The sequence below is a fragment of the Apostichopus japonicus genome, chromosome 10, assembly GCF_037975245.1.
Source record: "Apostichopus japonicus isolate 1M-3 chromosome 10, ASM3797524v1, whole genome shotgun sequence".
Classification (NCBI taxonomy): domain Eukaryota; kingdom Metazoa; phylum Echinodermata; class Holothuroidea; order Aspidochirotida; family Stichopodidae; genus Apostichopus; species Apostichopus japonicus.
Genome location: NC_092570.1, coordinates 15,843,519 through 15,915,607, shown reverse-complemented (window position 1 = coordinate 15,915,607; position 72,089 = coordinate 15,843,519). Strand labels below are relative to the sequence as shown.

The 72,089-nt window shown below is 36.8% G+C and overlaps 3 protein-coding genes and 1 long non-coding RNA gene across 6 annotated transcripts in view; 3 read left to right on the top strand and 1 right to left on the bottom strand.

Moving 5' to 3' along the window:
* Window positions 1–5,896: 5,896 nt before the first annotated feature.
* Window positions 5,897–12,920, bottom strand: LOC139974683 (uncharacterized). Its single transcript, XR_011795522.1, has 2 exons — window positions 10,285–12,920; window positions 5,897–10,083 (listed from the first exon to the last, which is right to left on the bottom strand). It is a non-coding gene; the product is annotated as an uncharacterized lncRNA (long non-coding RNA).
* An 8,316-nt stretch (window positions 12,921–21,236) lies between these two features.
* Window positions 21,237–51,160, top strand: LOC139974671 (transmembrane protein 164-like). Its single transcript, XM_071981936.1, has 6 exons — window positions 21,237–21,430; window positions 22,959–23,613; window positions 25,500–25,616; window positions 27,039–27,120; window positions 42,103–42,203; window positions 43,190–51,160. Exons 2-6 carry the CDS (start codon window positions 23,152–23,154, stop codon window positions 43,388–43,390), a joined length of 963 nt encoding a protein of 320 aa, XP_071838037.1. The 5' UTR covers window positions 21,237–21,430; window positions 22,959–23,151; the 3' UTR covers window positions 43,391–51,160.
* Window positions 51,161–51,573: 413 nt separating this feature from the next.
* LOC139974658 (integral membrane protein GPR180-like) lies at window positions 51,574–62,338 on the top strand. 3 transcript variants are annotated; one of them, XM_071981901.1, is made up of 10 exons: window positions 51,574–51,877; window positions 52,564–52,655; window positions 52,961–53,163; window positions 53,667–53,804; window positions 54,100–54,300; window positions 55,706–55,936; window positions 57,254–57,405; window positions 59,180–59,371; window positions 60,400–60,477; window positions 61,761–62,338. In XM_071981901.1, exons 3-10 carry the CDS (start codon window positions 52,971–52,973, stop codon window positions 61,920–61,922), a joined length of 1,347 nt encoding a protein of 448 aa, XP_071838002.1. In that variant the 5' UTR covers window positions 51,574–51,877; window positions 52,564–52,655; window positions 52,961–52,970; the 3' UTR covers window positions 61,923–62,338. The 3 variants fall into 3 exon arrangements, with proteins under 3 accessions (XP_071838002.1, XP_071838001.1, XP_071838000.1); XM_071981900.1 differs by lacking the exon at window positions 52,564–52,655 and having other exon boundaries at window positions 51,575–52,013; XM_071981899.1 differs by lacking the exon at window positions 52,564–52,655 and having other exon boundaries at window positions 51,579–51,877.
* A 5,475-nt stretch (window positions 62,339–67,813) lies between these two features.
* The window catches only part of LOC139974650 (tripartite motif-containing protein 2-like), a 7,211-nt gene continuing 2,935 nt past the window's right edge, over window positions 67,814–72,089 (top strand). The window contains exons 1-2 of the mRNA XM_071981879.1: window positions 67,814–68,277; window positions 70,872–72,089. The exon at window positions 70,872–72,089 is cut by the window's right edge and continues 224 nt beyond it. Of these exons, the coding sequence (XP_071837980.1) occupies window positions 70,886–72,089 (1,204 nt within the window). The 5' untranslated portion in view covers window positions 67,814–68,277; window positions 70,872–70,885. The remainder of the gene's footprint in view (window positions 68,278–70,871) is intronic.

Below are 72,089 nucleotides of genomic sequence, written 5' to 3'. Positions count from 1 at the left end.
AAATCTTTTGCAGCTTTGTCATTACTCTCACAAAGTCATTGTATATTATACATTTTACACAGTTGTTTTGGTCATTCACAAGCGCCTGGCTTTAAGTATGTTTTAAGCGTGTTGACGTTTCTGTCACAGACGTCTGCAAAAACAATAAACGCGTCATACTAAATATGGGTTAGTGTTTTAGTTAAGCTTACCTTTAACGATGGTTAAAGCGTGTATATATTAACAAACCACTTACGACATAGATAGGCTGAATTTTTCCAAATTTTACGAAAGCTTTTTGAACAATTTTAGGAATATTTGGTATTGACATTTTTGGTGTTTACAAATTTTCATGGTTCAAAAGATTTTTTAACAAGTGCATGGCAGTGTTCACAGAAAGGTGATATCTTAAATCGATGCTGTATATTTTGGCTTAATGCAACATTCCCTTTACTCGTCTCGCACAGGTACAATGTTTTTGCGAGAGAGTATTGCCTTTGATTTTACCGTGCCAAAATGGAGTCCGTGCCAGTTCTGACTTTTGACACCGCAGCTATTGTTTATAATGTAGACATTTTAATAAAGTAAAGTTCTTGAGAACGTATAGGTAACGTACGTGTTAGAATTGATTTGAATATTAATGACAACTACGATACTTGAATTTCTAGAATATATACTTAGAGAAGCTAATCAAAACTCATAAAAAAATCCAAACTTGTCAATACCAAATAAGTAATCAGTAATGTCAAATGTATTAAACAGAAACAAGTTTGAACCAATCTGTCGTATTTTTGAAAAACTAAATTTCCAAAACCATTATACAGTCCAATCATTCTATTCTCTTTTTATCATCTTGTTATTTTCCTTCGTTATTTGTTTGTTACTAAGTTTAGTTTGTTATTATAATAGTGTTTGAGGTTACTTAATTGGAATGGAAAGTACGACATATTGCTTTAGAAGTTACATCATTTTAATGAGGCCGAAGACTGAGTCCTACAAAAAATGCACATGGATTGTTACAAATATAAGCCAATAGCTCATTACTATGACTCCTGTTGTATTCATTTATTGACGTTGTAAGTACTCGTTTTTACCAAAGGTCATCGATCAGTTTATGTCGAAGGCAATTTTTTAAAGGCAAGTATGTATAGCATATTAGTAAACTAGGAACAGCAACTGTGAAACGCAATCGGCAAGTTCCTTCTAATATTCATTCAACCATAACACGAGATAACACTAAGAGCAATGCCGGTATATATACATTGTAGACGGCAACCACGACCTTGCGGTAAAATTAGTTGCACTTTTCATATACACTTGTTATGAAGTACTCGCTTGCCGTCCATTATGCCTACCATGATCCACTTCTCTGTAGAGTCACTCAACTGAAAGGTTTTGTCGAACCTCTACAAACGTTTCGTTTCGTCCTAAAAGTCTATATAAGTCAGACGGCTAGCCTTAATAGTTAATTAAGATTGTGAGCTTCAATGACGTGAAATAGTTACAGCGCTTGTATAATACATGCACATATGCTTTGAAAAGTGTAGATATCAAAGTCGCTTAGTAAGAATTCAACACACAGAAATATTTTAAGCAAAAATATGCATTTAACACGAACGAGCAACAAAAGAACACTGTTATTTACGGTGCGAAAAGCGTTCAACTGTTCACGTGATTGTGTATGTTACATTACGTGTCATAATAGTTTGACTCAGGAACTTAATCTGAGATATGTAGACGTGTGAGATTAATTAAAGGGTGAACCGTATTGTAGCGTTTTTTTGTTTGTTTTTTGTTTTATTTTTTTTTATTCATTCTTGTTCTATCACACGTACAGTAGGTAAGTTCCATGGGGTTAAAACCAGGAAGGTGTTACAGACACCTCACGTAAAGCCACCATGAATCAGCTTCGAGTTATGATCGATCTGGAATCGATGTAGATCGATTACCTCGAATACGTATAGAGAAGTTTTTTATCATTCAGTGTTTGTCCTTCCTACAGTAAAACTACGCAGGTTTTGTAACCATTCGTCGTTCATTTTCATATCTTATCGTCTACCCCTACATACATTATGAATACATTGCTTTCATGTGTGTATAGACTTCTCGAAAAAGTTTCTTTGGCAAGAATGTTCATCGACTAGTGACAGTGGTTATGAGAAGACTCATTAAGACCGTTAATAACGAAGAAACTGTCGGCCCCTTGACCAAAGACATTCACATCATGACACGACACAGTGTATGTGCCATCCCACAATTTAAGGAGCTAGAGCACCAAACATTTAAGGGTGACATAACCCTCATGTCACGTAAGGTGTGACGTTTGTGCACATATTGGTGATGGCACAGAAGTTTAACAGGGGTCACGGCCACATGTCTGGTTATATCCTCCTCATCTAGCTAAAAGGACATTACGTTGAGTTACTCACTTGCACCTCTGGGTCTTTTGCATCACATGTGTGTGTATTCTTCGATGTCATTTTTTTTTCGGAAGTCACGTAAACCAAAGGGATTCGATATATTTTGCTTGTAAATGCAAAATCTATAGTTAGGGCTATATAAGTTCCGTCAATTTATTTATGAATAGCGCCAGCAGTACTCAAGCTTTTAACGTCAGCAAGATATAAGGGAAACCAGCAAACAACAAGACAAGTTTTTTTTAAACAAACACAGATTTCCTGTAGTACGGGTCACAATAGTGTGTAAGAGTTAATACTGACGGGTAAAATAGTTGTGAACTATTATTAGGAATTTTATGTAAAGAATTGTGAAAACGTTGTAGGTAATACGATGTACATCATGTACATGGATCGACATGTGAATGATGCAACATTAAGATTGATCATATCTCAAAGTTTCAAAAGATTAAGCAACTAATATAACTTGTTAGATATGATCACGAGGTCTGGAAAACGAAATGTGGCGAATAAACCCTTTTTTTAAAAAAAACAACCAGCAAATGAATGTCAGAGGTTCTTATACAAGACCATGCTGTGGAACAACACATAAGATGAAGATACACAAGAGTGATGTAAATTGAACAAAGAATCACTATTGGTAAGGCATGTCTTAATCTGCCAACTACACCAACTCTTTTGGCAATTTGTTAAGATATCTGACTGATGTGCTCGTGCCAAGTAAGCTTATAGAGTCAATTATAACAGCAAGAAATGTAGGCCTAACACTTTCAACTGGTTTAAACTTATACATATTTATGGAGGTATTAAAAACGTGATCATAAGGATTATTGAATACGATAAAAGTTTGTTTTACTGATGTTAAGAGATCACTTGTTCGCTATGAACCAATCGGAAAAGATGCTTAGCTCATTAACAACAGTACTTTGAAGTTGGTAAGGTCATTTGCGTAACTGAGAAAATATTCGTGTAATCAGCAAAGAGTACTAGTTGTGCTTTCTTAGAGATCAAGGAAATATCATTCATACAGATTAATAGTAACGTCCCAAGAATTGAGCCTTGCGGTACACAATATCTTACTGTTTTTAACTTAGACATTGCATTGTTAAAAGATAACCCTTTCAGAGAGATATTTTCAAACCATTCTAGGTAAATACCTGTAATACCAAAGCGTACACGTTTCTGTAAAAAGAATACCATGGTTAATCGTGTCAATTACCTTTAACAAGTCAAGAGACACCCCAATAGATATATTATTGTTGTCAATAGCCTTGTGTAATTTGTCAACGACAAGTTAAAACAAATCTATGTCAATAGTACGGAAATTTTCGGAATAATCTAATGAATCAGCAAAGGCCGGAAACCATCTTAGCCAGCAGATTTATTTGGGTGTAGAAACTCCAAAGACACATTGGCGAGCTCGTCTTTACGAACGGCTGAAAGAAAGAACGAACTGGACTTTTACTTTGGCATTAGTTCCTTCAGGCGTGTAGTTTGTGGAAGTTTGGATGCAAGTGATGGACCAAAGTTAACGAAGAAATCATTTAAAGCGTAAGGAATTGTGCATGTTTGGATCCGAAATCATGGAATCACCATTAATAAACGGGTCAATATAACTGTATTGTGATCTCCCTTGATTAACATTAATGTTTTGCCATGTTCGATTGCTGTCATGGTTAGATATGTTAAACAATTCAGTATAGTACATTTCCTTTGCTATGCTATGCTTGAAATATGATTAAATAAGATTAACAGTTTGTTACGGTAATTGTTGTAGGTTTGTTTGTTTGTGTAAGTATTTTTCAAATAATCATTGTAGAGCTTATTTTTAGTTTTGATTGAGCTGATAATGTCTCTTGTAATCCAATTATTTTTCTCCTTCCTATGTTTTGTTTTATGATTGGGAAACTTTCATTGTACGTTGGAAGAAAGGTTTGAATGAAAGTTTCAAACGCTAGATTGGTGTCTTTCCTTTATAATCTTCATGCCAATCAGCACCCTCAATGCGTGGTACAGAACGGTGTGTGTTGCAATTAGAATAACTGCGGTTATAGATTGGTTCATTCTCAAAATTTTTTGTCTGTAGTGATGAATTTATGAAAATGGGAAAACGGTCACGACAATGTCCGTTATTAGAGTACCAGATACGTCAATATGAGTTTGGAATCAATTTCGTTGACATTTGGTGATTATTTAGCTGTACTGCTTGTCACTCTTGTTGACGGTTGGACTAAACCCACAAGCAACGATACTATGAACATTCTCAGATGAGTTTGACTTACAGAGGTCTATATTAAAGTCACCATTTACATAAAAATAATGACCTTCTAATGAAATCTTACTAAGAACAGCATACAGGTAATCATGGAATCTAGCAGTGTTGCCGTCAGTATGACGATACACCACTCCCACTACGACTTCGTGCTTCAATGTAGGAAGACACAATTCTATAACAAATGCATTCAATATCGATGTTTAAATAAGGAAGGTCTCTAAGAAAGGTATACTGAAACTCGTTACTCAAACAACAATCCTACACGTTTTCTTCTTCTTGTCTTTGGATAAATTTCAATGAATGTTTATAATTACTCAAGGACATTTCCTGCGGATATCAATTGTCATTGAGCCATGTTTCAGAAAAGTCAAGGACAGACAGGTTATAATGTTTCCTGCACCTATTTCCCCCTTTCTTGTAATGAACAGCTTCAAAGTTGTTCGGCGTTATTTTTTGGCACACACCAGAAATTGGTAGACCAATCGGCTGAAATAATGACTAACTGGTGTTTTCTTTATTTTGCACGGCGTGTCGTCTTTATCAAACAAATATGATTGTGTACATGACTGCACAATCTAAAAGAACTTGTATGACTGTTAACCAAATAATAGGATCCGTATATCTGCCGATGCGTTCAACAAACTACCCACGACAATGGCACTTGATACAATGAACCAGTTGTGAAATACCGGTTTTGGAAGTTAATGCGTTGTTATAACTGTCTAGAGAGGCCGAATTCGTATTTTGAAAGACAAGAAAAAAAGGTTTACTTCAGTAAAGATATTTCTCGTACTGGAGTTTCAATCAAGTTAAGCAGAGGTCGCGTCCATGACTCATTGTACGTAAGGAAGATCTTGACTACGTCAAAGTCATTTTACATCTACTGAGAATGGGAGGAACTAAAGCAACTGAGAAAACTTTTCATATCCATTGCTGCTTATATTTCTTCCTTCTGTCGTCCTGCACAGGTCAAATAACATTTGAGTTATTGGATACCGATGTGAATGAAGTCATATTTCTTGGTGAAGAGGATGTTGCAGTCATTTGTTCGTACGCTGGTGATTTACCGATTGATGGCATGCGAATTGAGGATACCAGGGGACTGTTGCTCTTTGAAAGTAACAACCAAACAAGTATTCAATACACATTTCAGAGGGTAAAAATAAGTGACCGCGAGCTGATATGTATAGTTACGTTGACTTGTAGGAATGGGAGACAGGTAAAGGAGGTAACCTCTCTACATTTGAACATTCAAAACGATAACGGTCCTCGCTGTTTTCGCAACGGTACAGTAGGGCAGCCGTACAAGGATGGTGACTGGTTTCTAGTGTCATGTTACTGCGCAAGCCAAGGAAACGGGTGCCAGTGGGTATTGACCGATGAGGGTTCCTCGGTGGGCAATGTTTTGAGCAATATCGAAACTATTCAACGCCCAGGAAAGGAGATACAACAAGTTTTAGTGAGGTACAACGTGTCTACTGATGTAAATGTTAGATATGATTGTTTTGTAACACTTCCACATAGAAGAGGTACTAAGCGGTGTTCAATAGGGCCAGTTGGTATATCTCAAAATGATTCAATCATCGCCACTTCAAGTAGTCACCTCATCTCGTGTAGTAGTTCAACAGTGACTGACATTCCAAATCAAGAAGCAAGTCGACAATTTCCCAGTTCTGATGTTCAAAAAGTAACAAACGGGATATCAACTACGCCTGTCTTTATCAACTTAGATCAAACCACTCCTTCTTCTTCAAATATAGTGAAAGTCGTTTTGGCCATTATTTGCATATTCATAATGCTTACTTTGGTTGCCCTAGTTGTATGTAGATGGAAATACAAATCTGACAATTTGAGGAGAGGTGAAGAATTCTCAGCAGGATCAGTGCAACGAAATTCTGCCTTTCTTGTTGGCAATGCCAACAATACACTATTACTCAGCAACGGAAGCGAACGAAGAACGGAACATCACAACGGAATCCTCCCTAGCACATCCAAAACCCGTACGGACAACGATAGATCAGTCAGCGGACACGCATATGAAAAGAAAATTTCAAATCAAGATGAAGTTACGACTACGCTTGGAAGAAGTCATCCAGTGTATGAGGATCATGGTGATGATTTGGTTCCTCCTGGTTGTCCAGTGAAAGATTCGGACTTGGACACTGCTTCCCTACCTGGAGTTTGTTCTTCAATAAGTTCATGGGATGATGTCTACGCATTGATTGAGGGAGATGTCAAGAGACCAACAGAAGACACAACCATTTCTGGTGGTCAGGAAAATCCCAGGTTCCAGGAGGGATGCTCTGACGATGAGCAACATCTAAAGGAAGAAGGATGCTCTTCGCCTTCAACAGAAGAGGATTTCAGCTCGTTGTATGCCTCAATTAATAAGGGCGGTAGAAGCGAAGATGAATTCTCTCAAGACAGCCAACACCTACAAAACAAAAACACTTCATCTTCAACAGAAGAGGACCCCAGCTCGTTGTATGCCAAAGTTAACAAGCAGGGACGGTAAGAAATGTTGGCACCTGCCCGGGGTTTGATAGAAGTGATTCTGGGCCTGTACATTGACTTGTATAGGGCAGTCAAAGAAGGAACAACTTTACCAATTAACTCTAGTGTAGTAATTAATTTCTATCAGTTGAATGTACCCTGAATTGAAATCATATATGCCCTATTTGGAGCCCAAATGTGGGGTGGGTTTCTTCATCAGAAACGATTTTATGACAGTCTGTACATTTAGCTAGTTCTGCATATATGTAACGTTTTATGGAACCGTGACAAGTATTTCATGGAATCATAAACCAAAGAAGTCATGAGGCATATTTCTTCTTTCGTTCCTCGTATTTCGTGACTATCTAACCATACCTAAACATATTTTTAGAGAATATTTTTCAAAGGTAATCTCGCAATTACTCCCTCTGTCATATATATAGTTGTTTTCACTGTGTATCTTTATGCATATTCTATATTACTTACATAACATAAAACGTGCAAACGATTAATTAGGTAGCATAAAATATGAGTCATTTATTGTGATACATATTATAAAAGTAAAGAAATTTAAAATACGCTATAAATTTTACTTGGTGAGTGTATTGCCTATACGCTTGGAAACTAAGACTTCGGTTATCTCTGTCGGGCATCAACTACAGTTATGAAAACGGGTTGCACTATATTTTGTGTGGCAATAAGGAGAGCGCTTGGGTTTACTTTTTTATCACTGCGTTTTATCTTTCTTGTTCTTAGAGTGATCTACTTGGCAAGCCTTTCAACGATTTTAGTGGATGAACTGTTTTGACTTCCTGTAGATATGTATATATATATATATATATATATATATATATATATATATATATATATATATATATATATATATATATATATATATATATATATATATATATATATATATATATATATATATATATATATATAAATATATATAGCCTAGTGGTTAGGGTGTCCGCGTACAGAGCGGAAGGCCCGTGGTTCGAATCCCGGTGGAGGCTGAAAGTTTTTCACTGTTCTTGATTTTCCAACTCAATACGATTTTCATTTGTATATATTCATTTGCCTTTGTCGTTTACCTCCATTGCATTAACATAAAGTCTGTTCAAAGTATCTCTTTCGAGATCCGGCTTTAGGAATCACAAATGATTTCGAGTTGGTTAGCATCATGTTTGATCTCTAGTGTAAGGCAAAATATGTCACCAAAAACAGAACTAGTATTTTTCGATACAGGTGACAAACGCCTACAGTGGAATTACGAACTTCCTTACCGGTTTCGAACCTCTGGACATACAATCAGCGTCCATAGCCTAGTGGTTAGGGTGTCCGCGTACAGAGCGGAAGCCCGTGGTTCGAATCCCGGTGGAGGCTGAAAGTTTTTTCACTGTTCTTGATTTTCCAACTCATTACGATTTTCATTTATATATATATATACATATATAATAATAATAATAATGATAAGCATATTTGGATATGTTCAGTAGCACTTCCCTTTTATCAGGTGCGTATCCAGGGGGGCGTTGGGGGCGCGCGCGCCCCGGGTAAGGAAAAGAGGAGAGAAAAAAAGAGAAGAAAAAAGGGAAAAGGAGGGCGAAAAAGAAAAGGAGGAGAGAAAGGAAAGGAAAAGAAAAAGAAAAAAGAGAGAAAAAGAAGAAAAGGAGGGAGTAGAAGATAGCCAAGACCTCGGGAAGAGAAAGAGGAACAGTCAAAGTTAAAGCGCTGATCCCTATTATATACACAGGGTAGCCAGTGACAGATCAAGGATTACGGAGGGGGTGTGCGCCTCACCCTACCCCTTACACCGACAACTCCATTTTTGACGTTTCCATTTTTCCTCTCTCACTAATGTATCTATATAAATACTATATATGGTCTATCATAACGCGTGTGTGTATGGAAGCTTTAAACAATTGTACAAATTGTAGTACAATTGTGCTATATGGAACCAACTGTGGCTGGTCTTGAACTCGACAGAGTCGTCGGGGAACATGACGCATTTCGGGAAGGGGACGACCGCCCCCCCCCCCCCCCGAGCAAATTTTCTTTATGACATCGCTAGTAATTTCAAAATAGACAATGCTTAGATGCAGCTTACAAGGCCTGGGAAGTGTCATTTCCAGCGATCTGGGAGGCATTTTCAGCCAAAATTTTTCTTGTACGCTTCGCGCCAACCATGGTGGAGCTTCGCTTAGATAGTTTGCCTACAGGCTTCGCCCCTCCCTTGGCAATTACTCGCTACACGCCTGTTCGAATTTGTAAAGCAAAGAGCAGATATAACATCACATCAGTGAGCATTGAAATGCATGTTCCACGATGAACAGCCTCAAAAAACTGTCTATGTGTGTAGTCAAAGGCGTAAGAGCCTAATTGGATTTGGGGCTGTAACGACTTACCCGAAAAAAAGCCGAAATTTTTTGCGCGCTTTGCGCGCGTTCAGCATATCGATGTCAATATGCTTTCTAGTCACTTCGCCCAACAACCATTTCGCCCAACTGCCATTTCGCCCAACCAGCCTGGTCATTTCGCCCAACCAGCCTGGTCATTTCGCCCAACCAGCATGGTCATTTCGCCCAACCATCATGGTCATTTCGCCCAACCAGCATGGTCATTTCGCCCAACCAGCATGGTCATTTCGCCCAACCTTATTTTTACTAATATTCAGTCAGAATAATATTACTTTTTCTTTTCCACTAGTTCAATTTGATTTATTTTGGGTTAGGTTACTTCGTAATAGGTAAATAAAAAAGTGAGGTCCGCTCGATATCGATCGGAGTCTGAGCAGTTATTTCGGGTATAATGGGAGGATTACACTACTTTAGGCGTTTACTCATACAATGGAAGTTATATTATTATACAAACACAGGGGAATCGGTCTTCATAAAAACCTATCAAACCTAACCCCTAAAACATTGATCCATCCTACTGACTAACAATTCCCGAACGTTTCCTTATTAAATTGAAAAAAATATATATATATAAAACCCGTCCGTAATATTGAAGTACTATATTTAATCAATGTAACCACTTTATCAATGTAACCACATATGTAATCACATAAGTAGGCCTAATCAATTTAACCACGACATCAAGTTTCCTTAACACCTAACACACTGATCGATCCTCAAGTTTCCTTAATATTCGGTTTGTATCCTGTAACGTTAACAATTCCTGAACGTTTCCTTTTGAAGTATCATATTTAATCAAGGTTGGGCGAAATGACCAGGCTGGTTGGGCGAAATGACCAGGCTGGTTGGGCGAAATGGTAAGGTTGGGCGAAATGGCAGTTGGGCGAAATGGTTGTTGGGCGAAGTGTCCTGCTTCCGTCAATATCATATAAGCAAGCATCGCTCATTACATTGCATGGCATCGTGTACCTTACGGTCCGTGAAAGTTGCACAGTATACCGCCGGATGCTAATGTAAGCAACGAAATGTCTTATGTAGATGGAGAAAAAGCATACAGATCCATTTATGTCAAAACTCTCTTTTACAGTAGTAATGTCGGCCAAGCTTAGAACTTTATTTTAATTACCAAGGAGATCATTTTTAAGCTATTCATAGCTATTTATTTTTCTTTCAGTAGGTGCCCGAAAAAATGGGAAAAAATGGTTGCGGGGGGGGGGGGGGGCTGCAGCCTCCGCCTCCTACGGGACCTACGCCTATGTGTGTAGTGTTCGGTTTCGATATACCTGATATCGGAAATATCTGGTATTTATCATTTCCTTCAACCAAGTTTTATAATAGCCATTATAAGAGGTTTTAATATTTGTACACCAATAATTAACTGTGTCTGAATTTTCGAAAATTTCCTCACCAACCTTCTTCATCATACTTTCTTCTACTCGTGCAATTTTGACCTGTCTATTAGGGGTTGAAGGAGGTTTTTATATATTGGTTGTCCACACTGGCGGATCCAGGGGGGGCAAAGGGGCCATGGCCCCCCAAAGGTGAGCCAAAAAGTGTTTCCGAACATCCGCTAAATCATATGATTGGAAATTAACAAAATCGAGAGGAATAGCAGTGGTAGACTAGTCTAAACCTTTTCGTTTTCTGGTTTAAAATTAAATGCAGAGCTCCCAACTGACCCGCAATTCGCGGGAATTAGACCCGCATTCTAACACCCAAACCGGCTGACCCGCACAAGCGTCCGAAAAAACCGCATTGTAATTGTCAAGTATACATAAAAAAATTGCATCAAATTTTGACTTAGCAACCGTCATTTCTTTAGCATTTAGCATAATAGAGTATAAAACCTCCTTTACAGCATCATTTGAACCTCAAATTAACCTATATTTCTTTTCATTGGGGCGAGCAGCGAACATTTTCATGGCACGGGAAAGAATGAATTATCACCTATTATTCAATTTATTGATGTTACACACAAAAAATGCATATTTCTCAGAAAATTTTGGGTGACAAAAGCCTTTCTAAGTGCCACCATTTTACATGTAGGCATCACCAGGATTCCAAAAAAAAAATCAAAAGGGGAGGGGGACACCCCCTCCCCTTATACCCCTCCCCAGGACGGCGATTCGTGGCATGGACCAGCATTTGCCTTCTCAAGAGATGGGAGCTATGTAAATGTATGAGCATGAGGATTTACAGTTTAACACCATTTGCAGTTACAGGTTGGTACTTGGTTGTAAGAAATTTATAACCTATGAGAAATAAAATTTCTTGAGAAAGATGATCCCAACTTTGTTTCATAAATATTTTACAAAATTACACCTGGGAAACATTTTTTTAGAAGTAAATTAACATCACCATTGTACACTTTTGTCGCACCAAATTGCATCTGAGGGCATTCAGCAATAGAAAATTTTTCAAAGGGGGGGACCCCCTCCCCTTAGACCCCTCCCCCATATCACTCTAATGCCACTTTGGCCCCTCCCAAAGAAATGCCCTGGATCCGCCAGTGGTTGTCCATAGATTGAATTTTGTGCAACATTATGGGTATGTTTTGAAGTGATTTTTATTCACGAGAAATGTGAATTTTCAAATTCTCAACAAATAATGGGCTTAAAACCTTCAAAAGTGGGGCTTTCGAATATTGTGGGCCGTGACGTAGAATCACCTAAAAAAGCAATGATCCATAGGACATGCAATGAGGTCGAACATGATGTGTGACTGGTTACAACCTTCAAAAAGGTTATGGATGGAAAAAAACTTTTGGTAAATACTTGGTTCTCAGGCAAAAGTGTACATCTGGTTGGTCATTTTCAAGCCCGAGAAGTGCCATTTCCGGTGATCTGGGGGTATCAAAACCAGAAATTTTCTTGTACGCTCCGCGCCAACCGATGGTGGCGCTCCGCTTAGATGGTAATTCGCGCCCCCCGGGTTAGAAAATCCTGGATACGCGCCTGTTTACTTTGTGCAGACTGCAACTTAACTGTGTTATGTTTTTTGCAAATACGGAACAACTGATGAAAGGGAAGTGCTCAGTTTCTTTGGAACAGGTTGTGACCTGTGAGAGCGTGAAACTTATTCTGTATGTTGGTTTCATTTTCACTTTTGTGCCAGGAGGTGTGAGGAAGGGAAGTCTCAGTGTATAAACTCATCAATACTTATAATTCTTTTTCAAAAGTGTCAATCTTATTAAATTGTACTATACTTGTTGGCTCATGCAAACCCTTTCTCCCATCCCTTCCCCAGTCTTCACCTCCTCCCTTCTCCTCCTCCGTTCCCCCTCCTCCAACGGTTGACATCAGTTTTATCTGTATATATATATATATATATATATATATATATATATATATCTGTATATATATATATATATATATATATATATATATATATATATATATATCTGTATATATATATATATATATATTGTTATGATGTAGCATGTTGCTTTGAAGTTTTACTAGTACGCTAATTGCTGTCATGTAATGCTTAAATGGTGTATTATTATTATGCTAATTTGTAAATGTAGAGCACAATCAGTGCAGTTCTAAGCTACGGTCGAGTAACCTCACCGAATGTCATATAAATTAGTTTTCAAGGAGTGGCTCGGTCTCTTCTCCCAGTGGCACCAACCTGTACGTCTATGGCGGGCCATCAGTCTCAAATCATGGGAGATCGACTTATACCGATTTAAATCGACATATACCAGTTTCCTTCGACTTATACCAGTTTCCAGCAGCTGAAATCGACTTCTACCGATTTAAATCGACATATACCAGTTTCATTCTACATATCATCGATTTAAATCGACATATACCAGTTTCATTCTACATATCATCGATTTATTTTACTTATCATCGATTTAAATCGATGATAAGTAAAATAAATCGATGATATGTCGAAGTAAACTGGTATATGTCGATTTAAATCGATGATATGTCGAAGTAAACTGGTATATGTCGATTTAAATCGGTATAAGTCGATCTCCCATGATTTGAGACTGATGGCCCGCCATATACGTCACGCCACGTAAAACAACTATGTCTGCCTAGCACCTACAAAACCCACCTTTTCCGTTCCGGCCTTTCTTCACCATGCCAACCACGCTGTGTGTGACTTACTCTTAACTCTCTTTTGGATACCATTCTTCTGGACTTATCATTTACCTTACCTGGTCATGTTCTCTATACCGGAACTGTTATTTACGGAAAGCCCCTTCCGGAAGCTTCCAGACACACCAGCACTACGGTTACTTAATCAACACCGACTACCCCTGGATTTGACACCCCGACGGAGAGCCCAGCGGTAGCCGAGGTACCTTGCGTGCGCGCTAAGTTAACTTTAAGTATTGCATTTATCCTAAGTTATATATTTTTGTTACCAAGAGACACGTATTTGATTCATTTTAAAAACAAAACCTCTCTAACCTACTTTATTGTGTTTGATTCCCAAACCATGATAGCTGGACTTCGTAACAATATATATATATATATATATATATATATATATATATATATATATATAAATATATATATATATATATATATATGTGTGTGTGTGTGTGTGTGTATATATATATGTATGGGTGTGTGTGTGTATATAAATATATATATATATATATATATATATATATATATAATTATATATTTATATGTTATTTGTTAATTGTAACTAGTGGCGTTAACCTCCTCTGCAACTTTCTATTTCACATGCTCCATTCAATACAATTTCGGATATTTTTCTTTGACTTTCATTTCATTTTGATAAAACGTGATCACTGTCATATCAATATATATTTGTGATCGGAAGAGAATTCTTCACTTGTTTGTGAAATGAGGAAACATGTGAGTTAGAGTAACAAGAGTTTCAAGAAGAACAACCGACATTAACAATCAAGCCCGGAGTGTAGAGCCGATGTATAATCAGCTCTCTTACCCTTGAAGTAACATTCCATTCAATTAAGTGAATGTTATGTTGTATGCATGGGCGTCAGCAGGTTTCAGAAAGTGAGGGGGACACTATACTATCTAAGCGGAGCGCCACCATTGGTTGGCGCGTAGCGTACCAGAAAATTTTGGGTACATAAGACCCCCTAGATCGCAGGAGACGGCCTTCCTGAGTCGTTTCTAGTTACATCAGAACCAGATCTGTGAGGAGAAATTTTGTCTCACAAAACTAAATCCCGACAGAAAGTACTGGTAGAAAGATGCCGTTCTGACACCAAGGGAGACGAATTACACAGCGTCCATCTCAAACGAAATATTGAAAAAGTGGCGCCGTCACCTCCGGGATGAGTGGAGTGGTATATATAATACATGCATATAGGTGCGAGACGTCAGTTGTTATGTGCCCAGGTACTTTAATAATAATAATCAGAAAAAGGCACCGCGCGCAGAGCGTGTGTAGCGCCTAGCCGGCACTCAACAATAAAGATCTACCATATCCGGCGAATACATGTAGCCTTAATTACTTAACCCCTACACCCCTATTCGTCCATCCAGTCCAAGGGACTGGAGGTAGTGATATGAACATAGTAACTCATCACCATCTACCTGTATGGCTTACCTAATCCCTTGGAACCCATACAAACAACATGTGTGCAAGATTCAATACCCTTTCGAATGGTCTCCCCCCCCCCCCCCCCCGAACGAATTAAATGGGCAGATTTAGGATATTGGGAGAATGGGAGATAAATGACGGTGCAAGTGATAGATAGCAGGGGCCCAGGGAGTCCAGATTTCTTGACCTTAAATAGAAAATCGCTCATATGCATGTGATTTTTTTTAATAACTACTCTGAAAAGTGGGTGGGACAAATGATATGATATCCCCTCCACTTTTGAAAGTGGGGGGGGACATGTCCCCCCCCCGTCCCCCACCTGTTGACGCCCATGGTTGTATGTGGGATATATAAATAAAATCTTTATGTCTGTAATCGCTGTTATCCTGTGTATGTCTGTTATAACTTATTTAACGTTATATCCTTGAGTTAAGTCCTTGCATGAGAGAGTCAGGGTTCCGCACAGTTATGTGCACACAGAGGTTTCTCCCGCGGATAAATTGTAAACTAATATTTATTTTAAAAGGTTGGATGTGCATCCTTCCCCACCCCCTTCCGGGATCCGCGTCTCTAAGGGATTACTTGCATTTTTGAACTTTCTTCAGTAATTTACTTTCGGCGGACTATTAAATTAACTCCAGTTTTCACCGTTACGTATGTAGTCCACCTCCAGATGACAATGTTGCTATTTTAAACGTCATAACGAGAACAAATAACCATCGAAAGGTATTTTCAGTTTTGCAAGGCGTAAAATCGTTATCTCGCTAGTCCTGTCTATTTTGCGCTTACGTAAGTGCGGTTAGAAGGAAACATATTAGTTTGGATAATAACCAAGGTTTAAACGCCAACTGATACTTGGAACGCAAAAGAGACAGTTTAACTGGCGATGAGTTTTCAATGTAGGTTAAGACATGAACATAAGTTTACCACGGTCAAATATTCGTCCAGCAACTTAGATATAGACAACTTTTAACAGCATTTTCAACGACTAAGCTAAATAAGACAGCAGCGTTAAAGTAAAGATGGTGACTGCGGATAATAGCATTGTGCAAGACAACAAGCGGAATTCAACGTACGTAGGCACAAGCATGTGTTGAAACAAAGCGATGTTAGATGATCATAACCTTTTTTATACATCAACAACAGTACTTTAGACAGCAACATATATGTCAACCATTTCCGCGTTCCACAGCATATTGCACTAAATTGGACCCTTACGTAACCGGAAACCTATAGTATTTGAGAGTAATCTGTTCTACAATTGCGTTTCACTACGTAGCTACCTTGAAATGATTCACATATTTGCACTAATCTAGCTGTGTATATACTGTGCAGATGAACGATAAGACTATTGTTACCGGTTGTAACACAATCGTTCACAATCGTTGGACTAGAACACAACTGAGAAAAAAAGTAGCAGCAAATCCAACATGGCAGGACAGCTTTCTTTACTTGTTACTTTAGTTTGTTGTTATCACGTTCTCTTGTGCAAGACAGAAACACTTACATTTGAAGTGATGGATACCGAGTTCAACGAAGTTATATTTATTGGTGAAAGAGACGTTGTACTTAAATGTACCTACAGTGGTTTAAACAGTGCCGTGATTCAAATTGTGAGTCCATCAGGAACCATACTGAAAGAAAATCGTGAATTGAACAGTATACAATACGTGATTAGCGAGGTAGTCTCGCAAATGGACGGTGGTAGTTATGTGTGTAACTTAACTCAAACTTGTGAAAATGACGGTGGTATGGTGACAGAGGTAGCTAGTCTGCACCTCTATGTTCAGCAAACCACCAGTCCAAGGTGTGTTCGTAATGGCACTACTGGAGAGGCTTATCAACCAGGTGATTGGTTATTAATGTCCTGTTATTGTAAAGAAGGAGATATGGCTAGCGGTAAGTGTACATGGATATTGACAGTAGAGGGATCTGGAGAAGCAGATTCTTTGTCGAACATGGAAACGCGTACTACCTACAAAAATAAGACTGTTATAAGAATTTTGGTTGAGTATTCGGATACGACTGATTCAAACAACAGATATGATTGTTTCCGCGGAAGTAGTGTAGATGATCGATGTTCGATAGGACCACAAGTTATTTCATCGGGAGATGTAATCGTAAACCAGACGGAGACTGTATCGTTATCGATGATGTGTGCATCTCGGCCAACTCTATCGAATGGAGGAATCGGATCAACTATGAAATCTAACGGTACTGGAGGAACTGCTTCAATTAACGATGTTACAGTACTTATTGTCATTATTGTATGCGTTGCATTGATTATTATCATAATAGTAGTAGTCGTTTGTTCTGGCGTACTCATATACAGAAGGAGAAATAAAACTACGAATCATGGGAATGGGAATCATGACGTTAGCAGACCTAGTTCTCGGCTAAACGAAGGCACTGCCGATGATTATTACACCTGTGTGAACTACAACACTGCTACTCAGTCTACAGTAGCTAATTTCGGCTCTTCAGATCAGCGGAAAACCAATTCCGGGAAATTAGACAGCAATGGCATGTCTAAGGTTTTGCCGACCGTCGTCGTTGCCGGCTCTGTCTCACAAAACATTTCAACTGAAGACTATGCCGAAATTGATGAATCTGATGACGACATCACTGAAATACAGACAAGACCGTCGGAGGGAACTAGCGGGAGTGCGATTCTGACCAATCAGCAACAGGGATTGGACGACGATGATAGTTACGCCGTTGTGGATCGCGACGACTCCAATCGGAGCCTACCCAACGAGGTTGTTGTAGGCTCTCTAGCTCTGGGAATAGGTCAAACGAATACCCAAATTAATCGGGTCACTGATTCGAAATCCTCACTCACGCTGGGTGATAACTTTGAGGAAGTAAATGACAATACAATTTCGAAACACGACGAGCCAAAATCCATCACAAGGACGGATGACGTCACTTTACAAGATCAAAACACGGACGGCATTGGGTCACAAGAGGATAGGATGAGTAATACGGGAGAGGAAGAAGATGTGACCGTACTCTACGCTAAAGTAGACAAAAACAGACGAAGAGAATCGCACGATATGCCTACCTCCTACCAAGAAAAAGAAGCAGAGGATTATAGTGATTTATATGCTAAAATTGATAAATCCCAAAAGCGGAGAGACCTGTAGGATATATACAAACGATTAAGAATATTGTTCTTTGAAACAAATCTTCTATGAAATGATTTTTTATTTTGTGCGTGTTTCGAGATGAGTTGTTTGTTGAAGAGTTGGTTACGGTTTTCATAAACCGTTGGCTTATGAATCGAGAATTCCTCTCTCATCCCCTCCGTACACAACTTCATTCACCCCGCCCCTACCTCCTACCCCATTAGAACAGGCGTATACACCGTATAGCAGGGAGTTGTTGTAGCAGATATACACGGCCGGTAAACGGACATTAGTGTTGGGAAAAGGAAGTGTTGGGAAAAGGACGTATAAGTCTTACCGCCTAAACCCTGACCTTGTCGGCAAAACTGCAGCTTTTGAAAACATAGACTGCTCAACAGATTAGTGTAACACGGATTACTAGTGTATATCAAAGTTTAAAGTCATTATCAGACTAATTTAGTGAACTTTGGCAGCCAGCAAAAGTGGCTAAAAGTTGATTTATGCTACCTTACGTTAGGCTACCCAAGGTTATAACTCTAAACGTATTTGACGGCGCTATCTATGTTCTTGTCCAAGACACGAGGTAAATTCGAAGTCGTCGAATGTAACAGCGTATCTTTTCTTCTCGTTTATAAACATTCTTTGTATAAAATAAAAAAATTGGGACTTACTCAAGCGCTTTTGACAACGATGGAATATACATATTAATAAGAGGCGAGATCAATCAACACTTGGCATCAACATTCACGAGAAAGATAGACCTTTGTATAGTTGAAAATGTTGAAAGTATATATATGATGACGTCTCATTTGTAAATTGACAGAAAAAAAATTTACTTGTAAAAAATTGATAGAACATCGAGATCAACACTTTGTTGGCATAGGTATAGCTATATAATTATCAAATTAAGAATTATATATAATAATATTGTAATATTGAAAAAAGGGTGTTTGGCAAAACGTTTTGCTCGAACCGAAGAGTATCATGACTGATATTTCATTTAATATACATTTTAGAAAATGAAAACATATTGTGTTGAAGTTTCTACAGTTTGGGGGTATAAGTCTTCTGATAGTTAAACGTAAGGATATGATTCCGGAATCGTATTGTACTAGATACTTTACAACCAAAATGGCAAGCCGGAATAGTGTTTATTGGTCAATTTTCTTTGCAATCAATTATTGAGTATTATATTATTGAGTATATACAGTTGTATGTATATTGTTTGACCCGCAGATGGAAAAGGTTAAGCCCCCTTGTCGCATGCGTCCCTCGGTCAAATTGTCTGCGTCCAAGCGAGACGATTTTTCTAAAACCGCATTATTAGGTCCCATGCAAGCCTATGCCAACGAATATCATGAAATTGGGCTTGATATATACTTTGGGAGGTTAATGTACAGTCATTTGGGCCTGTTCAGTCTGATACGTTTCAATATAACGGAATAGCATCCTTCAGTGTTGTGGCCCATGGATTACTGGGCACACAATTGGCTTCTCAACATTATCTAAAATATTTAACTCGAATACTGGAGTTTAAATTTCTCTTGAAATTATCTTTTCCGATCAACGTATTTATCGGGGTATTGTATATATGATGTATACGCCGACGGATAAATCAGCGATCCGTGGTAGTATGAATTTCAAGCGACTTAAGTGGAACAACGTGACTCAGTCGAATAATGGTTGAAATATGAATACAAATAAGGCAACACTGCATTCATGGAGGGCAGAAGGTTGGTGATTAGGAGGTGGGGTGTATGTGCACTTTTACCGCCACATTTGAATTTATAGCTGATGAGCTTGGGTTCCAAAGAATGTTTTATTTGAAGAAATTTATAGTCGTTTGTTTGCTATTATATAGACAATTCTTTGAAATAATTGACTCAAAACGGTAGTGAAAGGATGATGAAATAACCTGTTTACGAAAAACTTTGTCTTAAGTCAGCAGGAATGACTAATACAATTAAATATATTTATTTTACACCCTGTAAGTTTTCATGCATTTACTGTGACGAATACCAAGGGGGACAACCACCTCACCAACGGCAAGTTTGTCGATGTTCTGAATGACTGATTTGTCAATTTACGTTCTTACGTAGCGCCCTCATTTTTACCATACATTTCACCACTGTAGGGTTTAAATGTGAAAAAGCCGTGAACTTTTGTGTTTTCCTGATATTGTTTGTATTGCACTGTGCTTAAGTTATGAGACAATGATTCAGGTTTCTTTATTTAGGGAACTTTCAAAATGTCATGTAATACTGATCTAATAGATTTATTTAAATTTTGTAAGTGTCTGGTCTTGGTTTCGAATTGAATGTGTAATGGTTTTGACATCATTCTTTGAGGTATTTTAGGATCGGTTGGGGAAGGGATGTGTGGGGGATTGAAATATGAAGAAACTCAGTTCAACCAGCTACTAACTTTATGCGCCTGAAGTTATTGGCATAAGTCACCCTATGACCATTGTCAACGTCAGATCATCAGTGACCGGACTGACAGTTCGTCCTCGGGTAAAATAATGCAGCGAGTCAGAACTTACCTTAATTAGCTGTCTTTAGTCATTTTCGATGAGGCTGCTCTCGTCTCGAACGGGAAAATGCATAGTCTCACAACTTAATTAGCATGACTCAAACAAATATTAATATATTGTGCTTGTATTTTTTAATATTTACAAAAAAGGGCTCTTTTATTTTTTCTGGTTCTATTTATATATAAACATGGCAAAGGTTCTTGGCATGCTCACAAACAGACTCTTTCTGGTTAATGTACTCGTTCTGGCAAAACCTTTAATACGCCCCTCCAACTTTCCTCCCCTGGTAGATAATTTGGGGTAAGTGTTATCTTGAGGGAGTTCACATGTACAAATAGCTGTTCTGTGTTCCTTGCCCGTTCACCTCGACCTGGCACACTATTGTATGTCAGCTGATCAGCTGATTATCCCAAAAACAAAGCTCTGCACGTATATTCTGCCCTGTGTGTACAGTATATCCTACTTTGTTTAGTAGTATATAGGCAAGCACAAAGCACTACGGACGTGTTGAGTTACAAAGTCGTGACTGGCGATACATCGAGCTTTGACAATTGAAGCTTAATGCATAACCAATAAAGATAATTTTGGCCCCTGGAAGAAAGTTTTGATCAGCTGAATGTACGAAGGTATGTATTTATTGGTATATCTTCGTCATGTAGTGTAGGATAAGTTTATACTAGAGAGTAGACATACTGAGCCTTACTTGTACTGCAGTATAGCATGCGTCTAATTAGCAGAACCTGACCAGACAGTTATCATTCTGTGCAATTTGACCTAAAGCATAATAATAATAGGATACTTATAGGATATATTTCTCCAAAATTTTCCACGAAATATGCTTTAGGAATTCAACAGATTTCCCCATTTCAGTTCCACCAATCCAACTGTATTGACACAGTATCACATTGCATAATATGACGGTATTTGCTACTATCAGGTTGTGTAATATGGTATGACAAGGTTGTTATTCACTACAGTAAGGCCTACAGTAAGGGCATAAATGTTCCTTTAAAGAATAGCGGTGATAACGAACTTGCTGACTTCCTCAGTTGTATAATTAGTTGTATCTGCCAGATATATGTGATTTCATCGATGGTTTCACAAGATTCCGTCAGAGATACAAAGAATTATACTTGTAATAAACTTGTATAGGCTGGCAGTCAAACTGCTCAAATCAAATTCAAGGATAAATTGCCCTAACTTCACTCATGCATTGTACTTTATTGTATAATTCTGCTAAATTGGTGAAACAATTCAAGAAAGAGCCTCAATTACAGACCTTATGTGTCCTTGTTTCATATATGATATATTATTTCATATATGGTGGCCATTTCTGTTCAGACAAAAATTGCAATTGAAAATGTGGTCACAATTTGACTTATGAACATTGCAACTAAAGTATCCCTCCATCAGTGCAGCTTCATATATGTAAAACACCATAGGCCTACACAAATTATTGGGACACTGGACTGTACACCATCATACAGTGGCATAAGAGTACAGTAGGATAGATTTTGCCTTAACTCTCCCTGAATATTCTTTAGTACAATAATTCCTCAAGTTCCCCCATTTCTATTCCACCATTCCAACCGTTCTGATAGTTTCTTTGTACAGTACAGTAATACATTGCATATTATTTGCTAAGGTTGTACAACAGAAATATTTCCTCAAACTCATGGAATACCGTAGCTATATATATGGACATGTGCATTCTGACTACATTAATGTGATGTAGTTCAACTCTGAAAGTGTTAGTTTAGTGTTGGTAGTGGGAGAAAGCAGGATCATGAAAGACATATACAGTAAGTCCCCATCAAGGACCCAATGAAAAAATATTTAAACAGAAAAACCTCAAGTCCTGTTCACAATATTTCTATCCTTCGAATAATCATTCATTTGCATGCTTACACCATTGACACTTTTTGAAAGGACAACCAACTCAAATCATTCCATTCATTCACAACTCTCGGAGAAAAGAATTTCTGATGAAATCTTCAGTCTAGATATTGTTACTGAAGACAATGACATCTAGTATTCCTACTCTTTGAAAAATCGTTATATTGTTCTTACTAGAGATTATATGTATCTCCAACTCTAAACTCAAAGAGCTTTACTGGAAAGTAAAATTTGATTATATTACCTTTTGACTTCCAGATTCCTAGCCGGCTACAAATATGGGTTACTATCATGGAAGATCAGTCTGTATTTGGTAGCCTTGGACTCTTTGATTGCCACGGAAACCGGCGAAACAACAGCAAAAACTTGATCGGTCCAGCGAAAACAGTACTTAACGATAAAACCATGGTCACAGGTTTCTTCTTGGCTGTGACCATTTCTATTTCTTCTGATGCATCTCGTTTGTTCTACGTCAAACCTCACTGACTTTGCAGTGTCGACTGAATCAGATATATTGGGACTCTCCCTCACCTGCGTCAACCACCTTCACCGAGACCCGTACATCATGCTGCTGGAGGAAATTCAACAGTCGTTGGACTGGGTCTGCGGAGGGGTGGACCCAAACTTGGAAGGAAATGGTGGACCGGCATGCGTCCAGTTTCTCCCTCCAGTACAGAGGTTACTGGAAACGCTATTGATTGCATTTATCGCCTTGCTTGAGATGGCTATTACTTGGCCTCATCTAAAAGTGCCTTCCCATACCGAACATGACAGTGGGGGCGCAGAGAGACCGATGAAGAAGGTGCTTCTGGTCCTTCTCTGTCTGACACTGGGGGTCGAAATTGGACTCAAGTTTGCATCTAGAACGATTATCTACATTCTAAACCCTTGCCACATGCTCTCAATTGTTCAGGTGAGTGAAGAGTTTCTAGTCAGTAGATCTACAGTGTAGGTACAGTGTGCTGTGTGTGCAGTGAAAACGGTTTATTTAAACGAGTAATCTAAAATGTTGCCGAGCGAATCGAATGTCCTTAGTAATTAAATTGCTTTCTTCCAACTTAATGTACAATGGTTTCTCGGTTATTGATCGTTTGAGTTATGAGATTATTATAAATATGTTTGATGTGTTATATGTACCGTACATCTACTAATATTACGTGAACACTAGTTATGCAATGACTGTTTTTATTTTAAATAGAGGATGGTTGTGTCAGCAAATATGGTGAAGTCAAAATATGTGGAACTCAAATTGGTCAGCAGTATTGACCACATATATATATGCTGCATATGCTAGAAAGTCCAAAAATGGTAACTCAGGCTAGCAAACTCCACAAAGCATTGACTTGTTGCTTCGTAAACACTGTATTTTAAATAAAACTCAACAAACTCATTCCAATGTAATAAGTACATGCATTTTGTAGCATTGATACACATGAGCTGCAGTTTTATTTAGCTCCAAAAGTCTGTCTTCAGTAAAATCTTAAAAGTGATTATTTTCATGGATCATAAATTTTCACTTTTTCGATGTTGCAGGACTTGGTTTTTATTCACTAAGAACACAAAACAACACACTACATACAGTACTAGCCTACTGTGTTCATTAGGTCTGTCTGGTAGAGTTGGCCTATAAGCTTTATCTATATACTGCATGCTCATCCTAGAAGCCTTCAGTAGTACTTTGTGTGCATAGTAACTGCATGCTTATCCTAGAAGCCTAGGACTTTGTGTGCATAATACAGTGCTGTGCTGTTGCTTATAGTCCTGTACAACACAAAAAAAAAAAAAAAAAACTTTCACCATACATGACTGTGACAGAATGAAAATATACAGTATATTTATATAGTTAAATACTTCAAAATAAATTCCTAAACATCCAAAGGTTACTGTACATTACCTGGCAGTCTGTACAGCAGTTCAGGAATACATATGTCACACAGCTGTAAATTAGCAGCTGTTCTACAGTACTTATTGCAAGAGGTCATTTACATTAGTGTGTTCCGTAGAGATCAACTTTATGCAAACCTTTACCAACATATGGTATGGTACGTGCAATAGGAACCAGATATGTTCCCTTACAGTACTAAAGGTATTTGGATGAATATGTGCACATTTTACTGTCACTATTTACCCAAGTTCCCTCCTCCCTTCTCCCCCCACCAGATCCCCATCCTCTCCCTTCCCTCATCAGAGCCCAGACAATAATTTGTACATACAGCATATACTGTACAATACCTAATGATGTGTAGTTAAATTCAGTAACTGAATACATGTATAACAAACAAAATAGTAATCTATTTCCTCATCTTGACACGAGATGTACAAAATATGTACAGTACAAGTGAGTGAACTTTGACCTCAGTTTCAGCTGCTTTAATGGCTGCATCCAGTATTACTATTACAGTATAGTTATTGTATAATAGGAATCTTCAAGAGCACTCTACTGTATATGTACTATAGCTTGCAACATATATGAAATCTTTGGTGTACGTGCAGTAATTCTCATTTCCTTGAATTTAATTACTGTGTGAATATTTATCCAAGCTGTTCAGGCTAATGACCTGTACTGTAAGAAATGAATAGAAGATTAGATGTGTGGATGAAGTGCATATTCATGTTGAACATAGTACTGTATTAATGCATGTATGCGTGTGTACATGTATAGTCAGATTAGAATTCCTGCCTTTTTTCAGAAACCAATTTTTGAATCATGAGAAGGATTTATCAGCCATTTGATGTAAATAATTAGTTTTATTATGTTGTTTTGAAAGCTCTACAGGTCTATATGTTCTCTTGTTTCAGATTTATCTACTAGCCGCACCTCCTAGTAAAACAGTCGCAGTTGTTTTCAGGATGCAAATGGTGGCTTTACATGGACCTTTTCTTGCTCTAGTCCTTCCAGTGTTAAATACCAGACTGGTAAGCAAACCTAGTAAAATATTATATCATGAAAATATAATAAAAATTGAACAAGTAAACAGAGTAAGTTCCTGTGTCCTTTCTGGATTTTGAACTTGAAGGAGCTTGTGTATTAGTTGTACAGTACTGTACATTGCTACCGTATGGTCAAATCTAATTACAGTAATTAGAAGTCACATTAATGTTTTCATTACCCCAATCTTCAGGGATCTTCAGGGAATAAAAGGGCATCACCTATGATATATTTAAAGCTGTTGGTGCCAAGAAGGTTTGTCCCGCTCTGATATTGGGTAGAGATGCCCTTCATTAAATCCTGGTATTGTTTAACAGACTACTGTACTATGTACACTTGTGTACAAGACTCAAGTTTTCAATAGTACTGTGGACAGATTCATGGATGAAACGCCTAACTTGCAATAGGTTAAAGGTCAGCAATGCCTCGAACCTATAAAACCTGCTGTAGAATAATAGATGTTAAGTTTCATTGCATTGAAGTTCTGTCAGTGCTTCTTAAACCTACATCATTCAACCAGTAAGTACTGCGAAATAAAACAATAGGAGAAATGAGCTTTGAAAGGAAAAGTAACAGCCATGAATCATCTGTTTGGTAAACATTATGTGAGCTATACTGTATGATACGCAGTACCGTACCTCTCTCTCTCTCTATATATACATATATATATATATATATATAGGCCTATATATATATATATATATATATATATATGTATATATATATATATATATACATATATATATATATATAGGCCTATATATATATATATATATATGTATATATATATATATATATATATACATATATATATATATATATATATATATATACATATATATGTATATATATATATGTATGTATATAATTGAAATCGTAGTGGGTTGAAAAAACTTCCAGCCTCCAGCATGATTGGAACCCGGACCTTCCACTGTATATATAATACATCACACAGTATTCTAACCAAATTTAAGATTTAAGGAAAATTAATTGCTTCATAGCTATTGAGAATTACTGGACTGCCATTACTGTATGTATAGTCACTTTCACGTAGAAATTCCTAAGTAATTGCTCCGTAAACAGAACAGCACATTTTCCAAAAGAGGGAAAATATTGCATATACTGTATCTGGGTATTTATTTTTCTTCAAATTATTCATTACTTGACGTAGAAGTACAGGGACTTTCCAGAATCTAATTGATGCACCTGTCGTTTTGAGTTAACATTTTAATTAAGAGTGCTAAAGTTTCAAGGACCATCCATCACACTGCGCTGTAGTAAAGTAGACGTAACACTTAAAACTATAATTGAATTCCTGTGTCTTGTGACGTTTTAGGCGTAATTTATTTGTAGAGTATTAGGTAGAATAAAAAAACATCAAATTCTATTTATTTCCATATTTTTTACAGCTTCCTTGTGAAACGATGGTGTACTGGTTGCAGCACATTTTGATATACTTTGTTATCCCTCCATATCTCATGAAAATTGGTGGTAAGTACATCATTCACTGATGTTCATCTAGATTAACATCAAGTCTGAACACTAGTGGAATTGTTTACAGGTCATCAGTATTATCTAAAAATTATAAAATAGTGTAAAAAAGTCAATTAATGGGTCACCAGTGATGTACAACCTTAAACGATATTGTACCGCCAACCTCAAAATTGCATATCTTGGTCCCACGTAGTCTTAATAAGAGTTACGAAAATTCCTACCTCCTTTGCAGCCCATCGTCTTTTATCGCACATTTCTTCACGTCCTTGAGTCGCTAAATTCAGCCATTTTGTTGTCACTGGTCGCTAAACCATCCAGTGAAAATCGCGACAAAAGTTGAACAGTGCTCAACTTTGCACGACAACTCAAAATCTTGTTGCGCGGGACAGATGTTGAGCAAGATTCCATTTACACGATGCGATCAAGTCTTGTGCGATTTTACAAGAAATCGTGGACGACTTTGTTGTGAACGATAATTCCTCATGACAAGAGGAAAAGCCATTCACACGTACCGACAAAATCGTACACGACAAGTCAGCTACAAAAAAAACGCAGACGATTTTGTTGAGTCGTGTAAATGCCCCTTTACAGTAGTGTAATCAAATAAAAACTGCAAACCTGTATTGTTGTTTGTCTGCCTTTAGTTCACTATGTAAAGTCAACAAAATTCTGCGCAATAAGCAATATCAAAGTTATTACATGGTGACTGTCCTAGAATTTGTGTGCTCTATATACTGTTCATTGAAAATGTTTCCAGATTTCTGGAATCATTTAAATTCTTTGTGTGAAAACATCCTTAATGCTAATGCAAAGCGTCCCAACCAGCAACAAAAAAGATTTTGGTAAAACCCTTTTTTTCTTTGATTGAGAATTGACAATTGATCTTTAATACGACCTAATATATTCGATTTTCAATGTCACGTTAAAGAAAATGCTGGTACTTTTTAGATGCCCTATAAAATAAGCTTGTTTAAATTATGCAGTATACATGCATCTATTGATACTAAAACTCTGGAGCACTTAGAAACCATTATCATTTTTATGATTGTGGGCACAAAGGGCAAGGATGCCTGTATAGACAGAGTTGAGTTTTGCAATATGATCGCACTTATTGTGCCAATCGATGAAACAATAGGACGATATACTGTAATAATGTAGTAACTGAGCTATAGACATTGAGTCACTGCTCACGCTATGTACTTACATGTTCAGTAAATTGTAGCGACGGGGAATATTTTAGCCAGTATCGCATCGCAAAATGCTGTGAAAAGTTAGCAAAACTGATGTACAGTATGAGAGTGCAAAGATGCATAGCAGTTGAAGTCGACACCCTAACCATAAGAGATCAACTTCCGAACCTACAACAGCTGCTAGCTACAGAAAATTTAGAGACTAATATATCCCCAGAGTAATTAGCATCTTTATGTGCAAGATGAGTACAATAGAACAATTACAATTAGAATTATCCACGTTGGAGTAGGATTAAAATGGAGTACAAGGCTCTATTCAAGTGCCAGTGCGTGTACTTAATCTTACACAATGGTACCTACGATAAATTTTGAAAATGACTGAGTAAACTTGTACAATTAGAATTCTCCACTTCGTTAGTAGGAGTCCAATGGAGTACAAGGCTCTATTCAAGTGCCAGTACGGGTACATAATCTTATACTGGTATCTACGATCAATTTTAAAAAATTGCCTGTTCACAAGTAAGGGTACAACTAGAATTTCCCCCACTGTGCAGAGGAGTGCAAGCAGAGTACAATGCTTTATGCATGTGGGATAATAAGGTCTTACAGTACTCTTACACTGGTATATGTACCATAATTTTCGAAAATGCCTGAGTACAAAGTAAGTGTACAACTAGAATTTCCTTTGGTGTGCATAGGAGTACAAATAGAATACATGAGTACTTCATCTTGGCACTGGCATCTTCGTAGCACTGGTATCAGATATCTGATCTGAAACTGGTCATTCTGAGCCTTTATACACACACTGTGTGTGTAATACTGCTTATATACTGAAGTGCACTGCCGTAGTGCACTATAAATGTAAAGAATTTGACGGTACTACAAAGTCGTACACAATACTGTACAGTATATTCAGCATTTTTATATTTCCTATTTCACCCTTTTGTGTTCTACCATATCAGCTTGTTAGTGTTTGTAATGCAAAATAGCACAAAATGTTAATAAATATCAACTTGAAGCTATTGTCCTTTTTCATACCAATCATCTCTTCAGTGAAGAACATATTTTGCATGTAACAAACCTGTATCATGAACGTTTTAATTATTAACTTCAGAAGGCTGATTTAAGGCTAGACATGATTGAGTTTGTAGTTCTACCAATCTTTACATGTTAGCCCTTACCATTATTGTATCATTTTGGGCTACTGTATTTCATGATCGAATTGACCAGAGTCTATTAATGTCATCAAATACTTGCTGTCAATTTTGTGAATTTTTTGTAGGTTGGCAAAAATTTGAAGGAATGTATCTGTTTCTATGGCAATGGAAGAATGAGTGACATTTGCAGTAAGCTGGCAATGTCAGTAATGTGATAAAAGAGTGGAAATAACTTTATTTTTTAAAGGCATGTTCCACTTAACAAATTTGATGGTCTTACAAAATATCCTGCAAATTTTATGCACTTATAAGCTACAGTAAAATAGATGAAAAAAACATATCTTGATATATGGTAACATGTTTTATAATATTTTACATCAATTGGTAAACTTTTGCAGCTTTTTAATAATTTTATGATTCCTGGTGTAAGTTTTCGGACTGATGTAAAAGATCTTGGTACAGTACCTTTTTATCGTCTACTATGATCCTGGATGCCACCAGGATCCTGCGTGCCACCAGGATCCTGTATGCCACCAGGATTCTGTATGCCACCAGGATTCTGGATGCCACCAGGATTCTGTATGCCAACAGGATCCTGGATGCCACCAGGATCCTGCATGTCACCAGGATCCTGTACGCCACCAGGATCCTGTATGCTACCAGGATTCAGTAGCCACCAGGATCCTGGAGGCAACCGGGATCCTGGATGCCACCTGGATCCTATATTCCGCCAGGATCCTGTGAACCACCACATGCCACCAGATATAGTGGCGAATTCAGTACGGTAGCTTGTAGAACCCATTGATGGAGTCGACATAGATGACATGTAATCTATGTGAGGGAGAAAACAGAGCAACCAATGCTACATTTTGGTGTTTTGAATGTATTCATCTGAGCTGTAGAAATGTCATAGAAATGCTCTGTTTTTGCACATGTTGTTTGTAATTCTTTAATTGGGAAACATTAATGTATAAATGAGTACCAGAATGACATAACGTCACTCAATAACCAATCGGAAGACCATTCTAGCTGTTGGCTGATTTTCTTTCATATTACTGTGGTATTTAGGGTGGTGCATCCTGTACTACAAGGGTGCAATCGGGTATACTTTTAGGGGGTACTGCAGCCCCCTAGGATAAATCAAAGGTGCTCAGTGCCCCCTTCCCCCTATACTAATAAGCAGAATATTCCAAACAATTCTAACATACAGTACATAATAGGTATACTTCGGCATGGTATGTACAGTACAGCCAGTAACCAATGAAAAATTCTTCTAAATTTGCTACCACACTTGTAGAATTTTTGTCCCACTGAAATATTAATTATCAAATATACAGTAGCTCTCCTCAGTGTCTGGATTGAAACTTGAAGCAAATTACTTCAATTGAATTTTTGCAAACTCCTACTGACATAAAATTTGGAGCCAAAACTGATAGTCTTTATAGTTGGCGGTTGCACATTTTGGACTAATGCATTTAGCCTAGTAACAGTGACCATGGCAATAATTATATTTTTGAAAATTTGGATTCAATATAAACCAGTGACCTTTAAGCACATACAAGGTGGTGTATGCATGAGGAGAAGACTGGAAATATCACAGCTGTTGTACATGATTTTGTAAGTGTATAGCACACTCTCTGAATATTACAAGTGGTCGGGTCAGATTATGTATGGATTTTAATACAGTAAATTGGTATTGACACACTTATATTCCTCTGCAGGATATAAACAGCAAGTTGCCTTAATCATATTCCATCCATTCCAATAAATAGTTGGAATAAGAATAGATTATCATAAAAGTGTCAACTTTGTAATATTGACACAATGTACAATATTATTTGAATATTGCTGAACAAGCAAACCCTAGCTGTAAAACTGATTTTGAGGTTTTCTTTGAACAGAGTTGTGTAAACAGGCTGTTATTTTGGCCCACAGTTCAGGATATAACCCCTGGTTCAAAAATGTCAAATATTTAACCATCTGTTTTGATACAGTGAATGTGGCTCACAGAGGCTTAAGGGAAGGCATTAGTTACAATTTATCCATTACAATATACTGTACATCTAAGTTGCTATAAAAGATGACTTTATTGAGATTCAGTGTAGCACAGTGCTATACAGTATATATACTGTACATACAGTGTATTACCCCGTAGGACCTGTTGCGAGGTCGAACAGGGGTAAACTCCTTTTATTTGATTACCAGGGAGTTGTTCCATAACAACTCCATGGTATTATTATACACTGTATCTGCATTTACTGTACGCTCCATGTACAGGGTATTGTCATTTAACAATTATCATTTAAAGCTCAATGAATATAATAAAAAGCATGGATTTAAGAGGTCCTGCTTTATTATGCACTGGTGATTTCCTCGGTGATGGATGCGATTAAACTTTTTTATAAGGGTGAACTGTGAAGATTGAACGTGGGTTACGTGGGTATTCAAAACCATTGACAATCTTCCACTTGAATGGTTCTTGTACTTTTAGCCATCTGGCTGTTTTAATCAGCTCACTCCATATGTAGATTGTATATAACTATCTAAGCAGGCTTTTGCAAATGGAAAAAAAAGGGAGAAGGGTTGGGAGAAGGGACTTTAGGGGAAGGGAGTAGATAGGGAGGAGATGGGAGAAGGGAGGGGGAAGGGAAGAGAGGGGAGAAGGGAGGGAGATGTAGGCCATGGCCTCTAGTAACCTACAGTACCTAACAATAATTTCATGTGTACTTTACTGTACAGCATGGTAACGGCAATCTCACTACCACAGAACATTGGTCTGACATATGTACAGTACTGTAGTTAATTGACCCCTCAATCTCTCACCTGTGTCAGCAGGGGCATATCCAGGATTTTCTAACCCGACGGGCGCGAATTACTATCTAAGCGGAGCGCCACCATCGGTTGGCGTGCAGCGCACAAGAAAATTTCTGGTGTTGATACCCCCCAGATGAAATGACACTTCTCGGGCTTGAAAATGACCAACCAGATATACACTTTTGCCTGAGAACTAAGTATTTCCCAATAGTTTTTTTTCCCATCCATAACCTTTTTGAAGATTGTCACCAGTCACACATATTCGACCTCATCGCATCTCCTGTGGATCATTGCTTTTTGTAAGTGATTCTACGTCGCGGCCCACAATACCCGACAGCCCCACTTTTGAAGGTTTTAAGCCCATTTTTCGTTCAGAATTTCAAAACTCACATTTCTCGTGATTAAATTCACTTCAAAACATACCCATAATGTTGCAAAAAATTTCATCTATGGACAACCAATATAGAAAAACCTCCTTGAACCCCTAACAGACTGGTCAAAATTGCACGAGTAGAGGGAAGTATGATGAAGATTGTTGGTCAGGAAATTTCGAATTTCGAAAATTCAGACACAGTTAATTTATTGGTGTACAAATATTGAAACCTCCTATAACGGCTATTATAAAACTTCGTTGAAGGAAATGAAAAATATACCAGATATTTCCGAAACCGAACACTACACACATAGGTCAAGGAGGCAGGGGGGGGGGCCTAACGAAATATTTCTTTCTGAAAATTCGGGCAATATGCTGAGAATTTTTCGGGCACCTATACTGAAAGAAAAATACATTGCAATAATGTAGCTAAAGGAAATGAATAGTTTAAAAATCATCTCCTTGGTAATTGAAATAAAGTTCTAAGCTTGGCCGACTAATTCGCCATTACTATGGTAAAAGAGAGTTTTGACATAATTGGACCTCCATGCTTTTTCTCCATCTTCATAGGACAATTCGTTGTTTATATGAGCATCCCGCGGTATACTGCGCAACTTTCAGTGACCGTACGGTACATGATGGCATGCGATGTAATAACCGATGCTTGCTTATATGATATTGACATTAACATGTTGAACGCGCGCGGAGCACGCGAAAATGTTGGTTATATTTTTCGGGCAAGTCGTAACAGCTCCCCAAATCAAATTGGGCTCCTTCACCTTTGACTACACACATAGACAGTTTTTGAGGCTGTTCATCCTTAACGCCATTTTCATGCTCACTGATATGATGTGATATCTGCTGTTTGCTTTACAAATTCGAACAGGCGCGTAGCGAATAATTTGCCAAGGGAGGGGCGAAACCTGTAGGCAAACTATCTAAGCGTAGCGCCACCACGGGTTGGCGCGAAGCGTACAAGAAAATTTTGGCCGAAAATGCCTCCCAGATCGCTGGAAATGACACTTCCCATGCCTTGTAAGTTGCAGTGAAGCATTTTCTATTTCAAATTTTAGCGATATCATAAAAAAAAATATCGGTCGAGTTCGAGACCAGCCACAGTTGGTTTCATAGCACAATAATGTTTAAGGCGTCCATACACACACACGCGTTATGATAGACCATATATAGTATATATATATCTAGATACATTAGTAAGAGAGGAAAAATGGAAACGTCAAAAATGGAGTTGTCGGTGTAAGGGGTAGGGTGAGGCGCACATCCCTTCCGAAATCTTTGATCCGTCACTGGCTACCCGGCCATGTGTATATAATAGGGTTCAGCGCTGTAATGATGTCACTGTTCCTCTTTCTCTTCCCGGTGTCTTGGCGTTTATCTTCTACTCCCTCCTTTTCTCCTTTTTCTCTCCTTCTTTTTCTTTTCCCTTCCTTTCTCTCCTCCTCCGCTTTTTCCCCTCTTTTTTCCTTTTTTCCCTCTTTTTTCCTTCTCCTTTTTTTCTCTCCTCTTTTTCTTACCTGGGGGGCGCGCGCCCCCAATGCCCCCCCTTGGATACGCGCCTGGTCAGACCCACCTTTGAGTCCCAGCGTTGCAAAACAGTGGGTCCAAAAATACAGCATATTAAACCTGCATTCAAATCACCAGAAGACTTCAGGCAAATCATATCCAGTACTGTAGGCCTACATACAGTATGGCTTGCTGGCAACAGACACACATAAAACTAGTACTGTACCTGGTACAGGCCAGTCCAGAGGATTTTCTATTGGCTGATGCGGAAGATTATTTACAGCATCCATGGGGAGGGGTTTTCTCTATTTCAGATGGAAATTGTGCTATATTTTGCACACATGATGGTTCGTGCACATCTGTCGAACTCCCCTCCCCCCCCTCCACTACCCTTGCATAGGGGAGAATGTGCATATATATTTATTGTACATTACATTATGTTCATTACTGTACATACAGTATTGAGGGTACAAATCAGGCACAGTAGAAAGAATGTGAAAGTGCGAATTGGTAGGGTGAACCCTGGATAATATTTAACATTGTTCAGCCAGAAATTTTTCAGTACATCTGATACAACCCCCATGCACAGATGATAAGCACTTGTATACAGCAGAGATTACTTTATCTTTCAACCCAGATATTTGGTACTGTAGCTGTTTATTACTTTACTGTTTTTAATTTAAGATACATACCATAAATGATGGCATACAGTTTGTATAAGCAAGAGCAAGGCAGCAATCAATCATTCAATTGATATGAATACTGTCTGATTAATCATTCAATTTATACAGTATGCATACTGTATGATCTATGGATAACAGGGACATGTGACGTTTTATAGGTCGGTTGGAATGTCAGTGCCTATGGGTTTACAAAAAAACTGAAGCAGTATTAATGACCCCCCCCCACGCCCCTCTCCCCATTTTTTATGCAGCTAATAAAAGATGTTGTAGAATTACTGAACAGATTTTCATATTTAGTCAGTTACTACTTAGGCACCATGGATCCATGTACGTACTGTATGCTACTGTATTACAGTACAGATGCTGGAACCTTGGAAGTGGTCTCCATGTGAAGGGAGGGTATTGACAGGAGGGGCCGATCATAGAGGGCGCACAGTGTTAAAAGGTGACCAGTTCATTCTAGGCACGGTAGAACAAGAGTGCAAAGGTTGTGGGGAGACAGGTAAGCTTGTCACTCGTAAATATCCAAACCAGTAAGTTTTGGGATATATATGCTAAGTACTGTAGAATGTTCATTACAGTACTGTACCTCATAAGAACTGCAAAATTAGGCTGTGAATGACAGTGAAGAATCATGTTGATTAAAATCAAGCTAATTAAGAGTTATGCTAATTAAGAAGCATGTACATACTCATTAGTAGGGGCAGGCTAGAATTAAATCAACATTCTTGCTTATTTTACTGTACCTATCTCATCTCCAGAAACCTTATTAGACTCTTGCTTGTGATGAGACAGGTGCTGTACAGTAAGATGAAAAAATATCCAAAAATATCCAAAAATATCTTAATATATTATCAGCCATATACATGAATTTTGTTCACCGTACATGTAGATGGATATACAGTAATACTGGTTATATCCACAAATACAGCATTCTCTTGAACACTCCTATATGCATTCAGCAATTTATCCACCTACTGTAATTTGCAGATCATGATTTCGCTACATCAGGGATACCATGCAGCTACAGCATAGATCAGTTTGCTTTATTCCCTGAACCAGGTGACATAAAATAATATATCAAACAATTCAACATTAGAAATTGGCAAACTACTGTAATATCCCTCCCCCCCCCCAAAAAAAATAATAATAATAAAATGAATGGAATAAAATATCGTTCTTATGAGAAATTATAGTATATATCTAAAACTCTATAACCCGTTTCCTGAGGTAGGTGCCAAAAAATACAAACTTAGAAGCCTTTGGGTTTACTTTTTGAATTTGTCAACAAAACAGATTTCTGCAGTGAATTGCGTTTACCTGTATGTATATTAAAGCCTGTAGGCACTGTAGAATGATCCTTGTTATATTTTACACATGTATGTAAGAACTTTGGAATAATGCAGGAAAATTAACTACTTATACTTGTTGCAATCTCAATGGGACTTTGGACTCCAATGATGAATCCTGCTTCAAACAATTTATTAACATTAATTAGATAATTAGTGATACAATACAAGGTACAACTGCAATGTATAAAGCCCATTTACTGTACATTTATGTACTGTACAGTGCTAAGCACACATGGAGTGCAGTTAGATATATGTCTATGTACAGTATACTTTACCTTCTATGCAATGCATGGTAATTTTTCTTATTCTTTGGAGAAAATGTGATGAAAATTGTTGGAGTCTGTGATGGGAAGTTTGAAAGGATCAACAAGTTTAATCCTTTGAAAATGTATTTCCTTCACTCATCAGACTAACTTACTATTTTACAATACTCATACATTACCTTAGGTCTCCCAGGCTCAGATAATATTCCATTTTACAGTCTAGTACAAAATACAGGGAGCTGCCCCTCTACTGTGTTAAATATTACTCTACCAAACCTATATATCTCGGTGACAATAAGCTCTGTTAAAAAGGGTGGCGATAAAAATCATTTTATGAGTTTTGAGTATAAATAACTCTTTTAATTTAACATCCTACTGTATATAGTGTAAGAACAATCTCACTAGCATAAAGAATCAGAATCTCAATTTGTCAACATAATCCTAAAAAAAGATGATCTGAATGACATAAAATTGCTAAGCCTACATATTACATTTCCGAGCCCAAATCCCCTCCCCTCGTCCCCCCCTCCCTCCCTCTATAGATGCAGAGTTAAACATACATGTGCAAATTTAATGCAAACACAAGCCTGCATTGAAACTATAAATCTATGATGCCTTAGTGACATGTACATACCATTAAATAATGTGAAAACCTATTTATATGTCAAATTTTGCACTTAAGGTTTTCAAAGTACAGAACCCTGACTCCCAAGGGAGGCAGTGATAATGATGGAAGTATTTTGCTCTGTTTGATGTGCTATTCACGAGAATGGATCGAGGAACGAGCCGAACAGTAGTAGTGTATTGATTTGTTCCGTCTAAATCTAACTCATGCTTCATTTAACACTGTGTATTGAGCGTGTCAATATTAAGAGAGTGACATTTGCAGGGATGTATTATGTCTGTGGTAGAAAAAAAAAGAGTAATTAAAAACTGATGTAAAACATGATGAAGTGCCTACAGAAGGAGTTGGGAATAAAGGAATGGTACAGTAGAACAGTGTAGGATGTTGAAATTAATAGCTTGGCACTGTCACTGTGGAAGCATTCAGCGTTACATAGTTATCAGAAAGTAGCGTTTTGAGTTGATTTTGAACAATTTTTCAATCATTTTTTGTTTTATTGTTGTTTTTTTGCTCATAACAACATTCTATAAAACATTTATAATGCACAACAGTTTATTTGAGTTAAATTTTGGCTCAAATTATATTGCAAATTTGTCAAGTAAGGGGGGAAAAAATGGTTTTTATCATGTCATATAGGTACAAATTTTACAAGAACAGAAAATCCAAGCTTACAGAATGATGAGAACCAAGTGGAAGTGTAATAGAAAGTTTGCTCTTTAACACTATCATTCTGTGAAGAACTCTTGGCTTAAATTGATCAAATGCAGTCTTATTTTGAGCGATATTTGGTGATTTTGGTTAACTTGATATCAACCAAACACAAAAAAGCCATATATAGCTTGTGTATGTATGTATACTGAATGAAATGTGTACACTTACAGTAACTAGAAAGCATTGCCATTGTCCCATACATGTGTTAAAGTTTTCTTGCAAAGTCACTGTAACTCAGCTTAACACACAAGTAAACCACCAGATTAATACGTAATGTGTACAAATAAATTTGAGTAACCATACACAGCTAGTTGTACTTATTGTGACAAAATAACCACAGTGTGCTCCTGTAGTGTACTATCGGCTCTTCGAAATTTTGTAGTCGTTAAATCTTTTAATTTAGTTGTGATAATTTGCTTGCCTGGTTTTGATGGTTAAACTTAAGGTATATTATGTGTACGTACCGTTTGCAAAGGAAGGTTATTGAAATACAAGTTTGGTTAAGAAATTTAGATATATGAACTGTCAATTACAGATTGATGCCCGCCTCATACAGCATTCTAGTATGCATCATGCATCCGATATACACTGCAGTAGTCACACAATATGTATGCCATACAATTTTTTTTTTTTTTTTTTTTCCTCCATATGTATTCACGATCACTTAACATGGTACACAAAAAAATTATACATTGCATAAACAACAATGGTATGGTCTGTTACATATTCAAGCAACTGCAGTAAGTATCAGTTAATGTAAGTAGACAGCAAAAGAAACCATTTGCACTACACACAGCTACATGTAAATAAGAGACTTCTAAGTAAACAGGTTTGGACAATATGAAAAAGCATTTCTAAGCTCCCGGAAATTCACTTTATTTTTCCGTGGCTGCTTTCGCTTAAAATAATTTAAACTTTCGACGCTCAAAGCAAATTTAAATTTATAAAAGAAATCATTGATATTTGGCTCGGTGTTGCTTGTCTTGCATACGAAAATATAATACTTCAGGTGGATAATTAATAAGTTGTAAGGGTGACAGTAAACGTTGCCAAAACCAAAAAAGATATCTTGTTTGGAGAAAAAGAATTGTTTATTTAAGAAACGCATTTCGGCATTAAGGATAAAATTTGCCGTCACGTAGCAATCCCAGAAGATTGCCATACAATTTATAATGCAGTGAATAATTTCTCTGGTATCTCATCGCCTAATGATATTTATATATTATATATATATTCAGTGTATATACAGTATATATATCAGCTTTTGATACAGTTAATCATTCCATATAGTTAGAAAGACTGCATTCAAAGTACAGATAAAATGTGGTACTGTTCTTTCCTGGTTCAATTCTTATATTACTGAGCATTATCAACAGGTGAAAATTGATGATGTACTTTTGTCTCCTCGTCCATTGTTTTTCGATCACGTTTCTCTGAAGTTACACCTAATTTTCCACCACTTACCATTGGTAAAGACCCTATTAATAACTAATATCTCCTGGACTGTTAGAAACCTTGGTGCATATTTTGACCAGACCATGTCACTTGAAAATCATGTTACTAATCTCTGTCGTTTTGCTAATTGGCAACTGAGGAAAATAAGTCTGATGAGGAATTACCTTGATAATAAGACTTGCGAGATACTGGTCCATGCGTTTGTGACATCAAAGCTTGACTTTCTAAATTCATAAAATCATTAACTTGTGTAAAATATTTTATTCTTAAGGTTTGTCACATGCAGTTACAATAGAAATATGTCATATCTAGGTTACCAGGTCTCTGTTGGATAAATGTCAAATTTAATATTTTAAAATTTGGGTCACCCAAAAACGGTAACTGAAGTGGATAATTTTTTTTTTAGCTGCCAAATGCAAATTTAATACCTGATTTTATTTTTTTGTGTAACTTGTAAACAAGGCTTTTACATTACTGTACGGCTACAAGTTCCATTGTTTCGAAAACACAATATCAGTTGCATCTTGGGTACTAACGATTTTAATGTCTGATCTAGTATATATTGTATACTGTAGTCCAGGAGATGCCATCTATACTGTACTATTCTGTTACAGATAAACAGAAAATGATAGTCCTCTCAACCTGTAAGTGGATACCATAAAGCACTTGCACATACTGCTTTACAGTACATATGCTACTTCAGAGTACCATCACAAATATTTATGGCCTGGTTCCAAAGAGGAATTTGTGTCAATCGTTGTACGGTTTATAGTGAAAAGTGAAAAAAAAAACTATTGATGTAATTAATTAAAGTAGGCCGAGACAATTTTATTGATCACTAAAGGGGTACATTGTAAAATTTGTTTAGAAAATTGATATGAAAGAGCTTGTTTTGATAGTATTGAAACAAAAGCAAAGATGTCATTTATTGCTAGAACTGGTTTCAAATCAGTGAGTTCTGGGTGATTATTACTGGGAGGTCTTCTCCATGGTTTATACAGTAATTTGCCAGTCAGCTTTTCTTTGGTCATGCACTGTACATTAAAAATTGTAATAAATATCCTAAAAATGGTGTTAAATAAAGGTACAGTACAGTTAGTACTTATTTTCCTGGAAGTTGGAATGGTTGACACAGTCCATTGAACTACCATGCATATAGTACAACTGATTAAAAGCACAATATTTAATTACATTGAAGCAACTTTAGAGTATCTTTAAAACCATCAGGAGACTGAGCTGTGATTGATGATAGTGGATAAGTAGCTCTTCTCCTACCTGTCTCCAACTGTACTGCTATGTACTGTACTGTATAGAGTACTACTTTCCTATCTACCTTAACCACATGACTGGAATGATTTAGCACAGCGCCCCCACTTCCTTCCAACACTACCATTCAGAAAGTCACGACATGTACCGTACTTGGTGAGGCAGTGATCAAACATTCCAGTCATTTGCTGTCGTTAAGGTAGAAAGGAAGCTAATCATCCCAAAAGCAATTAGATTTTGGGACTCTGTAACTTCTTTATGATTCCTTCAAAAAATTAACAATGAAAAAATATCTGAGATTTGATAAGTTACAGTACTTATGAAAGACTTGCTGCAAAAAGGGAAAAATAGTAATAATCATATCTATACTGATACACTGTACAGTGTTTTACCTTGAACCATTAGCATGAAATGGCAATTACAGTAAAAGCTAATTAGCGAGGTCATTTAACAGTGGTAACAATTATTCTTATGGGTATTAGCTGCCAGGCATCAAATTTGTGTTGTAAACAGCTTTTAACAGTGTACTGAACTTTTGCTACAAGGGTGGCATAGATGGTGGGGTAGATTGTAATATAGAGGGCAGTATTGCAATTTGTATTATGTGTGCATGTTGGTTTATGGCAGGGAGCTTTTATCATCTAACACCTGACTTAAAGTAGTAACAGCGCGCTGATTATTTCAAGCCTTATCATGTCGTTGAAATGTTGTAAATATTATATTTTCTTTCTTATTCTTTGAGTAAAATTGGTCATAAGTTTGGCCATTAAGTCAGATTTCCTAAAATAACCCAACAAAGGACCGGTTAAAATATATTCAAAATTTTCCTAATTTTCCTTGTACATGAGATTATTGAGATATAAACAAAGTTGTCTCGGTAACGACAATGTTGTAAATTGATTTTAATTTACTTAACATCAATATATGCAACATAATATTCATTTGTTTAAAAACAAATCTTGGAAAAGATTGAAGAAAAATTCTAAGAACAGGAATCAAACCAGTGACCTCCAGTGACCTTTTGGGTTTACATAATTAGCCCAGCGCTCTACCATCTGAGCTATCCAGCGGTACATATCGACTGAACTATCCAAGGGCTCATTCAAATACTCTTCTAACCATCAATTTCTTCACTCTTTTCCATAGTCTAATGTTTCCCAGAGTCAGTTTTTCTTTATTCTTTTTACTTAAAATCCAAAACAATATCTTGGCGGGACAACATGTGTTAATAATGGGTTTTATCAATCACAATCATCATGTGAGTACAATTATACTAGCTCTGTCGGTAAAATTTCTGAACAGGTCACAAAACCTGTCTTTTAAAAGACCTGACCTAACCAAAGAACCAAACCAAAACAACCAAACCAAAACAACCAAAAGAACAATTAAGTCTCCAAAAGCATGTGCATAAAATGTAGATTACCTCGCAGAAATTCCTTACAAAGTTCTTTCTATTTTGATTTTATCTTTGTGTTACCTTGAACGAATATTTGAAAGTTTATTAAAGTTCCTCTGTGAGTTCGTCTAATACAGTATCTTGATATCTTCTTTTTCTTTCGATTCTTTCAGGTGTCTACACAACTGAGCCACTGAGCAAGTTTTCATGGTGTATGTTTACGACTGGGTTTATGTTCCTTTATCACCTTGTATTTCTTCAAGCACTGGGAATGGTAAATATTTTTAATTCACTCCTCGGCTTCAGAACTATGCCTCTCTCTCTCTTTCTGACAATTTTCATTGTCAATATCTTTTGCCAAAAAATGACTCCAAAGAGAACAATTTTTGTGGGAAAAAACTGTGAATTCAGAAAGGATGTTGAAATCAAATACATGGAGCATTTATGAAAAGCATTGACTTATAATCACCTACTCTTCATCAAAGTTAACTTTAAATTAAGTAGTATGAAAGGATTTTTTTTATTTCCTTCAAATTTTGAAAGTACTTGAGGGCAATTCTTGGGTTCTAGAAAAGGAATGCAAACCATATTGTGACCTGTAAATTTGAGGCCAGTGGTTTCATATTGAACCCTAATTATGAATGTTTCGCTTTTGGAAAAAAAATCTTTATAGATTCTCAGCTTGACTTCCATTACCAACTAAATTGCACTGTTATAAGACAAGCTGTATCGACTTTGTACAGAGTATTCAGATCATTGCATCAGCAATGAAAATTTGAATAGGAATTAGGACCTTGCAGTCCGCTGCATCAATGAATGAAGGATGAAATCACCTCTTGATGCAAATTAGCTGTCTCCGAATCCCACACAAAGTTTGGATCAATTTCTCAGCTCTTTGAAAGTCCTCCTTATACATCAACTGTTCACAAACTTCATGACCCACAACCCAGGATCTTCCATATTGGACTGAACTATAATCACACCCCACGCCACTCCCCTCCCCCACCCATACTCCCCTTTATAGAATCCATGAAAGTTATCTCAGACTTTGAAATAGTTGCTGAAAGCAGTATTGCAATAATTAAGCTTCATCAGCAGTCTGCAAAAACTAAAGACAAATTTTTGAACACTTTTTTGAACAATTTGTTGTCCTGCCCAAAAAAATTGTTGCAACCCTCTTTGGTTGACGCTGTATCCATACCACTATGTGTAATGTGCCAAATGAGACTGTTACGAGCCATTTTCTCTTTTAAATTCTAGTTGTTGGAGGTCAATTTGAATAACGTCATCTGTCCAGCTACTTCAGATCCGTTCTACGGTCGGTGGTATAGAATGTGTGCCTTGATTCATCAGCATTTATTGGTCCCGGTCCACGAGAAGATATACACCTTCCTGGCCACGCTACTGCTACCGAGACGCAACCAGAACTGCAACGGAGAGATCATGCAGAAAGAAGAATAGATGATATAAAATAATTTTAAAAACAGGAGACATGTTTACAAAAATCTTCTTTTCTTTTTTTTGATCTCAGGCATTCTCAGATAATTTTAAGAATCACATTTTATCAATTTTTGAGTATTCTGATTATTTTTTACCATTTCTGGAGAGAGAATATAAAACATTAAACAAATAACCAAACCAAGGACACTTGGTGCCTTTCAGTTAAATGTTCTTTTTCATATTAGTTTTCACAAATTGTTGATAATTCAAAAATTTCAACCTTGTATTTAATTTTGCTAAGTTTGTAACATTTATTGTAAAAAAGTATATATATAACTCAAAATTGAATGTTGGACCTCCATGGGGAGTTGTTAGTGTTGACATACTTTATTGTACATTACACTAACCAAAAGTGTCAACATTTAAATGCTATCTTCAGGAAAGGGAATGGACAACATACAAGGGGGCAGATATGTAACCATCCTTGTATACAGTTTTCTGTATATTCCTTATTATATCTACCTTCCTTTCTTTTCTTTTTTTTTAATTCCGAACTTTTCTCAATAAATAGGGACCTACATTCATCTTCATCTTCAATTAACGATAAAATTTGCATGAAACGTTTTTTATCTCTTAGGAAACTTCAGACTCATCACCTTCTCGATCTCCAGGGAAGCTTAATTGCTGTTTCGTCAATCGAAGGTATTATTCATCGATTTGATGATTTAATTCGGATGAAATCGTGAAGCTCTTAGGAAAATGGCACCGTCAAACGTGAAAGAGAAAAAAAGTGAAAGAAGAGACAAAGGAAGGCCAACGAGATTTGGTTAAGTTTACGTTGCAAAAGTTGCTCATAGTAAGGAAGATTGGGAAGGAGGTGGAAAAATGTGGGAACCATGAAGTGGGTCAAGAAGATGGGGGGGGTAGGTAGGTAGGTAGGGTGCTTAAATGTTATCAAGTTTGAAAGGTTAGCTAGATGAGAAAGCAGATGCAGTACAATAAGTGTATTAGCTTGTAAACTACTAAGTTCACAGCACGTACTACTCCCTCACCTCATATAACCTTATACATTACCATATTTACCTCGCTCTAGCATCTGGCAATTCCTTGTGTGTGTGTATGGCCATCTCCCATCTCTGGTAATTGCCATCCTCTTTGTGTCAGCATTGCTGATAGAGGCAGGTGCAGAGCAGTAAGTATAATTAGCTTGTAAAATACTAAAACTAGTACATTTTTCGGGATTTCCTTTACAAAATCTAGACAGAAATAATATCCCATTTCGCTGTAATGTATTTGACACCAAAATCTAAATGTCTATAGCACTATTTTTTTAACACAGACTTGTGTCATAATGAATTCAACTTTGTCCAATGAAAATTGTTATTAGAGATCCTATTCACTACCTTATAATAGACAAAGGTATATTATTGGTTAATACAAATTTGCATACTGCGCTTTCAGAAACAACAGAACACGTTTTTTTGTATCACGTCTATAATGTATGCACAGGAAAATATGTGATTGTGCTACAAACTGAAGCATATTTTGAAGCCTTAGCATAGTACATTAACTCAGAAATTGTTTCATTTTTTCTATGGTTGGTATAAAAATCAAAAGTTCACAAAGATCCTTTTTGGCTTGTTGGAGTAATTCAACCTTGAGATGAGATGCCTGTATCAACATTTTTTATATGACAGACTGAACCTTAAGTTTTTACACTTTTTACCAGTAACTTACATACTGTGGTCTTCGTTTTCATGCTTTTTTTAGTCAATTTTTGTTAGAATTTATCTTGTAAATGCCAGTTAAACAGAAGCCTTCCTTTTATAATACCTTTACCTTCTGGTGAATTAACTGAAAACTTTGTGTTACTGTGACTTATCAAAAACAAACATACCTTAAACCAAAATTATTATGATTATTATTGGAAAAGTCGAAACTGGATGCTAATGATGATGTTGGACAATGAAACATTTATAGAATGTGTGACATTTATAGAATCTGTGACCTATTTATAGAATCTTTGGTTATTCAGAAATTCCATGCTAAGTATTAGTATAACTTCCTTGATGGCAAAAGAAAACCAGTGAAGTAGTTTGACTCGGTTTGGTTTACATCATCATGTTGGCATTACTTCAAAAATGTTGATTATTTGTGGAATAACGTTAATGACATATTTCCAGATTTCTTCAATTTCGTCGTGACGTGAGTGAAATAGATGTCACAAACTTCAGTGACTGGGACATATCACGCACTGAATAGTTTATGAAAAATATACATAAGCATTTTTAATTTCATCCATGTGCCTGGATTTATTCACCTTTCTTGGCATGTTGAAAAGCAGACATGTTTGGTTTCAATATTTGTTTAAATTCTCAAATATTGTGTCAGTATTGTGTAATGGTTACCTTTATGTCTGAATTATGCACGCCACCCCCCCCCCCACCCCCTCCCTTAAAAAAAGATGAAGTTTCAAAGCAGTGACCAAACAAGAAAGATAAAAAAAAAACTTTCAAACTCAATTTTGTAAATGAAATATGTACTTTTTACACACAAATTCATATCAGAGCAACTCAAAATTTCACATCGGTCAAAGTGTTCATATAATTTTATTTTTACCCTGTGTTTCCTTCTTTTTAAACTCATCGTAAAATTCTTTGCCTATTTGCACAATAAAGATCATTTTTCGAGAAGATTGAGGCCATGATACTTAGTGGCCGGGATTGTTTCAAAGTATTGAAATTTGTGTTAAAAGAGCCGCTTAAGTTGTAGCAGGTTAGGGGTTACTTTTCACCTGTATAAAAATGGATATATTGTTAAACAGACAAACAGATCTTACATTATGACAGAAATACATTGTATGTCATAATCATATTTTATGTTGTTGAAAGCAGATAAGTCGTAGTTTACCAAAGAAAAGTTAATCCGTAGTCAACCAGAACGATAGATTTTGTTCCATGTAAATCTTTCAGAAAATGTTTATTATAGTTTGAAGAAATATTTAGCAAAAAAGTCAATGTTGTTTAAAAAGTAAAACAAAGTTTTGTTAAAGCTTGCCAAATCTTAATTTGATCAAATTGTTGAAACTATTATTATTTCTTATTCTTTATTTTTTTTTTCACATTCTCACTTCTTTCTTTCTTTGTAAATTTTTTCATATCTTAGAATTTGGTTCATTATGTTTTCTGCTGTACGTCAAACGACCTGTGTCTTCCTCGGACCCATGCATCCTACCCCCTCCCGCCCCCCCTCCCCAGCCAAAAGAGAGAAACAATAACAAAAACAAGACAAGGTCACAATAGTTTTCTATGATATTTAGTGATCTTGTTGAAACAAAGATTAGTCAATTGTTTTTTTGTCAATAAATGCATTTACAGTTTGTTATTGTCATTGGGTTGGATAGTGTAATACTGTACTTTTCCGGTTACTTCATTCCAACAAAAAAGCTATAAACTTATTGGGAGGGTATATAGGGTAGGGGGTGCGGGAGGGGAGGGTGAGGAGGCTTGGGTAAGGAAGAATATGGAAAAACACAACTTAAGAACCCAACATATATTTTGTTAATTTGTTTTTGCAAGACCAAATGAAGCGTGGACCGATAATACTTACATTTTGTTTCTCTTGTTAAATGTCTCCTTAAAGGCGACAACTTCTGTGGACATGTGTATGCTCGTAAATTTCATAAGAGGTTATATACACGTTCCTTTTCATTTGTTTCTTGGGCATATATTTATGATGAAACATGATGTGACAATTGATCGGGGCATTTGAGTATTTAATGTCACTACTGCAGTGACATCTTCTAATTCCAGTTTTAAGTCTTAGACTAACAAGTATTGTGACCATGTGTTGGGTCTGTTTTACATATGGTGCTTCATCTTTATGGGATATCAGTATTTTGGACCCATTCTTTTCTCACTTTAGTAATAATATAGTTAAAAGCCATACTGTTACCTCTCTGTAAAGTAATGAGAGTTTACCCAAACACCAACTTTTTTTTTTTTTAAATTAAGAAAATAAAGCAGAGATTTGATTATGATCAAACCAAGCAAAGAACAAAATATGTTGGATTTTGCAAAAGCAAAGCAAGATGTATGATTAGATTTGGAAATTTAGATCACATTTATTTTTCCCAAAACTTTTATCCATGATATAAGCTGGCAGACTTTTGTTTCTATTATGTAGGTATGGCATGAGTACCTGACATATCATAAAAGTTTAAGCATTTTCTTATAAGTTAGTCAAATTTCATCTTTATGGTATGATATTTGTAAAGATACAGTTTCAATAGTGGTGTTATATTTTGGTGTCTAAAAATGACAGTTAAGACTCTGGGTTTGATACAATCCGAAACAGAATTGGCAGTCAGTAAGTTGGAAACGATTTAACCGAGCTATGTTTTTTTTTGTTTTTTGGACTTGTCGTTGTAGACCTTTCCTCTGTCAATACTGTGAGACATGGTTGCTTTTGTATATTTCTACAGTACTTTTTATCGTAATCATTTTTGTAGCAATTTCTTACAACATTAATCCTGTTTTTATATGATGGTAGAAGATGCATCTAACTCTTAAAAACAGCTCTGTGAATCTTTGGTCTGTCCATCTTGTTGCCTTGAATAATTTACAAACTCATTGTAATATTTTCACTATTGAATGATAACTACAACTTTCCAAGCATTTCAGAAAGAAAAAAAGCACACCTTTAAACAATATTATCTTTCAAGAGAATTAATACTGAAATTGTTTTAATCTTTTTTGGCTGTAAACCTACGTTGTGTCTAATGTTCGATGAAAGGTCACTTTTAATTTTGAGCAAGGACACCAATTAAAAGAGAAGGAAATGTTTGTCGGTTTGACTTATTCTTAGCCACCTTCATTATTTTTGGTTCTCTGTGAATTATCTAGCAGCCTTCAGGAGATGATGAACTGACTATTATTATGATGGTGGTAATTATTAATAATTATTAATGTATTAATGGTTAAGTACCTGCTGGTAAACTTCTTAAATTACTGTATGTGTCTTTCCATCTAAAGCTCATCAATAGTAAATGTGTTTTTGTCCTTTTTAATCTTTTTTTGGCATGTTGAAAATAACTTGATGCTTAACATGTTAGTTTTCTTCTGACCCCCCCCCCAATGCTCATCCCAACTCCACCCACTCACCTTACCCAATGAAAATTGTCATTTTACATCACTTTGGTTAAAAAGAATATTTTAACAGGTATACACTCCAAAGACTACCTGACTCTTTATAACAACTACACTCTCATCCACAGTGTACTATTAGTCAAACACCCCCCCCCCCCTATCCATCCTACCAGTTTATTTCAGTAAACAAAACCACCCTGTCTTCCTCATCCAAGGATTGGTATTTGAAATTGATATTCACAAGTAACCGAATCCTGCAATATTCTCCATTTCCATGGGTTTTCAAACTTTCTTAAATTTTGTCTCTTCTTTCAACAAGTAACAGTTTCGATTTCTTTGATGCAAATCGAACACTTCACTGGAAAAGCGTAGTTCTTTGTTTAGATTTATATGGTGACCAGACAAGCAGGACAAAGTTTGTTGTTGACAAAGCTTAACCACAATTGTCCTCATTTTGTTCATAAATTAGAAGAAGAAGAAGAACTTCTTCCTAGTGCATACTGTTCTGCGTCGGTTTATCACATGCCAGATATATTTTCATATCTTGCTATTCAACTTTTTTCCTCACAACAAGAGCATTTCGATCCAATGCATCTTGACCCCAGTAACTGCTCATAATTTGCAAGCCCTCTACTGCCCCCTTAAGGTATGCTGTATTGGCCCCAAATATGCTAGATATTCAAATACGGTCACCTTTGGTCAAAATTCTTAAACTGTTTTCATTACAACCTTCGAGGAAATTTTCCTCACCTGGGACATTCAGTCATCTTGTGTGTTCCTTAAAAATATCTGAGAACAATTTGGAGAGTAAAGACCTCCAGGAAAGTACTTTTTGAAAACTTCTAGGAAGTGAAGCGTGCTATAAATTGGGGCTTATTTACTGATTACTTTTAAGTTAGTTTGTGTTATTTTTGTTAATGGTATCTATGGGTTTTTTTCAACATGCCAAAGGATCCTATTGATAAGTTCTGAAAGGAATATTTTTTTTTATTAAATTTATGTTTTCTAAAAAGAATCGATAAAACTACATGAAATGTGTTTTGTTCCAAGTTATTTTAGGTTTGATTTTAACTTTTTTGATGTTGGTTTGAGGGATCAATGGAAGTTATATCGGTTTAGCAACTCAGATGTGTGCAATGGGGATGTACATATAAATATATATATATATAAATTGAAAAAATTATATATGCGGACATCTTCATATTTGGGTATGCATAACAATAGTAGTTGAAGGAGAGCTCAAAATAAATGTTCTCTTTATTGCTAAAGTGAAGAAAGTTCAGATTGTACAACTTAAATTTATTTCGTCTAACTTCGTGATATGGAAAAACTCAGTTGTCCTTTGTAGAACCTTGCCAATTTGATAGAGGTTGTGATTGTGAAATTCATTGATATGTATTGTCATTCAATTTCTGTCTGCTCATATACATTTTAAAGGCATTGAAGACTCGCCCCAAACCGCGTGCCACCCTCTGAAAAAGTTAACTTTACGTTGCTTACAAGTGAAGTTTTTTTCTTTCCGCTACAAAATGCAGACAGTAATGAAACTGTGATACCTTGTTATCTTTTATCTGGACCTGAGATGTCCACGCTGCTATGTACACAGTGCTGTGGGTATTGACCATACTGTAGCTGTATGTATTGACTTGTACACTAGTGTTTAAATTCTCGACGGTAGCAAGCTGTGTGTGTATTTTCTGGGTTCGATGGTGGTGTTTAACAATTCTGTTACACCTAATTCAAAAGTAGGTCAGATTACCTGCATGAGACGTTTCTCTGTGCGCGAGTCTTCACACCCTTTAAACACAGTCAGGACTAGGGAGGTCTGGGATGGCGTGGGCGGGTGGTTTGATAATAAAATCTGTACCAAGTTTCAGTTTGAGGATGAACCAAAATTGTAAGAAATTGTTAATAAGCAAATTTCTTTTTTGTACAATTCAAAATATTTGTATGAATAGTGGCTGGATAAGAACTATTTTCAAGATGGAATGAAACCATTGTTTGCTTGGTAATAAGCTAATTAAATCAAATCACAAATTCTAATAATAAAAGTGTCTTAGTTTGGGGGAGGGGAGAAAATGCCATTTGGAGTAATATCCTGTTGATGTGGCCATGAAATTGGAGACCATATTACTCCTTTTTGGCATTGGCATAGAGATGTAGGGCCAGTGGGTGGGTGGGAGGGAGGGTGGGGGGGTCTTTTAGCTGCCCATTATCCAGCAAACCATGACCCCTTCCATTACCCTCACCCATTGTCACCATGAAAGGCAAGATCTTGTTATACCCATTGCGATATAACTCTGATGATAAAATTTGCTTTTAATTACCTGCTTGTCAGTGCACTTCTGATATCATAATTAAAAAAACACTGCTAAATTTCAAATAGTTGCTAATAACAAGTAAAAATTTGTTTGTAAAATCAGGTTATTATATATATTACAGCAGAACCTGTGATAATATTCCATTAAAATAACTTTGATACCATGAAATTGAAATAATTAATTTATGTTACATGATTCTGATAAGTTAAACTTGGCGACATGTCTTGAGAATGGCTTAACCGACATATATTAGGCTATATATATTTGCATATTCAGATGTATACGCCTTTATCAGTGCAAATAAATGTGGGTAAAAGAGTCAATGAAGATCTTGTGTGTATTTACCAGTGGTTTTTTTTTTCGGCTTTCTTTCTTTTGTTTTCTTTTGTTGGAAGAGGGGAGGGGGAATTAACAAATAAAACATACAAAGTGGAAAAAAGAACTGGACAAAAAATGGAATTTCAAAATTTGATTCCAATATAAGTCTTATAACCATTAAACCTCCAAACCCCTGGTCACATCCTCCACCCCCTCTCCCCCAGGTTGCTCCAATCATGGTGTTATATGATCTTAATTTTTTTTCACCAGCATGCCTTGCCATAAAATGTGTCTGTATTAATATATGTATTATCATATATGTATTAATATATGTATTAATATATGTTATATTAGATATGCACAGATTTGGGTATATGTAGATTTGCTGTTTGCCCTCACCCGCTGGGAACTGAACTCAATTTGATCGCAGACGGGCAGCGATAAACATGAAGCTGTGAGAACCTCTGGAACTGAAAACAGGAATGCAATCATACCACACGAACAGACGCAAACGTTTAGCTAGTAATCGGCTAAAATGGTCAAAACATACTACTACTGTTTGTTCATCGCCTTCACCGGAAGTGCATGTGGCACCGTCATCAGCTGTTTGCTATCGTGAAGGGTCTTATTGCGCGAAAACGAGTTCTCCGTGTAATTTCAACTGTTTTATCTCTATTGAAGATAAAAGTGGAACAAATAAGTACATGCAAAACAGTCCCTTGGTAAATATTAATGTTCAAAAAGAGAAAACATTCGTCGGTGTTCGTTCTTTATAAAAACATGAAAGGATCCTTGCCAATTTGACTCAACTGCTTCGTTGACTGTTGCACGAGTCACATTCACAACGTTTGTCACACAGTATGTCAGTTAATAAACTTAGCCTAGTATTTAATTAAATTAGCCTACAATATTTAATACGTTTAAATATTTTAATTACTGTATGGCCAACGGGAGCGCCTGTGGCATTGACAGGGTTACTGAAAGGCCTAACCATACTACAGGGGTAGGCTAGGCCGACAGCAGTAATGCTGTGTTATTATTCAAAGCTGTATTGTACTGTAGGCTATGTTAATTGTTATAGAGATACAGTACGTACGTATTCACCAATCAGTGTGAAGAGCTGAGTAAAATGTGAGAACTTAAATCCGTCACTGGAATCTGCAGTCTAAGTTACCATTTTCAGTGTTTCTTGCCACAATAAGACCTCACTCTAGTTACTATAGACTATTAACAGTAATGTTAGGCCTAGATTATCCTTAATTTTAAACAAGGTGTAGGCCTAGGCTATACTAGGCTTAACTGAAGTGAAGATAAGCTATTGTGGGCTTCTGCAGTGTGATTTATAATGATGTTGCATATCTCAGAGGAAAATAATTGGAATCGCTTTGCCTTTATTTTATCATCCCAGAAGGCAAGGTGTGCAGTAGGCCTACTGTATCTTATCTGAAGAACGGAAGTCAAGTTGTTTTGGCCCATTGCCTTTGTATGGAAACAATTCTTGTAAGTGGTACAGTACCTAGGCTATAGCAAGCTTTTATGCTTTGAACTTCAAAGCAATATGCTTAATAAGGACAATGGTTAACATTACTGTTACTATTGACAATTTACCCTTTCTTTATATCCTAGTCAAAACTACCTGTACCTACATATTTGAAACATTTCTTTTAAACTTTCACACCTCCCTCAGACAATCATGTAATCAGGATATTATAGAGAGGACACTTTCATTGAATTATGTATGATAACACTATATTTGGCTTTGACATCTGATAAAAGAATTAAATTTGTTTTCTTCTTTAACACAGAGGTGCAATCATGTCATATCATGGAAAGCTTCTGGTTTCTCAAAAAATCCACTTGTCAATATTGTGCAAAGTCTTCATCGCCTTAATCGTGGGTCTGCAGTTCTTCCAAGAAGGAACAGAGGCAAAGTCTGCCAGGGGCAATATTAATACAGTAACTGCAGCCAAGTCTTTTGGCCACTTAATTACCAATTTCTGTTTCACAGGTAAAATTTCCAGAATTCTTAAATACAATTTTCTGTGTACTAATATTTAAAGCTGCTAAATGATGACAGTTTGGTAACCATGGCATCGTTTATTTGAGCTGCCATATGTCTGACATTTCATGTGGATTACGATTAGGACTAATCCATGGACAGCCACATATAATAATAATAAACGATTTAAATAATTAAGTTAACCACTTTCCTTGGAGGACTACAGGACTTGAAAAATATATCTAAAAAAATCAAAGATATCTGTAACCAGGAAGACATATTGATGAACATGGACATGGCATGAGGACTTAGTGGCATATTCCCCTGGGCGTGAACGACGTTTCAAAGCTTACAGGAAAGCCTACACGTTACATATTTGATGGTATTAAAATCTAATATGATATGCTTAATAAAAATACAACTAAAATTTCAATACAGTTATTTGGTGCTGGAAAAGATCATATTTAATGTAATGGTAAAATGGTTCATATTTTTCTTTCACTTTTCCAAAGTTGGAACTGGGAGGCTATTTTACCAGTTAAACACAACCTCAGCTCCCGGCCAGGTGTACCTTTACCCAGAGAATGTTTGGCAACAAGTTCGCTCTTCAGAAGATTGCGGAGAGAAGATAAGGCTGGCCCAACACAGAGGTTTGAATCTTCTTGTAAAATTCATATCTTAACATGATTATCATTGGTCAGACTGGAGGCAACCATACTGATGCCCCCGTTATAATAATTGAAATATCGGCCTGGAAAGGCAGTGAGTTTACAGTGCTAGGGTTGCCAGCCACATAGGCATGTAGGAGAAGCAGAAACAAATAGTTCATTTTACATAGCATTTTGCCAAACGATACCGGATAAACGATTTCCCTAACTCCATATTGGGGCTTACAAAGTTTCTATGATGTCTCAATTCATTGTTTCCTTCAATATCTTGTCACAGTTGATCTTTTTGAGAAGGAAGGCAATTTCTCCATGCTTCATTTTGAAGAGCAAGGCACCTGGGTTGCCATGTATGCCCCCGCAGACGTGTGCAATTTAGACGCTTCCACGATGCAGCCAGTTTATCTAGCTTACCATGTACAAATCTTCAACACTGACTCACATGGGGTGCCTTCTAATCAATTTAGCTGTGAAGATACAGGTTAGTTGCAGTGACAAGGGAAAGCCATAAGAGTGTTAATGTATTTTCTTTAAAGTGAAAAATGGGATCCAGTCCTTCTGGTCATATCATATTTTGTCTTTGTATCGCCCTAAGCCTTGCCCTGTGATGAATTTTAGTTTCTGTGATAGAGTGCTTGAAATGTTGGCCCGTCCTGCCAAGAAATTTGAATCTAGCACTGACTTACGTCGAGATGTGACGTCAGTGCATCACATTGGCCAGACTCGGCCAGATCTCACTTTATAAAGCTTGGCCTTGATACACTCACAGGAATATGTACAGACTTTGTGTATGGCTAGTGAATACAAAAGATATCACTCTAAGCTTGGCCTGGATACCATACACAGGAATGTGTACAGACTTTGAGTAGGCTGTGAATACAAAATATCTCACTGTAAGCTTGGCCTTGATACCATACACAGGAATGTGACTTCACATATGGCTGTGATTAAAAAAATCTCTCAAATAACAAAGATCTGAACAACAATAACTAGTTAGGGAATTCTGGAACGTTTTAACTCTCCAAAAGATTGCTAACTTGCAACTTTCAGAAAGTTTACCTTTCCTCGCTACATTGTAGCTTGCTAATGACTTGGTCCCTGCAGCCCCTGAAAAGAAGTGCCGTGATGACGTCACAGTGGCTCATCTTTCTCCACTGTTCAACATATATTAGATTCAGTTGGCGCGAGGTTCAAAAATTCACTTCTCCTGAATCATAGGATGAAAAATCCTCAAACAAGTACTGTGGCGATGAAAATATTATGGAGTTTTTACTTGATATACCCAATAGACTGCCACTAAAGATTCCTTTAAAGACGTAAACAGGCATCAAAATGTGGCTATTTACTGTCAAAAATCCAGTGGTTTTGGCGTTTTTCGAGCAGGCAATTTTCTGCCAGTAGACAATAATAACGTAATAACGTAATATACATCTTAAGTCGGTTTACAATCGTCTGTCACAGAATCGGCAGGATTTCTGATCCTAACCGACAGTAAACTCTGGATGACTACCTATTATTGGAGTGCTCTGAAAACTCTGTTAAGTCCTTTGTAGCCAGTAGATTTTATAAGCATTGGCATTTTCTGTCAAGTGGCTCAAATGTTGAGATTCTAGGCCGGATGTTAGATATCTTTTACCATGCAGCCACATTTGGACTTATAAATCATACCGTAGGTGACCTTGTTTCATAAATATCAAAAGAGTTGAGTTAAATCCTTTGGAAAAATTGTTACTCTTCAGTTATGTTCTTGTTTGTGTATTAGATATATACATGCTGAGGAAAGTGTGTTCTGTTGCCCATGGATATGCCAAGTTTTCATCAGATATGCCCCGTAATTTTTGTGACAAATTGCGACAAAAATGCAACTTGTTTCCTTTTCGTATCAGGTCTCCTGGGTTTCTACGAACTACTCGCCTTTCTTTATTTCGTGATCGGTTGTATGTGCGCACCTAGCCTTTGGGAGACTTTGCAGAAACAGGGACCGATGCATGACGTCCTCAGTATGCTTACTAAAGTCCTTTGCCTCCAGGCGTCTGCTGCCCTCTGTATGTGCATCCATCTTTACCGGTTCGCAAGAGATGGAGAAGGATCATCACTCGCTGAAAATTTATCAGAGGGTAAGATAGAATGAAATCTGCTATGGATATACGCTATGGATATAAACGTTTTGTCATATTGAACAGTTTGTTTAAATTTATGAAGACTACAAATAATTCCTTTATTCTTTATTCAATAATTTTGTATCAGCTTTCAGTACAAATATTTAAACAATGTTTTAATACTTTTAAATTAATATAAAATATTTATAAAACTGTTAGCAAACTACTTATCCACTAAAGAGCCTGCTTAAGAGAATGTGTAAAAGTAAGTGTGCCTGATGTGTCCATCCTAGCAGGATCTTCAGACTCTGCAAAAGATCCAGCAAGGATGGAAATGTCAGGCCAAAAAAAAAATCATTTAGTTGTTGAATTGTTTATCACTAGGTAGAAAGATTTTCAAGTGTGGAAACAGTTGGAAACCCATTGTGTCAGCACAGACTGTTTGACAACACTTTTGTTAAACTTTTAGGTAAATATTTGACCTCGTAAATATTCATTGTTCATAGGTAAATGCCTTCACAATACAATTATGGAACATTGGAATAATGGAAATGCAAACCTTTTGTTTTGACCAAATGTATGCTACAAGGATTTCTAGAGAAGAAAGATGGGTTAAAATTTTTGTTTTCACTCAGAATAGTGTTACCACAATGCACACTAAAAGTATCTAAAAAGGCAGAATGCATAAGGCACTATGTCAAAATTAGAGAGGCGAGGGGGCTGCAGCATCATGCAGCCAGGCTGCATAGGACTAACCTACAATAATGTACAGTTTAAAGGATGTGAAGACTTGCGCACAAAGAAACGTCTCATGCCGGTAATCTGACCTAGTTTTGATTGAGGTGTAACAGAAGTGTTAGACACCACCATCGATCCCAGAAAATACACACACAGCTTGCTACCGTCGGTAATTAGACACTAGTGTACAGTCAATACATACCGCTACTGTCAATACCCACAGCATAGTGTACATAGCAGCGATGGACATCTCAGGTGTAGATAAAAGATAACAAGGTATCACGTTTCATTACTGTCTGCATTTTGTAGCGACAAGAAGAAAACTTTACTTGCAAGCAACAGAAAGTTAACTTTTTCAGAGCACGGTTTGGGGCGAGTCTTCAAATGCCTTTAACACAATAGGCAATGCAGGTCCACCAGGATAATTCCCTATTGTTTGATGTTGCTTCATCCTAGCTGCAAAGGACCCTGCAGCTGCTGCAGGTTTGCTTTTAGACACAATGCCTGAATAACAAGAACACCACAATTGTTCATGTATCACTTGTAGTGTCGTTTTATTCAATTTCTTGATATTTTTCTTTTATTTTCTAAACACAGTTTTGGAAATCTGCGCTCAGTTTGGTATGTTATACATGATGCTCAGTCTTGCTCTCGGTTGGACGTTGAGTACTTCCAAAACAGAGGTCAATTCAAAGATTTGGAAGAAATCTCCTCACGCCAAAATAGTCGGTTCTCTAGCCGCTGTACAAGTAAGTGTAGTAGTGGTACAATTCATCCATACAGAGGGTAAGGAAGGGAGATTGTTTCATGAGCCATTTTATAATATTCTGAATTGTTGAAGCAGTGCAAAGATCAACATGAATTATATAGTTATATAGTTACATAGTTTTGGTGATATAATGATATAGGCACATAGTTATATAGCTACATAGTTGTATGGTTATTTGGTCATATAGTGATATAGCTACATAGTTATATACATATATAACTACATAGTTATATGGTTATTTGGTTATATAGTAATAAAGATATATAGCTACATAGCAACATAGTTATATGGTTATTCGGCCATATAGTGTGGGTATATAGTTAAATAGTAATATGGTTATTTGGTCATATAGCTGAATTGTTGAAGAAGTGCAAAGATCAACATGAATTATATAGTTACATAGTTTTGGTGATATAATGATATAGGTACATAGTTATATAGCTACATAGTTGTATGGTTATTTGGTCATATAGTGATATAGCTACATAGTTATATACATATATAACTACATAGTTATATGGTTATTTGGTTATATAGTAATAAAGATATATAGTTACATAGCAACATATAGTTATATGGTTATTCGGTCATATAGCTATATACATATATAGCTATGTAACTACATAGTCATATAGTGATGTAGATACATTGTTATATTGCTACATAGTTATATGGTTATTTGGTTATATAGTAATAAAGATATATAGTTACATAGCAACATATAGTTATATGGTTATTTGGTCATATAGCTATATAGATATATAGCTATGTAACTACATAGTCATATAGTGATGTAGATACATTGTTATATTGCTACATAGTTATATGGGTATTTGGTCATATAGTAATATAGCTACATATTTACATGGTTGTTTGGCTAAATAGATATATAACTACATAGTTATATTGTTACATAGATGTATAGTAATATACTGCAGTTATATAGTTACATAGTTATATAGTTACATATGGTTATTTGGTGATATAGTTAAATAGTTGTATAGGTATATACTGTAGTTGTACAGTAACATAGTTATACAGTAGTATCGTTTATATACCGGTGCTGTTGCTGAGTGGATAAAGGCTGTGGCATTTGAAGCTATGAGGCTTAGCAATCGGGAGGTTCTGGGTTCGATACCCGGCCGGGTCATAGTGAGGTTGGTTTTTCATCCAAGAACAATCTATGGTTTTCCCATCTGAAATGACTTTCTAAAATTGAAAAGATTGCAAATTTGAGTTTAAATGTTGAATTGGAAGCCACCCGACCTGTATGTTGTAATCCATTAGCCCTTGCAGGTTTCTCCCACATTTGTGGTTGTTTAAGCGTCGTAAAAATAACTGCTGATTATTACTGTTATTATATATAGTTATATTATATACCAAACAGTATGACCAGGTCCTATTGTTCGGGTGAAATTGGTGGAACTTGTTTAATTGTATGATATTAATATCAAGATCTGGGATGTACAAGTTAACATCTTCAATATTTATTTTTTAGCCACTGTACCTCTAGTAGTTTCCAGATGTAAAGATATCACACAGACTTGTATGAATGCCATCAAATATTTATCGGTTTAAATATGTATGTACAAAATATACAAGATTCTTACTCAGAAATACTGAAAATATAATTTAATGAGCCCCATCAATGAGCGTATTTTCTTGTTGGGAGGTATTAACTTGCAAACAAAAAAATAGAGCTCATTTTCAATATTGCAAACTATAACAAACTTTTTCCTTTTCCATTTTGTCAGTGCATTTGCATCATTTTGGAGCAGTTGTTTTCATCCAGTCATAGCATGTACCATGACCACCAAAGCATTCTGGGTATTCTAGCTTTACTTCTTCGGACTGTTCTAGCGGTCCTCTTCGCCAACTACCTCTACCAAGTTGTATCCAAAGAAAGAAGTGTAGTGAGAAAATTATTTTACAAAGGTTTTGCAACGGTAAGTCTTCTACAAGCGAGCATCTATGAGTGTAAATGCCGTTTGTGAACATGCACACGAAATTTACACTGTTCATATTGGAGACTTCTTTTAAGGCACAGGTGCGTAGCCAAGGGAGGGGGGGAAAGGGGGCAACCGCCCCCCCTTGAGCATATTTTTTAATTTTTTTTATAATATCGCTAGTAATTTCAAAATTGAAAATGCTTAGATGCAACTTACAAGGCCTGGGAAGTGTCATTTCCAGCAATGTGGGAGGCATTTTCGCCCTAACTTTTCTTGTACGCTTCGCGCCAGCCCATGGTCCTGGGAAGTGCCATTTCCAGCAATCTGGGAGGCATTTTCGGCCAAATGTTTCTTGTACGCTTTGCGCCAACCCATGGTGGCGCTACGCTTAGATAGTTTGCCTACAGGCTTCGCCCCTCCCTTGGCAAATTCCTCGCAAGGCCCCTGTAAAGGCAACTCCTTTTACAGAACACTGTATGCTGACAGGGTCCTCATATTCAGCGTTATATGCTGAGGGGATATGTCAAGCACTGTGTCAAGAAAGGAACTGCTGCACAGTGCTTTCAATATCCTGTACAGCTAGGATAAAGCAATATTAAACAATTGCAGTAGGGTTGGCTGATTAAAATCACAGTAATTTAAATCACTGATTTAAATGGCAATTTAAATCAAGTGATCTTTAAAGGAATAAGGAAGGCAGGAATCAAAGACAATTTATATTATTCAGTAACCTCAAAACTATCTAATATTCGATTCTCAAGTTAACCACTTTTTGTTGGACTGAATACACGCACTTTGAAAATCGGAAAACAAATAAAAATTGTTTGTTATTGTTAAAAAAAAATTAAAAATCACCAACCCTGACAATAGGGGAATATACCCATGGACATTTACTTACTATTGTGTGAAACGAGGGACACAATAGATTATATCCTATGCAGCCCCCCCAAACCCCCCTTCCTAGCAACGTACTTTTGACACCGTACCTCAGACAATTGAGTTCTGTTTCTTCGTTTCTTCCACAGTACTGTTTCCTTTGGTTCCTTGCATATCCAGTCATACTTCTAGTATCAACATTTTTGAATGAAGCCAGACAAAAAATGGTGAGTGCAATAATTTTAAATTAAATCCAAAGAACTAATTAGTAAATAGTTTACTACTAAGCACAACATGCAAAGAGAACATTATCTCACTCATGCTTTGAATTGCTATTTAGCTTTTATGAATTTTGCAAAGTTGAGGAATTTTTTCTTTCCTCATAAAGTAAAGCCACGACTGCCTTATTTTGGGGATAAAGTTAAAAGTTAAAAAAGTTGAAGGTTTACAGTCTTGTATGAGGCTAATGCCTCCTCACATGACTTTACAACTTAACCCCTGGTCATTGGTAACTTGTCACACCCACACACCAAAGTGTGCACAATTCAATCAATCTCTCCTGGGGCACCACAGTGCACCACAACCACGTGTCCCCCGGGGGACTTCCCATAGGGTGCAGCCACAAACCGGCGCACGCAACTATATTTACAAGTTACCTCGCAGGTCCCCATTTATACACCTGGGTGAAGAGAGGCAATGGAGATAAAGCGCCTTGCCAAAGGACACAACGCAATGATCTGGCCAGGGCTCGAACCTGTAATCCTTAGATCACAAGTCCACTGCCTTAACCACTTGACCACAACGCCCTCCTGGGATGAAGTTGGTTCTAATTATTAGATTATCATGGAATATATTGATGTGCCTTTTCCAGTTCTGAATTGTAATAAACATTCTGCTCGCCTTCTATTAAGAGTTCATTATGAGTTTCGAGGAACACATACAAAGATGAATAAAAGAACGTGTCAGGTTGTGAAATGTGTTTAAAATGGACATTTCGTTGAACCCCTCGTACATTTGTGACACCAACACCATTCCACCCGCCTCTTCATGCCACTTCTTACCCGTAAACGACATGAAAGTAATTTAATTGACATCAATCTGAACAGTTTATCGTCAATAAAACGCTGGGATTCAAGTCCGTTACGCAAACTGTCATTTTGACTAATGGTCATAAAAATGTTTATTCTTTTCAAACGATTCCTGGTTTTATGATTTACACAGAGAGACTGTTAAGGTCTTCATTTTTTAAACCAAAAATGTTACAAAACTCAAATAATGATGGCCTCTCACACTTAACAAGTCTTCCACAGCCTCTACTCAAAGCTAAAACATCCCTAACCTGGGAATTATTTCTTTGGATGCTTAAAAATACTTTTGAAACCCTTTTAGCAAGGATATATCTTTCAAAAACGTTATGGCCAACGATAATGACCTTTCAACGTTTGTGCCTTTGATACCACGATTAGCTCTTAAAATTCAGTGTTTCTTTGTTGTTTTTGTTTCCTTTCAGGCGGTTGTGTTTGGTGTGACCATCTCGCAATCTATAGCAGTCGTAATGCTGTACCGGTTATTTCTATCGCGAAGTCTTTACTGGGAGATCTCAGCATTGTCGTCAGCCTCCCTTCCACTCAGACTAGACATCAAAAACTTTGACAATAAAAGTAAGAAATGATGTCAAAGGATGTAGGTTCATTCATGAAGGACGCCCTCACTTGGGAGACCCGCAGTATTGAAGGACGCCCTCACTTTGGGAGACTCGCAGTATAAAAGTCAGCTCAATAGCTCATCTTACTGATAGTGTGTGATCAAGATTAAAAATTCTTTAGTTGAAGAAAAAAATCATGAAGACTAGGCTGAAGAAGATATCACTGAGCAGCTGTTGATCTATGCTAGTCTACCTCACCACAGCAAGACCAAGAGGTTACACTATAGGGACAAGGTATTTACAGTATTTTGTAAATCGCTTTTTTCTATCTCTATTAGGCATACGTTGATGTGCTACTGTCTTCACGCACCTTGTTGTAAGCTAATAACTTACAATAACATATTTCTGAGTTCATAGGATGATAAGATAATATCTATTTCTGATGGATGTGTGAGTAAAAAAAATCTGAGATCACTTTCTTTAATACTCTTAATTAACGATTAATGTGACAAAAAGACAATTGACAAATTCCACAAAGGGTCAAATATGCAGTTCATCGCAAACTTGTCTGTGCGATATTTTACCCGAGCAGGATTTCGCTATCAGATGTTGACATTCTGTGAGGCAGGAAAAGAAGACCAATTAATGTACCAATTTGGAATAAAAAAGGCACTACTATTAAATAATTAGAATAATATTTTGGCAATAATTCCTAATAATAATAATAATATTAAATTTCTGTTGTTTTCTTTGGCAATTGGTGATGATTTCTTGAATCAGAATTCTGTATCGGAAATTTCCTGTGTTTGGACGATTTTATGTGGATTATGTGTGTGTTAGGGCTTGGGCAGTACTTACAGCAAGCCTATTAAATCTCAACTTATTTTTAATAAACTTGTTAAAATTGAAGAAACATCCATCCACTAGTCCAATGTATTTCAAATAAATGTATTTTGGGGTTCAACCAGTTAGGACTAATTTGTTGCTGTTCTGTTGCACATCAGATGACTCATACTGAATGTATCAGCAGTAAGAATATTTCATTTCTATCAGTTAAAGACTCGCGCACAAAGAAACGTCTCATGCCTGTAATCTGACCTAGTTTCGAATGAGGTGTAACAGAAGTGTTAGACACCACCATCGATCCCAGAAAATACACACACAGTTTGCAACCATCGGTATAATTAGACACTAATGTACAGTCTATACATGCAGCTACGGTCAATACCCACAACACAGTGTACATAGCAACGATGGAAATCTCAGGTCTAGATAAAGATAACAAGGTATCACATTTCATTACTGTCTGCATTTTGTAGCAACAAGAAAAAACTTCACTTGTAAGCAACTGAAAGTTAACTTTTTCAGAGTGCGGCACACGGTTTGGGGCGAGTCTTCAATGCCTTTAAAGAATGGACAAATAGCAGAGTAATTTAGAGCTAGAATGGAATGCAAACCAATGACCTCTCGGTCACTAGCCCAGCACTCTACCAACTGTGATCTATCAGATAAAGGTTAGAAACTGCTCATACTGTCAGTATCAGTGCTTTGAAGAATGATACAAGAGTACAGTTTCGAGTGGTATTAGCGTTAGGAACTTTTCCCAATTGGCTGTGACAATCATTGAAGTGTTGAATATTCATTGGGAATGATAGGTTACTTCTACTTTTTGCCAATTATGTAAATTGATTCATTCAATTCTCCCATACAAGTTTATTATTTGAAAATGTCAAAATATTATTTACCAGCCAATTACAGAACATCATCAGACCTAAAATTTCACAGTTTAAAGCTACATTTTGAACAAAGTACCAGTGCTTCAAAAATCTACTGGCTAATATAAAGTTACCACTGGCAATTCCTTGAACTACAACACACTCCCAGTTTTCTGTTATAAGAGGAATCCAATAACATTTGCTGATAATAAGCAATACTACAGAGCTTATTATGTTACATCTATAATAGGGCAGATTTTTGGAAAGATGATTGTTATCTGACATATCATATTTTGTATGTTCTTAATGTCAACTGGCCAAAGACTGTCTTTTTGTTTCCAACTGGTAACATTTGGGCAAAATCCCCTGGCATATAGCCAGTAATAACCTGAACTTCACAGCCTGAATATCTACAAATGACTGTCTATGCAGTTTGAATATGCAACAATTTGAAATGTTGGAAGCACAGATGCAAAATCAAATACCTAATTTTGGGATAGCACAATGTGAAACCATGTTTTATTTTGTAATATTGTTCATATGTCATTTTCATCATGTTTTTATCATGATGATTAAAATAGTATAACTTTGTTGTATATGGAATATATCAAATTTATTTAATCCTTAATCAATTTTAAATTAGTGTATTCTTTTCAGGTCATAAGTAGTTTAATTTATAAATCATTTTGAAAAACTTCAGTATAACTTTTTTTTTTGTGAAAAACAAACAAAAGGGAACTATGTGAACTTTGTTATTTTATAATAGTCATTTTGATTTCATTAGTTAAAAGGGTAAGGTTTCTAATTTTAATTAATGTGAGGATTGCCATTAATAGGTATTGTAAGGTACATTATATTCAGCTACTGATTGTTAATACTAGGTCACAGTATATATATATATATATATATATTGGGATGTGTCAAAAGTGTGTCCCTTGTCCATACTGCAAGGAAACTGATGGAATCTGTCACGAAGAGGAGAGAATTTGTCAGTACTTAAGGGGCATTAGGCTTCTGGACTGCAATGCTTCTTTGAGAAGGCCAAGGTACCTGTCATCAAATGGTCCTAAAAGGTACTTAGTTTTAAATTCATTGTTCACTTTTTTAACCTTGTTTGATATATGTTTTAATACCCTTCTTTTGTTTTAGTATCTACTCATTCCATTTAATAATACTTCAGTTTCTTTCTTATAAGAGTCTTATTTTACAGGGTTATTAACTCGTTTTTTATACATGAACTCTATTTTGAATGCTCAAGTAGTATTTTTTGTTGTTACATGGTGTCATTTAAAACTCAACTTCCCATACACAATAGTCAGATTTTTTTATGGAGAACACTTCTATGAAATACTGTCGCACACTGCTGCATCACATGGCATAACAGAATAGTTCTGAGGTTTTTCATAGTTAAATCATAGATAAGCTAAACTACTAAATGTGGTCCACTTAGTTTGGATATTTGGACCCAAGATAAAGCTGTGACATTACAGCCATGTTAATACCATTTAAATGTGACAGTGGGGGGGGGGGGGGGGGGGGGAAGGATGTTGAGTTTTTTATCAAATGTCATTTGCTCTTCACCTGTAATTTGTTGTGGTATATGATGTGGTGAAGTATCGTTTCCCATTTTTCGGGTTATTTGCGATAAATGTGTAATTCCTCTGGATTATACTCTTAAGTGATGTTTTGCTTTGAGTTTTGTATTTTCTACTTACCCACTCTCTCATATTTAACTTACCATATCATGTTCGTGCAATTTCATCCGTACTTGTCTGACCAGAATCGAGTTACCATTAAATGATTGCGAGTTAAATGCCTGTAAGCTGATGTTAGGTTTTACTCAATACTATCACTTGCCATTTCAAGATAAATTTTTGTTTTCTTAAATGTTTTTTCTGCCACCGTCCTTGAAAATGATTTGTAGTACGCTGGCACAATGCAGTTAACAGTTGCATTGCTTAGAAATATCATCTGGCCTTACATGTAGATCAACATGCCAATTTAAAAAATCATTGGTTATCTTAAATACTAAATATAAAACAAAGAAATCAGATATTTTTCAAAATGGATACAAATATTTGGCCTATGTGTAGTTAATACTAACATAGTAGATATACCTGTCCAAGATGGACAGGTACTGTATATAACAACTGTGACACCACTGTGGGTTGACTAAAGCTAACCCTTTATAATATGGGAGACCTAAAAATTGAAAGTCACTTTTGTACTTGAGTACCATAATCTGTTACTAAATGAAGGCAAGTTGATTACTCACTTAATTCAAGAAGCTTCAACTGTTCTCCTTTAGGGTAAGCCGCATGTGCCACATTAATGTGCGACATGACTGTTTCTGTACCAAGTTATAGCTATTTATGTTCTTGAGCCGTCACATCGACAACTTATAATGCATCTCACTTTGTGATTTATAAAGATGTGTTCAATGGTTTCATGTGTGTTTGCTTCTATCTTGATTAAGTCTGTTTTGGTTTTTCTGTATCGTACCACAAACTGTTGAACCACAGAGGCTTATAGAGTGGGTGGTTCATGTCAGAAAGATATCGACACAAACCTAAGCAGGTCATTAGCTTATGTACCTGATCTTTCTGTCTTTATTTATTGCAGTTGCTGTCAAGCTTGCCTTGGCATACATGATCTGAATCTATTGTATTACTGGTAACCATGACAGCATACTGAAGACGGTACTGTGTACGGTCAACAGATACTCGTACAACATGATAACATGATGTATTTAAGTGGTATGTTTGTTAAACGTACCCATTGATGAAAATGGTATCACCGTGGTTCAGGCACGATATGTCTGTATTTTGGTAACATTTAGGTTCCAATAACAAAAAAAATGGTTGAATGGGTTTCTTATTTACAAACAAAGTATTTATGTCTGTACTTTGATGATGCTTAATTAAAAGACAGTACAAATATTTAGACCAATATCCATATTTTTTATTTCTTTTGTGTTTGTGATTTCCCCCTACCCAACACAGCCTCCCCACACCACCCCAAATTGTCTTGCTACATTATTTCCGCCACTTTGATGAATAATATGTAACCTAATGTAAATTCCAATTTTAAACATGTTACTTCCAACGCCCAATGATCGGAGCTAGTTTTTCTCCATTTTCCGTTGCTCCAAATAAAATTAGTTTCATAGCCAATGAGAATGCGTACCAATCACAGGAGTTGAACATGAAAAGAACTTGAGTCAATATTGAAGATGGGAGGGGGGTGGGGCTAGATCTGAAGGCAATCAATGCACCATTTCAAAAAGCATGGTTTCTCCATGTGCAACACCATCCTATAATTATATACTATGGAGCTGCAACCACGCTTAAACATAAAGTCTGTGGCCTAGCCAGTATATACCGCAGTAAACAAATGCCATCTTAGTCTATACTGTGAGCAGCCTAGGCGAGTAAGTATGGTTGACGTATACCATTAATACCGCAGATACATTGCTACCTGTGGAGATGGTCCCATTACTGGCCCACTTAGTTCAGGTCAGGTTGCATATTTATTCTTCTGTGATTTATATGTATGTATGTATGTTTGTATATATATATATATATTTAAATCTATATATATATATATATATAAATTTACATAAATATATATATATATATATACATATATATATACATATATATATATATATATATATATACATCACAGTATAAGTTAGGCCTGTCTATATAATTGTCTATTTTTTATGCTCTTCAGGGATTCCAATTACGTTAGGCCTACTGTTGGAAAATATATGCAATTTTGGCGTGCTAAAACTTGGAGCCAAAACTGATGGCGTTTAATGGTGGGAACATGCCCGAATAAGAAAGTATTATTTACTGGTATAGTTTCCCTGAATCTTCCATTTTCACTCATCCCATCTCTTTTCGGATAAGCCTAGATCCATTTAATTGTATTTTGGGAACAGTTCTGTGTTAGTCAGTCACACTGCGTTAAAGTACAAATGTCCACACAATACATATTACATATATAATATCTCTAACAGCACTTAACAGATTTTAGACGAAGCTGTACATGATTCATCAAATGTAGCTGTCCATAGTTTAAAGTAATACATTAAATTAACCCGCTTATGATGTACACTTTGTGTTTTTTGCGATACCTCTGCGTACTATAGTACACAGCTGTTAGCTTTGCAAAGAGGACATTCTTGGCATTCCGGAAACGTCAGCCATTAATTCTATCTTCTTTTTTTCTAAACAGTCGTTGCGTTCATCTCCGCCGGTGTTTCAACACATCGTCAAGTAATAAAGTGTTGCGTGTTATTATGAACCATGTTAACTGTGTTTCGACGAATAACTGGATGCCAAGATCAGAATTGACGTGTCAGTATGTCATATTTGTTTCTTGTGGTGTAATATGAACGATTTGATAAGAGAGGTTTGTGTGTGTAGTGAACGTTTATGGGACATGTATCTGGTAAGCTGTTATCTGTGGTTCTTAAAACAGTAGATGACGAAGATTCTATATAGCCTATCATCTAGAGGCTTCCTATATGAAACATATATAGCATGTTTGCGTACTAACAGCACAAACTAGTGTACACTAACTGCAGCAGGAAACTCGTGGGACAACACTCAGTTACCAGTTGCGAGGAAAGTTCACGAATCTGAAGAGCCATTTCTTGGGTGAGTATGTATTGATGAATTAAGAGTTTACTGGGTAATATTTTACGATTGCGTTATGTTACTTTTCGATATTTCAATCTTTTCTTATCATTCATCGTTGTTATTTTTTTACACGGTCCCCTTGTCAAGGGATTCTGAATTCGAAGGGTTCCATGTCGAGTTTAAGGAGGGGTACCAACAAGGTAAGGAGGTTGAGGGTCTGGTATCATGTAACATGTGAAGTTTTTGTACACATGAGGAAGGCAGAGATTAGAGGAAGAGGGGTTGCAGTAGTCTGCTAGGAAGGGTACGGCCCACTGTGCCCCATATGCATGGGTACGGGCTGGTCTATACAGCAAGAGGGTAATTTTACAAAGTAAGATACCCATCAATTCTTGTTAATGAACCTTTGGGGCATACCGTAGCAAATACCACTTTCGTTACTGCGGTGTACAGTATGATCAGAAACTAAATTGATATTTTTCAAGCAATCGAAGTTCTACTCGAGACACATTTTATGTGTAAAGATACCGTATTCTCATATATTAACTTAATTTTTATCAATTGATTTCAATAATTCATGTTAATGTAATTTAGCTTGTTATCTTTTTCGTCTGGCATACTAAAACAGAAAACATATGTTAATTACTATAGTGATTACTTTAAAAGAAATAAAACCAGTAGAAAATGTAGTAAGAAGCAATTATGATTTTCTTTTTATTGAAATTAGTGACTCATCTTGTCAGATATAAATATGAGGAGGTTAGCTTTTCCTTGAGGTTCAAGAACTTTAGATTTGTCTAGCAACTATATGGTTTTCGTTCTCTACTCGAGTCTCTCTCGTTGTTTTTTTTTTTTGAGGGATGGGGCTTCTTGGGGGGTGTTATTGAAGATGGGTGGTGGAAGGAATATGAGTACTCTGGAGTGGCTTTCTAAGCTGGGGACGGGGGCTGTCCGCCCCGGGACCAGTCAGTGGGTGCCATGCCACATATTGATCATATATTCAATTCAAAGCTTTGCCAAAGATAGCACCATTTTGCATCTAAGACACTTCTCATCACCAAAAATTTCTCAAACGGGAGGGGGAAAACCCCTTAGACCACTCCCGTTAAGACGACATCCCCTGCACAGGGTAAAAGAGAAAGGATCCACCCAGGGTGCCAACTACTCTATGTACGCCACTGGTACTTTGTAATGAAACAATCACGTGTGGTATGCACTCCAAAACAAAAGGAATATCATAATATAAGAGATTTGTTTGTATTGTTATTTATTATTCATAAGGTTCACGTTCCTTCGTTGACAAAAAAAAATCTCCCGGAGAAATCCTTATAATAGTTAAATCACCTTTAACTTATACTTTGAATTACAATTTTTCGGTAAAGTTGCCGACCAAACGCAAACAGCAAAACTTTACACATATTATATATTATTTTCTGTTGTTTCCATATACCGTTTCTCATTGATCACAAATATCTACTTATAGTATATATACAGTCATAATATCGGGTATATGCCAATTGATGTAACGGTTGCAAGGTTATCTTCCGAGTGTGAGAGTTTCTCGAATGTTCCACGCGGAACCCCCACGAGACCTCTCTTTCTCGCCACAGGGTGCTCGTCGTTGAGGTGAGAGCTGGTGACGCAGACAGTGTGGTATGAATTATCCTACTCGTCTGTTTCTATGGTAGAAGAGCTTTTCCCGCTAAATATTGATGATGTCGTTGCGATGTTGTCATTTTGACGGATCTAACTATGATGTAATGTGCATTTGTATAAACAACGTTAATCGTCTTCTCAGACATCTGTTGTTCATAATCTATTATTTACCTTTTCTAACTTCGCGACTTTAACATCTGTTTGGGCTTATTGAGTGATGTTTATCATATAGCTGCTATATGAAAGATGCCAACCGACTTTTGATCAGACGATCGCAACTGTATTAACAATTTTTAATTACTAATGGTTTCAAAAGTGTGTTTGATTTACACACACGTCACATGTTTATATAGGACAGATGTATTCCCTATCTTTACTCTGACAGATTAAGTTTGAGTTGGATTAGGTAATAATAAAAAGTACAATCAAATTTTGTCACGACGACAGCGAAATCGTCAACTCTTTGTATACAGTGGTGGTTCAAGGATTCTTGCTCCCTGACCCCACCTCTACCGACCCATCCACCGCTCAATATTGGCCGCCATTTGGGCTCTTTCTTTAAATCGATGACTTTCTGTTCTAAGAAAGGAAAACATCGTGTTACATAAGATACTTAAAACTATGCATAATATTATAGTAGCTTTTTACTTTTAAATCCACCTAATATGGAGAAAAGGTTCTCAAAGAGGGGACACTCCTTCGAAGTAAGTACCCCTTGCCCTAGATGGTTGATGACATCCATCGCCTGCGTCCGTTCCCCTTCCCATCTCTTTCCATCGAACATCCTGGATACGCCACTGGTTACGTACATGTTCCACATGAGCCCGTGTCTTCATGTTATGATAATATCACTCAATTAGCCAATATGATATCGAGAAGAATGTGAAAGTATTATAATATTGCTATTTATTTCGTATATTCATAATTTTATCTTTTTTCTTCTTCTTCTTCTTTAGGAAAATCTGTTAACATGGCTGCCAACTACGTCAAGGCCGATGAGCTAGACCGTCAATTCTTACAGTGTGCACTTTGCATCGATCGATTGCAAAAACCAAAGCTGTTACCATGCCAACACACGTTTTGCCAAAGTTGCTTAGAATTGTGGGTGACACAAAATGGCGGAACTTTGTCATGTCCATTTTGTCGCAATCAGTATTCTTTAACACAGAAAGGCGTGGCGGGGCTTCCAGATAATTTCTTCGTAAACAACATTATTGACTTCATCAACCGTAAAAGGACGGCGTCGTCTGCAGCAGCTAATTGTGACAGTTGTGAGAACGAGGCAAGTGATTACTGTTACGACTGCGCAGAGTTTATGTGTATGGAATGCACGGCAGCCCATAAAAGACTTCGGACGGCTCGGCAACACAAAATTACAAGTATTGATGAGTATCTGTCGGATTTGACATCCGTTGAGAACGTTTATGCCGATGATGAAGCGAAATTTTGCGGTAGCCACGAAGGACAGGAAATAGAGATTTACTGTGAGTCATGCGGTGTGCCAATCTGTCAAAAGTGTAGAGCCAAGGATCACGAAGGATCTGGACACGAACTGATCCAACTCACCGAAGCTGGACGAACCAGTCGGAAGATACTGAGTGATCTAGCGGACCGTGCGCGAGAAAAAGTCGATAGTTTGCGAGAAACCGTTTCTATGTTGAAGGAAACCAACCGCCTTCTCCACGGTAACAGAGAGGCAGCTTTGAGTCAGATAAAGGCGCGAAAAAGAGCGTTGATGGAATTGATTGAGGCATTTGGTGAAGAAGCTGAAGCAGAACTGGAACAAGAATATACTTGTCGAAAGGAGACCCTCGAGAAAGATATTGACTATTTTCAACAGACTCTTGACAAGACGACGAGCGTTTGCAACGTGACACAAAACCTATTGAACGAAGGTGACGATGAGGCGTTACTTTACGTCAGTCGGGACACAATCCATAAACTGGAAGAGAACGTCGCTTCTCAAGTTCGACCAAAAACTGATGATGATGGACGGATTAAGTTTATCTCTGGAAACTGCAAAGGCATAGAACGCGTCGATCAGCTCGGTTTTATTGAGAAGACAACCAAACAGCACAAGTTAATACCGTCGCCACATCTTAGACCAATAACCACCGCTAAGTCAAGCTTTGTGGTAGGCGAAACTGCCAACGTCACTCTGAACAGCACCGATA

Coding starts and splice junctions, on each gene's coding strand:
- LOC139974671 (XM_071981936.1), top strand. CDS start 23,152: ATGCATCTCGTTTGTTCTACGTCAAACCTCACTGACTTTGCAGTGTCG. Junction 25,617..27,038: donor CAGTGTTAAATACCAGACTG/GTAAGCAAACCT, acceptor TATTTTTTACAG/CTTCCTTGTGAAACGATGGT. Junction 42,204..43,189: donor TTCTTCAAGCACTGGGAATG/GTAAATATTTTT, acceptor TTTAAATTCTAG/TTGTTGGAGGTCAATTTGAA.
- LOC139974658 (XM_071981901.1), top strand. CDS start 52,971: ATGTCATATCATGGAAAGCTTCTGGTTTCTCAAAAAATCCACTTGTCA. Junction 57,406..59,179: donor GTTCTCTAGCCGCTGTACAA/GTAAGTGTAGTA, acceptor CCATTTTGTCAG/TGCATTTGCATCATTTTGGA. Junction 60,478..61,760: donor ATGAAGCCAGACAAAAAATG/GTGAGTGCAATA, acceptor GTTTCCTTTCAG/GCGGTTGTGTTTGGTGTGAC.